At 42.9% G+C, this 70,571-nt stretch overlaps 3 protein-coding genes across 3 annotated transcripts; 1 reads left to right on the top strand and 2 right to left on the bottom strand.

Moving 5' to 3' along the window:
* Window positions 1-1,082: 1,082 nt before the first annotated feature.
* Window positions 1,083-2,908, top strand: T265_02004 (hypothetical protein; the record flags this gene model as incomplete). Its single annotated transcript, XM_009166152.1, has 2 exons — window positions 1,083-1,173; window positions 2,673-2,908. The coding sequence occupies 2 exons, from the start codon at window positions 1,083-1,085 to the stop codon at window positions 2,906-2,908; spliced, it is 327 nt and encodes a 108-aa protein (XP_009164416.1).
* A 7,582-nt stretch (window positions 2,909-10,490) lies between these two features.
* On the bottom strand, window positions 10,491-38,703 carry T265_02003 (hypothetical protein; the record flags this gene model as incomplete). The annotated part of the gene is made up of 3 exons (XM_009166151.1): window positions 10,491-10,832; window positions 24,750-25,143; window positions 38,405-38,703. 3 exons carry the CDS (start codon window positions 38,648-38,650, stop codon window positions 10,684-10,686), a joined length of 789 nt encoding a protein of 262 aa, XP_009164415.1.
* Window positions 38,704-62,254: 23,551 nt separating this feature from the next.
* On the bottom strand, window positions 62,255-65,034 carry T265_12905 (hypothetical protein; the record flags this gene model as incomplete). The annotated part of the gene is made up of 2 exons (XM_009166213.1): window positions 62,255-62,598; window positions 64,722-65,034. Coding segments are annotated over 2 exons (633 nt in total), but the record flags the coding sequence as incomplete, so codon positions are not given.
* Window positions 65,035-70,571: the final 5,537 nt, after the last annotated feature.

Raw genomic sequence — 70,571 nt, 5'->3', positions numbered from 1 at the left:
GGCTATACTGACCTTCCTCTGACTGGCACACAAGGACGCGTCCCGTCTCCCGACGTTTTCCCAGGCATATCATCTGCTACATTAAGCCCCAACTATGCGGCACCCACTTAAAATAGCCGGTAGACACTTTCGGCGGTAGTTGTATATATTCTGAATGGTAAGAATATTGTCAAATTCATCCACCACAAGATGCCGCACCTCACATGACGGCGTTCCATATTTCAGAAGGGACTTGCATGTGCCCAACTCGTCTTCGGTTAGGCGTCGATTAACTGGAAGCCCATCGTACAGAAACTTTGACAGTTTCTAGTTGTGTTCCAGAAAATAAGAGGTCACTGCCAGTTGGTTCCTTTGCCTCCGTAGACAAAACCGCACTGGAGAGCCGGTGCTTCGCGTACTTTTTTATTAGAAGATACCCTCGGCTTACTAGCTTCTTCGGATTCCACGGCTTTCCGTTGGTCTTGGAGGGCGCCTGCTGCATTTGTAGTACACCCATTCGTAACGCAAAATAGTGTTGGTGCTTCGATTACTGGATGAACGCACAAATATCACAAAGTCACCCTTCATGTATTCATTTAAAATCTTCTCAAATGTCGTGAAGGATGAAAACGATACACCCACAAGTTTCTCAACGAAAGCCACTTCCGCAGCCATAGCAGACGAAGTTCAAAGCCGAATGTGCGCCAATAATTTTCAAAAGAGATCGATTAAAACAAATTGCAAAAAATGACGGCAGATGAGGGTGGTTTTCAGTCCACGCTTATATGAAGTGCAATGCAACATTTTGATGTTAAAGTTTTTATATCGCCCGCAGGGGTTTTACAGAAAAATGCATTGTGCGTCTATCCGCTGGTCCGCTCGTTGTAAAAATGCATTGTGCGTCTATCCGCTGGTCACTTTCGCTCGTTGTGACTCCTGCCATTTACTCAACCTCCCAAGGTCACCCTTGGCCAGCAATGATTTTCAGTTTTAGTTTACGCCAGCTGGCTGTCATTGAGCTAGGCGGGCCTTGTATCCTTTGGTCCCAACAAGTTGGGAAAGAAGCCTGTTATTATTAGTTCATCGGATATTCCTCACTTCTTATGACATTATCCTTTATTCGTGCAATCCGAACCCACACAAACCCCCCAGTCATGCTTCATTCTGACAGTAAACATATGATCACACCAGGCAGTATGCCACCCACAAGGAGTGAACATGATTATTATTACTGACCTCATGCGGTTCGTTGAATCATCAATTGTGTTGAATCAAGTGAACCAATTGTAGCCCCCAAAGTTACTCCTCTGAACCTAATTTCCGGGAACGTGGGTTCTGACGCTAACATGCTGATATTAGGCCTGAAAGTGCTCTGCATAAGTGAGGAGATGCAACATCATCACAATTAGAACCCGCCGTTCTCACCTGGTAGAACTCTGTGCATAGATATTTTACAAGCGAATAAACTCGAAATATTCCACTGATAAAACATTGTCAAGCAGTAGAGTAACATGGAATTACCAACAGAAGCGCACTTCTAAATCAGCACACAGCCCTGAGCCAAGTAAACGCTTATTAATAAACTCACCGCAAACCCAGCAGGATTCAGTGCCTAAAATTGTGGTAGTCAACATTCAGAGCCAAAACGGTAACCCAGTCAGTCTTCTCTACGTGAGTATTCCCGGTAATTTATCTCTCACAGCACTGGAAACCGCGACCTTCGCTTCTTTGCTAAAAACGACCTGAACCAAGGGAAAAACATTGCACGCTATAATCTGTGTATCAAGCTCGAGTGAAGTGACCGACGAAGAACTTATAATCACTGTTATCCGTGTGTGTCAAGTTATGGTGGATGAATGGGTCCCAGCCGTTATTTGGTCTTCAAAGTACTTTCTACACCTCCATCCTTCTCCGTTTTACCACGCGTTCTGTCTTGGATATAGCAAACGTTAATCTTTGTAATACTTCTCGAGGGTGATAGTTCCGAAGTCAGCTATTGAATTGGTGCTTCTGATACCGTTTTTATTAACTCTATATCCTGAATATTTGATACCCTTTAATATTATGCGACGAACCGCATCTGTATCGATTTTTAGACCGCGTAGGATTATGTATCGCGGCTACCGTGAATACAGATTATTGAACGAACACGAAAATCATAAACCAGCAGGTTGTGTTCGGGTCACCAGTTGTGTTTTTTCTTGAGGCCCCTCCAAACATTGTGAGTTGTGTTTCTAGGATTTTTATGGAGATTCTAACCTTCCATACAAAATCGATTATTCACACTCTGAGAGATTGAAAGAAGCTCTAGGATGCATTTCACAGCTTACGACCAGCTCAGCTCGTGTTCGCTTTGTATCCGTTTTGCAATCCATCGAAGCTAACATATAACGATGGTTTCGAGGGTTAGGAGCACAGGTTATGTTACTTGATAGTGCAAATGAGCTAGTGAAGCCCTACGGCGATGGTGGAATGGCCAATAACAATGAGACCTTCAATATTTCTTTCTTAGAAGTCGCACTTTAAAAGTGTTTCCAACTCGTTCATCAGTCTTAGTGGTGCCTGCTGTCACCAATGAGATGTACCACAGTTTAAGGCTTTTAGTCGTGTGACGCAAAGCCCATTCGCTCCACCAACTGCAGTATGTTTACAGCGGACAGATCTTTGCTAAATCCTCCGTCAGTGAGATTTAGCCAAGGATATTGCCGGAACCGTTTTGGGCTGTGTTCCGAGAGCAGTCAGCTTCCGGCCAACCCTGCGCCTTGAAGAACGCCGACCAGATTTACTGCAGCAGCCCCAACAACACGACAGAGAGCCTCGCTCTCTTAACAACCAGCCGAGGTCGTCCGAACGGTGGACGTCCTTGCAACGAGCACCTCTAATTCAAGATGGGACAAACGAAGAGATCTCCGTCTCACGTCAATGCTAAGGCTGCTCATGTCCGACTTCTCAGAGAGTCCGGTGACGAAATAGCCCTCCCGGTCTCTAATTTTGATTTCCAGGTGGCAAACGCTGCACAAATAAACGGATGACAACATTTGCTCTCCTTCATTCTCAAAGCCGGGAGCCCCTTAAACTCGATTTTTCGATTCACTGGCCTAAAATTTTCTATCACCAAACCGTGTCCGATGGTTAATGGCTGCACCATCACCATGTCCTGGGATTGGGCATGCACACCTGCCGTGGTCCAAATCTCACAAAGGTTGTGACCACCCGAGCATGTCTCAATCAGCATGCTCCCTGCAAGTTGGAGCATGAACCTACTGTTATTATTATTTCATCAAATATTGCCCACTTATAATGACATTGTCCCCTTTATCGCGCACCCTTTATTCCCCGCAAATCCCCCCAGCCATGCTCTATTCTGACTGTAAACGTATGATCATGCCGGACCCACAAGTTGAGAATAAAGATCGTTGTTATGAAAGTCTTCATCTGGCCTCAGGCGCTTCCACGGGGTGTTCGTTCCATTCTCTTGAACCTTCCATTGGATCTTATCATCACGGTGTCTTTTACTTTGTAATCCTCACCAAGTGAGTTATTTTCCGTTAAGTTCACCTTCCTTCTGTGTGTTACGTGAACCTCTTCTCCTAGGAACTTTTACACACAACTCCGCTCGGGCAGCAACACTAATGAGCCTTTCCAGGTTTACTGCACTCTGTGAGTCTGAGTTTCTTACTGCCCTTTATTCGTGCGGCACTTTCCCCACTTCACCACTTACACTTTTTTGTGACTCTGGCTATACGTCCAACAGCCCAAGGCCACGAAGCCACAGTGACGGTTTCAGGCTTTGGTTCAGGTTGGTCGGTCATATCGTGACAGTTTTGCAGCCTCTCAAGATCCATACTATTGTTCCACATTTTCTGCAGTTCGAAGATTTTTTATCACGTACCCGGCAAGAAGCCTTTTTTATGTCCTCTCTTATTGTTTTTACCCGCTACCTTCAAATCTTAACGATGGTATCTTGTCTCATCTGATATGCCCACATGAGAAGAGACCAGCCCCTGTTATTTTGGTTTCCTACCCATGCCGCCTCATGCGTGACCGAGTATTCCGGATAATGCCCACTGTTTATGTCACCTTCCCTTTTCCACGAAATTTCCGGTACCCACTAACCCCGCCAGTCATCCTCTTGTCCTGACTGCAACATTATGATCATGCCTGAATGTATGCCACCCACTGACTGGAAATAAGTATTATTATTAGTATAACCTTTGGTGCATGCGAACATGAGCTCTCTGGTGCCCATGAAGTATTGAGTAAACGGGCATCTAGTGTCGGAGTGGCATATTAAAATGTAAACGACCCATATGAGTGTAACTTCATTCTATTTCAGTATTTTGCAGTTACTTATTCGGCGTTTTGACGACCGTAATTATTTTCATTGGTGCTTATTTTCAACAAACAATTACATGCAGTGAGATACTATAAAACCGCTCAGCGTTTGCTACCCAGCGGTCAGGATTCTATCCATTAGTCCCTCAGTAACGGCTAAAACTTGCAAAATATGCTCCAGTCCCTGAGAAAGCATAGCAGCATGGAAGCCGAACTATCACGCCAAGGTACTAACACGACCTATCAAGGGGACTTGAAATGAACTTCATCACAATCCACTCAGTTAGTATTTAGGCGATCACCCTTACCACAACGTCCCCCACAGGGTTGTCCACGAACCAAAGTATGCTAGTGCAGTAATGGCCCTAAACTGCGATACTCGATGTCATGGCACACCCGCAACTACTCCATCCCTATACTTGACTGTCTCTCCTCGCGCACTCGCCTCTTTTTTTGCAACTACGAGCGAATTCTCCATCTAACCTCAGACATCTCTGCAAAGCGTCCGTTCTATTGTGCTGAACGTGTTTGGTGGAATTTCAGCTTGTGTTGTTCAAAAAGTGACTAACTTTGTTTAAGACTGACGCTCCTTCCGTGTGGTAGCATTGGCTTACTCTTCCAGAGAACATTCACACTCGACTCCGCTTTAACAGCGGCATAAGTAAGCCTAAGCAGTTTAACTGTACACCGTGATTCTGAGATTCCAGGTACCACTTATCCACGTTGCGACTCCCTCCATTTCATCATTTACGTTCACGCTTTTGGTGACCTCGAATGGGTCGAGAAGCACGCGCTGCGTCCTTGATAGCACAGGCTACCCTTGCTGGGCGCACGGGTGTACTTTCTTAGTGCACAGGTGGCGGTAGCCATAATACAAATCAGAATGTGAATGTGCATTAATAGAAGTTTTTAACATGGTTGTGACACGTATAAAAAGGAATACAATGCGAAGTGGGTGCAAGTCAAAAAGGAACTTATCGTATGTGAGAGTTCCTTGGTGAAAATCCGGACGGCGAGAACGTGTTTTCTCCGCAGTTTGGCTGCTACACGTGTTCCATGATTGTCCGTGAACTTGTGGAGGGGTTGACGTCCTGCTCCCTGCGCGCGCGCGAGTCTGTGTGTCTTGACTGGGTTCGGTTTGCCTTTATGTAGGTCCCAGTCCGTGTATGTGGGCGCGTCGGCAAATGAGTGGTTGCTACGCTGACTAGGCGGTGCAGACAGTCGATGTCCGGTGTATCAGCTTAATGCGACGTGTTTGTGCGTATGTGAAACTAGACAAGCCTCGCGATCCAGTGAGCGATTGAGTTGAACAGTCAAGTATATGGGTGACTGGATCGCTACAGCTTCATTCAGTAAAATCAGAGTGAAATCGTATGTTTTTAACAAGTTCGACTTTCCGCCCTGTGTTCAAGCTGCTTGTGGAACCTTTCTACAGGCAGCGTCTGTAGCTTTAGTACCAGAGTCAGAGTTTCATCTAGTTCTTGTAGGGTCTAATCAGATATCCACTCATGGGGAAAAAGAAGACGACTTGGACAGACAGGAACCAATGCAGACGAGCAAGTGGTTTATGAAAGCCGTAAACATGCTCATGCAGTGCAGCCTCATGGACTAACGGAAGGTAGAGACTGAGAAGTTAACCCTCAGAAAATTTGGGTGGCATAATATCTGGTATAGTCATGATGGTACATTCAGAACAAAAGGGTGACTGGTGGGATTTTTGGGGACACGAGATTGCGTGGAGGAGGGGCAGTCACGTAAACAGTGGGAATCATCCAACACAGATGCGATCATGATTAAGCTGGCACCACTTAGATGCGATTGACGTCGAGGGGTGAGGAGCATTTATTAGGGCTTTTCCTATATTTCGGGGAACATGTCAAGTTTGAGCAAGATCAGCCAGCTGCGGTTTGAAGATAGAGCACAATGGCACAACGGAGAAAAGGAAACAAAGGCATTTCGACCGGACCATGAGAAGAAACCTGCGAATTCCGAAAAATTAGGAGCCGAAACAATGGATCTGATGTGGAAGCATTTGTGGGAATACAGTCGGTAAACCTAAACGGAAAAAGAATTAATTGCGGAGGCTCCTCGCTTTGGATGATGAAGTGGAGGGAGTCACAAAATAGATAAATGGTAAATAGATTTCCAGAATCACGGTGTACAGTAAGACTACATATACTTGTTGGTACCTCTGTTAGAGCTGACTCGGTTGTAAAAGCTCCCTGGGGGAGCAAGTTAGTGCCACCAAGCGGGGGAAAAGTAAACCTTGAAGAAAATGATTGACTTTGTGAAAAACACTGATTGGCTTTGTTTGTCTGCAGCGAAGTGTGTCAGATGGAGTGGCATATACGCGCTTTTTATGGCTGTTACTTACAAGACGCATGAGTTGCTCTGCAAAATATGTGCCAGAGGGAGCTATTTCTTTCAGCATGTGAAAAATTATGGCAACTGGCCCAAGCTGGCATCCGTGGCGGCATATTTCGTTCGACCAATGTTGGCCGCACTGACACTAGAGAAAATACAAAGGTTACGGATTCTCCCAAAAAAGTAATCCACCTTTATTTGTTTTCAAATTAAATTTATGTTCATGAGTTTCATGAGGTACGCAATGCTAATTATTTCCAATAAGGGCGGCCCAGCTCTACAGTTTCCAAACATTTCAAAATAGGATGTCTGTAATGGGCAAATGGTATCTTCGAGCGACGCGCAATATTAGAACCTCCCAGAAGGAAAAATCAAGTAAGAATTGGGTTTTTCACATAAATTCACAAAACATACAAATTTTGACAGTAGATATTCGTCCACAAAAATGGTCCACTTGAACAACAGAAGTACGAACTTAATGTGTAAACAGGTTCACGTGTGAAACAGTGATACGTGCACAAGGCCAGCTACAAATGACTGGATGACTTCAAGGCCAAAATGAGTGAAATGATGAGGACAAGCAAACGCCAGTTCATATACATGGACTAAACACGAAAGCGGGTCGGGGATTACAAATAGCGGCAGAAGAAACGTGAGGAATTTTGAATGTCAAAGTAATTAACACCTGTTTGCGAACGAAACCAAGAGGCTTAATTTTTTCATGCAATTCGATCTTTTTCACTTTGTAAAGCTTGAATTGGAATTCACGTGTGCTCTATTATTAAGCGGAATGTGTCCCGACTTGGTGGGTCATCATAAATATACACATTTTCCAAACCTTCTCTGCCTGGCTACATACTTCCATCCTTTCTGGCCGGGGACACACTACAAATCGCTTCATCGGTTTTATGCAGATAACTACAAACTTACAAGCTAAGATGATTTCCGCCAACCTGACCTCGTCTGCACGAATGCCTTCTGCGGCGGTAGAGCATTTTTATGTAAATGTAGTTATTTGTTGCGCCTTTTGAAGATTATGCAGACGAGGAAAACGAAATTATTGCTCATGTACTCTATGAAAGCCATTCGAAATGCACTGAAGGAGAATAAATGTGGACAGGCTAACTTATCTACAAAATCATCCACCGCCTTCACGGACAAAACGTACGTAGCCGTGACAGCCAACAAAAATTTGAACCCCGCGCCCATAGTCGACCTGGAGTGCATCTAAATAGATTCCAAGAAACTGTAACCTCATGAGGAGAGCTTAAGCGTTATAATAATCACCATCAAATGTTAAATTTTTCGTTCCAGAGTTTTCCTTCTTTGAACCATGTTTTGAGAGGGATTTCGGGTGTGTATATAAGCCTTGGCGATTTGGGATAGCCCAGCACTCTAAACCCCATATTTATGCATGAATTTGAGAGTTGTGCACTCGTGTGGACAGGCCTTTACAGAATTAACTGTGTGGGTGAAAAAGTGTGCGTTTTTGTTGGTGTTCCCCTCAGCTTTGACTAAAGCATGCAGGCGATGCTTACCATAGATTTGTCCCCTGATATAGATCAGCCAATCCCATAACAATCCCTAAACAAGCGGATGAATATACTCGTGGTAGTCATAAGAACGAAGAAGGTAGCGAACAAAGCTTGTTTTCTGTGATTGTTCATCTTGGCTAATACATCACAAATTTATATAGTAGCAGAGATCACGTGAAAAAGGTTAAGATCGGGGCTACATACACTTTAGAGAAATAGAAATCAAAGGAATGCGGGTTATATGAGGGAAAGGTCAATGGGTCACGGAATCAGGTAAGTGACGTCAATGTCGGACGGACTTGTGGGACCGGATGTTTCGTAGGCCAGTTCAAGTTCAGAGGTCTCACAAGTTTCTTCTGGATGCAAAGTTGCGGATCCAGCAGTCGGATTCCAATTGCTTCTGCGATCGATAGTAGTTTGGATCATACCAGTCGTGATCGTTTCAGAGGTATATGGTATATGATGGTGAAGGCTTGCTCCTTGTCTATGACATGACAGGTTTCGGCCAAATGTGATGCAATCGCGCTTTGGCCTGGTTTCTTCCCACTAACACTCAGAGATACGGGATTGTGTTCTCGCTTTCTGTCCGAAAAAGGCCCTGTCGTAAGACCAACGTACGATGCTCGGTGCGAGCATACGAATGAGCACACACAAAAGCTGGTGGTGATATTAGCCAATGAGCGACCTAGAGGGGACCCCATCGCGACCCGTCCCTCTGTTAATAAATTTGATTGTTGAATGTAAACTGAACACTGCAGGTACAAAGCAGCAGGAGTTCCTTAAGATCCGAGTTGGAAATTCCAATATCCTTACCGTTGCATTCCACGCTAATATCAAGGTTACTATCGAATCAGATCAGAACGGACAGTTAAGCTTCATCGATGTCAATGTTAAAAAGAAGACTGACGGGACCAATGCAGATATGCTCGCCCGACTACTCAAAAGAGGAACTAACGTTCTTGGGACGCACAGTCCTGCAGAACGGATGTCCTGAAAGGTTCGTACTCAAGACTATGAAGCCGATAGGCCCAAACCTACACAATGATCTGTTGGAAAGAAGCCCGTATACACGAGGCTTTCATATAAAGGTGACTCGGTTGCGGAACTTATCACCAGAAGGCTTAGAAACTCCGTTGATACGACAAACTTGGTCGCTAATCTATGTTTGAGCTTCAACTCCAGCCCCACTATCAACTTCTGCTTGAGGGACAAATTGCCACGTTCTACCACCAGCTTTTGTGTGTGCTCATTCGTGTGCTCGCACCGAGCATCGTACGTTGGTCTTACGACAGGGCCTTTTTCGGACAGAAAGCGAGAACACAATCCCGTATCTCTGAGTGTTAGTGGGAAGAAACCAGGCCAAAGCGCGATTGCATCACATTTGGCCGAAACCTGTCATGTCATAAACAAGAAGCAAGCCTTCACCATCATACACCATATACCTCTGAAACTATCACGACTGGTATGATCCAAACTACTACGATCGCAGAAAGCAATTGGAATCCGACTGCTGGATCCGCAACTTTGCATCCAGAAGAAACTTGTGAGACCTCTGAACTTGAACTGGCCTACGAAACATCCGGTCCCACAAGTCCGTCCGACATTGACGTCACTTACCTGATTCCGTGACCCATTGACCTTTCCCTCATATAACCCGCATTCCTTTGATTTCTATTTCTCTAAAGTGTATGTAGCCCCGATCTTAACCTTTTTCACGTGATCTCTGCTACTATATAAATTTGTGATGTATTAGCCAAGATGAACAATCACAGAAAACAAGCTGTGTTCGCTACCTTCTTCGTTCTCAATCCCTAAACACTTTGGAATTGTCTGCTTTCCTAGATATGTACGTTGATGAGATGTACCGTCTCAAAAATCCATGCATCCAAAACGAATTCTTAGTTTGCCACCATAGAAGGGCAGGGAGCCAGCTCAGAAGATTTACTGTTCGGTTACCGAATGAAAAAGTGTCCAGAAAATTTACATTATTCCCTAATGATGGTGCTTTAGTTAATTGCCTCATTGGGGTATAAAAACAATTTTGTCGGGTATTTCCTTTAAATCAGACTTTATTGAAAGTGAAGAAATGGGTCCATATGTAGAGCACTATATGAATGAGCAACTTGCGTTGTATCAACTCCCGGGAATCTTAGCGATCAATTCACTACGCAGTCTGCAGTACCTTCACAGGTGAACTACAGCTGAGAGGCATACTTAAAGTGCAAGCTCGCAACGGGAATTAGCTTGGGCAAAACGTTTCTACTGGCAAAAGAGAGTGAAGTAGTAGTATATTTTTTAAAGGAACTCAATGGAAAATAGCACAGGTCTGAACACTAAAAACCACATTTTCGTACCCAAATAATGGGTGTACGCGTTCTTATAACATCTACAATGTGGCAAAATTCGTATTTCTTTCTTGATGAATCAAAGAAAACAATCGACAGTCCATGTGGTTACACGGTCACTTGACCTAATTCGCATCCGGTTGTTCTGGAAACGATATGAAGTTCTCTCTCAATATCTGTTCAAGTTGCGCCACCCGGTCCTGAGATGTCTTCAGGGAAGCGCGGAGCACTTTGCTTGACTGCTCTTGGCCCGTGGTGACGGAAATAACAATGGCTGAAACACAAAAGTGAACGGGGAAGCAAAAACGATTGAATTCTACGAGCCGTGAACATCGAAATGAACTAACCTGTTGTCGTAAATATGTGAATGGATCGTAGGTGTCACGTTTTACCGCGTTGTCAAACATATTCACCGAAATCCATTGACTCATTCAGATAGATTGCCTTTGTTTCAATAACAGTGGAAGAAAGTAAACAACTACGTCAAAGTTTAGTCTCTGTGGGAGCCCGGCTCACCTCAGAAGAAACTTACTGATTTGTCCAAAATACGTTGACCTGCGGAAATTCTTCATTTAAGGAATGAGGAACAGTAGTCTCTCTAGCGCCGCGCGTTAGACGTACATCCTAAATTTACCTAAAACCGTATTTTGAAGGAAGGAATCCTCAACAAAACCTTTTAGCATCTGATGGTATATATTCGAACTCTTAAACCCGCAGTTTCGTTAGATGTTTAAACGAACTCGAAGTTCACTATGAGCGCGGAATGCGTATTTGGAAGGCTCCTGGTTGCCTTGCATAGAGGCTCTGTGAAACCGATTGGAATTTTTGTGGAACACTGTAGTGAACGGGAGGTTTGCTTTCCGAAAAAAACAGTGTTGTGCCGAAGTTCACCGAAGAAACTCATCTAATTTGTAACCTTGGGGTTACGCATGCAAATGTTATTCACGCATTCTTCTGGGTGGAATGTGCAGTGGACGTTCTTCGGATGATAACTCATTTGTAAAGGACAATGTGGGATACCAAAATATTCAAAACTGCAGTTTCATGCTTTATCTCTCGCAAACCGGTAACAAAATGCCAACGGTTTAGGGCCCTGAAATTTCGCTCACCTAAACAAAATGTCATGAGCGATATATCATCGAAAGTTGCGAACGAATTGGACTAACTTCCTGTAAAATTCACATCTTCAAAAACCCCATAGTTCCGGCGAGAATAATTTAGGTATGCTTCGAGTGAGTGGCCTCTCTGGTCGTCTTCGAACTGGATCGAAGATAAGATGCTGTGGTTTCTTTCAGTATTGGCACAATGGAATTGAAATTTCGACAGCTATGACGTGCCCCTGATGAATTAAAGCAATCGAGTAGTTGAGCTAAGAGTGCCAGTCCAAAATTTTGAGCCCCACTTAGGCATTCCGGGGTCTCAGCGATGCTGTGAAATTATTCAACTAGACTTTTTCGCCAGAGGTATGATTGCCCCAGTGGACAATGAAATTTAGTGAGCTGCAAAAATATGTGGGTGGATTGCGATGGTTTTTGGCTTGAGCACATATGCAGCAAAATACAACATTTCAGCTAAAGATTGGTACTTCATACTTAGAGAGTTCGCACCTGAGAGCATTGTGCGGCTAATAAGCGCCTGTTGTGGTTCACAAAATGAACCAAATGAAAGAGACTACCCGCTATTGGTAGAACCTGAGTAATCTCCCAAATAAAAAATGTCTCTCACTTTCAGCTTCGTGACGAGAAATCACCATTCATGTTGTCAAATAATAGCATCGCGAGGTCTGATGGCCGCTACATCTAGTATGATCAAAAATAATAATACGGCCGGGCAGCTACCAATCGCACCAAGTTCGAGTGCTCACATGTTGTCAGGTACCTCAACTTCGTCTCTGTAGTGATCTTATTAAAAATTGTCGTTTTTAGTACATAGTGACGACAGTTATGAGCTCCTTGTATAACAAGCATTACTAGGTCTCATCCAGACGCAAATATCAGCGTTTCCGCTGTTTGAAATCCGTCGCAAAAATCTGTTAGAGACAAAATGAGCGTCCCAGTGGCTTCTCCTGGATGTTTAAATAAGAAAAATGTCTTTGTTTTGCAGCCTTCTCGATACCTTCCTTCTTTACAACGTGAACTGTAACGAAGCCCCTCATCCTTCCGATATCGTTCTGTTTCTATCGAGCTCTTGGATCCCGCTTATAATGGTGCCAGACAGGGTTTGTTTGGAAAAATTCAGTCGTGAAGAGCTGTGAAGTCCAACCGTATCGTATCCGGCCACCTGTGTGATCGTATTTCCCATGTTTTTTAGTTTTTCTCCATCCCTCATAGTAACTAGCCGGCCGCAGGAGAAACAGTTTACAGTGAATTCGGTTTCGACATGTGATTCCACTGATCTCAGCTGAGTCCCTTTTTATATGGTATTCGGATCCAGTTTGATTGAGTTAGGCCTCCTGTCAAAACCAGACTTGTGTGCAAATGAGATTATTTGTTGGGATCTGTCCAATTCGGGTTCAAAAGGGACTGAGGTTGATGGAAACTCAAAGACGGTACCTACCTGATGAGCTCAACAAGGCTCAAACCCGTCTTGGGCTGTCGAAGAGTTTTCAGCAACCCCGTAAATAGTGTGTTACGTCTAAAATCAAACTTGTCTATTCGGGTGGATAAACTAGTTTTTGAGTTAGGCGTAACATAGCTCATTGCCGATCCAAATATTTGTCAAGCAGCATTTTAGTAACATTCCGTTTCATCAAATCTGCGCAGCGTCTCACATAAAGCGCCATATTAACGCACAGATGCACATGAAATAGTTGTACACAAGCTGAGAAGAAAGAATATGCGCGGGAATTTTCGAGTTTACAGCCTAATCGAAAAGTTGAGAATTAGCGGCGAAGTAAATCGAGTAATATCACTGTACTTTGAATACATCGGAAGAAAATATCGCCCTCTTCGTAATAGACACCATTTACTGCACCTAGCCAGTTTTTCACTACTCAAAGATCTTCCTTGGAAATCAGAAACAGTTCACTGGTCCTGTGGCAGTTGAATACATTTCGAACCGAAAGTGCAACACAAAGTCTCTTAAGGTAATCTTTCATATTAACGGTTCAGAACTGAATAATTACGCTTCCAATGCTAACATGTAGACGAGAACCTTACTGAGCTGTCGTAATTTCAGTATCCACCCAAAAAGTCTCTATCGCTACAGGATGTATCTTGTCTTAAGGTAGTGCAAACTTCGGAGGCATCCTTTTGATAGGTAAACTAGGTATCGCTGCAATCCTTTCACAGGGAGAAGTGAATCTAGGAAGAAATAGGTGGATACAAAAACAAAAGCGAAACGTTGCCCAGCAAAAAATCCACCGATTGTTAACCAAACCCCTCTGAAAGAAGATAGAATGCTTTCATAAAGGAAGCTACTCACAAGGTTGCTGAAATTCCGTCGACAGCCCACGACCGGTTTTGCTCTTCTTGGGGCTCATCAGGTAGGTGCAGTCCCGAGTTTCCGTCAACCGTATGAATTTACTTGAACTCAGATTGCACTGTTTTTGAGAAATACATTCATTTGTAAATCAATTTGGTTTTCACGGGAGACTCAATTGAATCTCTCGTTTATGATGTCCTCCAGCTGAATGTGCTGCACACAGGCCGCCTCATGATTCAGTTGGCACGATGTTCGAGATATCGCAGTATATTTTCATAAAGGAAACTACTCACAAGGTTGCTGAAAACTCTTCGACAGCCCACGACCGGTTTCGCAGCACATTTAGTTGTAGAATAGCATAAACGAGAGATTCAGTTGAGTCTCTCGTGAAAACCAAATTCATTTGCAAATGAGTGTATTTCTTGAATAAAGACTACTTCTTCAACTGATTTATCAAGAATTAGAGCTTTACTGCATCAATCTTTAGAAACCAAATTCAAACTGTTCCCTTCGCAAGCCTAATAAGCACCCTGTAGCCCCGATTTATTGTTCTTTGTTGCAAAACCGTTGGGGTGAATGAATGATGAATGATGAATTAGAATGAAACCACTGCATATTTATTGATCGAAATGGAAAAAATAACATATTACTCTCCATCTACGAGGCAGTCTGGGATATTAAAGAGGTATTTCCTCGGGTTAGTGTTTCCGCTTCAGAAGAGATGCCTTTCATCTGAGAGGACTAAACGCGTAAAACAGGGACCTGATGGGAATTTAGTCGTACCTAACTGACTGTTCAAGTGGCAGTAGTTTTCTTGTCCCTCTAACGGGACTAAGTGTTTTGCTTTTTTCTGATTTGCATTTGATAAGAACTTAGTGTGAGCGATTTTGTCACATTGTTTGTCACGAGATAACCCGGTTTCAGTTACCCTTAGGGCATTTCGAATAAATTTGACTTCCTTCTTACAATACGGAGAAATTCCAACTGAAGGCAGTCTGGAAAACATGAGTATGGTTCTTGTTTCATGTTGAAACATACCGAATGTCCCCGGGGGATGAGTAACCTACCTTTAATGCGTAGGTACATTTCATATCACGTAGTTGGAGGCAAGTGCACTTCTGAGTTCGGAAGTGTATGGAAGAAACGTGGAATTCTTAGTGAAAGCCTACGACTAATTCCATTTGCATTAGCTACCGATCTAACACTTCAAAAGAGATTGACCAGAATTAATCGAAAAACAGTCGAAATTTCACTGTCGGCTATATAAAACGGACCTATGGTTTTCAACAGGATTATAGAAGCCTTGGCAACAAACAGTGCAGTGCTTTATGTTTAGGAATCGTGTTCTTAGAGTAAGGTAGCACATACACAAGGGTAAAACAATGATTCGAGTCTCGTGCGATTGATGACCGCATTCCGCATAAATTACAGAAATATACTCCATTGTCATGGCACAGTGATGACTAATTACCGACAACACGGAGAAATATAGTAACCGGTACACGACTTACTGGAATGGTGCGGCTGGACTATTCTTCGGGTATGGGGTCACGTAACTCATAGGATATCTTTCATTCTGTAAGTGAAGCCAAACTATTCTACAAAGCCAAGAGGCATTATACTGCTATTTCATCCTTAATGGGAATCATCAGTAGTGTGTATCTCAAGAAAATCCGGAGAGTCTTGAACCCATTAATTAGTTCGAGCGGCCACGAGCGGCTGATCAGCAGTGTGACTAACTCGGACTTGCACAGAATATAGCACCACCCATCTTTCTCGGCTCTTCAGATTAGACTGGCTTCACTTACCGGACAAAGTCTCCACTAAAAGTTCCCAAATCTCCCCACACTACCAACAAGATATCATTCAGTTGACAGTGGGTGCGGAACTAGCAGATATAGCGCTCAATTTACTCTGCAGCTCTAGCATCACTTAACGGAACTTTTGGCATTCGAGTGAGAATGCGTTACATAAAATCAACCTATACATATACGGAGCAGTACGCCGTACAGAGTTGTGCAGCCAGTGAGGCTAAATACCAGTTCAGTTAGTCTCTCAGGGTTAGTAGTAAGAAACTACTTGAAAGAGGCCCGCGGACGAAGATTGTTAGATACACGCAAGTGCAAGTGAACCTTCCCGTCGATTCTATTATGAAACATGTAATGATATCTAGTCCAATTTTTTCTCGGTCACTCAAATGCTGAACCTGTGTTGTGCTAACCTTGTCTCAAAACCGGATGTCGTGTTCACAGTGGAACACAGTTTCTGTAATACCTGCCTACAAAATGGATGATGAAACATTCACGCTGCCACATTCGCTTCATTGTCTTCCGACCTGGAGAGTCTGAAGCGTGACTACCCGGAGAATTACCAAAAAGCACCATAGATTCAGCGGATGTGGGACAAAATTCGAGGTTCATTTTGATGTGGTGGGATCAGATGATAGCAGCAAGTCGGTACGAGACTCGTGGAATTTAAAATACAGCTTCATGTGAAGAAATATATTCCGTGTATATGTGAACAAATCGCCCTTCAAAAGTTACGTCGTATGCTTTTTCCTGCGCACTTTTTTGCAGAAAATTTCACATTGTTGCACTCCAAGTTGCAACTCAATATCCTAGTAACTTTCCCATTACTAACCTAGTTTTCCGGAACATTCGGGACGGTTATTGCTGGATTCGAATCCGGTGCGGTTTTTTGAACTTGAACAACTCAGAAAAGTGGGACTGGAAATCAGTTTAAGAACATTCAGCCTACTAGTGCAAAGAGAACCCTTCTCCGTCAAATCATTTGTTAGCGAACAGTAGCTAAACAGTTACAAACTATTGGACAGGAATGTAAACATCTCATATGCACATAGCTTTTAAAAACTGCACTTCCTCCCTCCTCTTCTTGATTTTTCATTGATATTCAGGGACTATTACAAAACTGTAGACAAACATTGCAAAGCGGTTACACCAGTTCTACAGTAAACTTCACCTTCCATTAGACGCGGAGTGGAGCTTCGACACGACCACAGACTACTCAAAAGTCTCATCAGTAGCATACACCGTTACACTTGTATGGAGAGTGCAGATTATCGCCGAAACACAGTCAGGTTCAGACTCATCAGTAAGTATTGCTTTGATTCAGGGAATCCAGGTGATGAAAGGAAAAGCTCGATCGCACTAGATTTCTAAACGTTCCTGCAGGTGATTTTTTGGTTACGTTTGTATGGAGGTGTTCATTTCTGTGGTATCCAACAAAACTTATCTCCACATCTAGCCGACTTTAAGGTCAGTGATATGGATTCATAGATTCCCTCCGCATCTCAGCTAAACATGTTTACTATGATAGCAACAAAAACCTTGGCACCAATATGAAATCTCGATGTGATGATACTACCGGAAACAGAACATGGGAAAATTTGTCCTCTACGGAGGAGCGATTTGGTTGCCGTGTGATAGATTTGTGGTCATAATGTGGAAAGTTAGTCGCGGTTTATTATCAAAGTGAAAGTTTATGATGAATTAGTTGAGTCAGGTTTCGACTTCCAAGCCAGAACCAACGTAACGCACCCAAGGGAGAGCCTACAGTGCAGACTGAGTGGACATTGGTTTGTGTGAGCAATTATGGCCGACGGGACCAGAGGGAACATGTGAGATTCAGAGAAGTTAAGCCCACATCTCTTCTGAATATCGACCGATCAGAGAATTAACCAACTAGCTAACCAACAAGTGGCGATCATCTGAACCAACAGTTATCAGTAAAGGTTTCCCCGAGGAAACAAGCCTATGTAGACATGAGTTCAACATAGCTCAACGTCCACAAACCGACGTAGCGTCAGACAACGGCGCGACGCTAATTTGCTGCGCATCGTTGATGTCACTTCTGTGGGAAAATAGAAACCGTTTGAGTGAACAGAACAAAGTCATTTATACAACATCTGTTACCAACAATCCCCTCATTAACAACCCGTTGTACCTGTTTTGGTTTATTAGAAAGTAAGGCCGTTAGCAGAGTAATGATTCCTTAACACACCTGGCTTTTATGAATTCCCCATTATAAATTTTGGGACGAGCACCCGTATTTCCATAATTTGCTTTAGTCTCACTTGAGAATTTGGAGAAGAACAACCTGGCCGAAGGGTCAGTTATGGAAAATGTTTGCCGGATAATGAACTTCCTATATTTCTAGTTAAGCAGAACGAAGCAGAGATTTTTTCGGATAATACATCCTATGTATTCTAGCTCTTCTCGTCACCGAGGCAGATTTACCATAAACTCGCTGGGGGAATCAGTTTCTGCCGAAGTGACTACGTACTTAACTGTTACTCACGAGAGACGCCTTTGTAGAGCGTTTAAGGGGTGGGGGGTACACATTTTTGTGCTGAATTTTCACCCGCCAGTTACGATCACTGTCATACAAAATAATTTTACTTGAAAGTTCATCTGTTAATAAGTTGAACTCTCCGTAAAAATGAATATAGTTTTCTCAAAGCGGAAGGCTGAGGCAGCTGGCCTAAATTCGTCACCAAACTAATTTTCTACAGTACTGGTGACAAACCTTTATTTCCCTTAAGTGAGCTTTGGTAGATTGGTGCCACCCAAAAGTTAGGCAGCAAAACATTTAGTTGTTTACTGTTTTCTATGGTTAGACCACTTGTTTTGGCGCAGCAGACAACAGGAAAGCGATATGCCTAACTGGATGAAATCAATTTGCTCTTGCGTCGCTCCAAAGCCATGTGGTTTCCTTGTTGTCAACACCTTTTGCTCACATGTTGTGTAACCAATAATAGGGGGTGTTTTATGCTCGGTTTGTGTGGTGTGAACAGGCGTCTACCGCACCTCACTTAGTTGTTGTATGGGTTTTTTCACCTCAGCTGTTCTTCCGTCCACTTCGAGCAAAGTGCTGTAAAGCTGTTTTGCTGTGTTTATTAAAAACACGGCCTGTGGCAAAACTGGTAACCTGAAGTCACTTGTGCCTAATTGGACTGTGAGTAAAATTCTGAATGCAAACATCACGTGTGACTGCTTCAAAGTGGATGATAGATTAGGAAGGGGTCGGGGAGGATTGCTTGTCTTTGAAAGCAATCGTCAATACAACTGACATTTGAGAGGATAGCAAAGAATGAGGAGCTACCTGTTCCATTGTCGAGCTCCAGAATATTTATGAACAAATCTCACCTACCGACTGCGTGATAGATTCAAAGCTTGTCTGACGACGACAGGGGGACCCTTCGGTACATAGTAGCTAACAGTACATAAGGTTCTATGAGAAAAATATAACCGTTATTCTTGATAATTTCCGTGTGCACGTGACTGATTCATGTATTGATTAACCGCGCATGGCCGAATACTATTTTGAAAATGGACTTCCATCCCTCAGCTTGCAGCACGAAGATAAACCTGATTTGTGTTTTTTGTTACGGCTGACCCAAAACAAAGTGGAGAGTGCTGACTTCCAGGATAAATTCCTTAGACAGACTGGAGGTGGTACACGCGAAGGCCTTAAAAATTCGGGAATCTTTCGAAATTTGATTATCCTTTTAAGAGTACAAAAACACTTAAGCCCCCTACACCTGCCACACCAAAACTCGTTCCATATTTATATAACTCATTCTCCTACTATGTTAATAAGGTTTAGGGATTCAAACAAGATTCGACTAACTCTGTTCATAATATTCTTCTCGAGAATGTGTAGCTCCAGCTTTGCCTCATTATTGAGTTTACCAAGTTCGATTAGTCTTCATATACTTGTCGCAATTGAACACCCCGAATACCAGACAGAGCATAAAGTGAGATTTGAGATTTTACTGAAGATCGGCAGTGCTCTGTGTGCTGGGGCTTTACAATTAGCTGTTAATAGAATTAAGAAAAAAGTAAGACTTCCCGGTGTCTTCTACTCGCTGGTGCGTTATACGTTAGTGCGCCACCCATACGTTCTGGCCCTGACATGTGATGCAAAGTTTACACAAGACTTGCCCATCACGCGCAAATGGCCGAAGAATTTCATCTACAGTCTATGGTGAGTTCCTATCTGACCGTTTGCGAGGTGCCTTAACAGGTTCTGTGGTACTAGATGGGACGTAAATGCAACTGATTTCTCCTTCTTCATAAAAGAAACTATTCACAAGGTTGCGAAAAACTCTCCGACAGCCCATGACTGGTTTTGCCCTTCTTGGGGCTCATCAGGTAGAGTTTCCGTCAACATTAAGTTCTACTTGAACGGTGTTCCCCCTGTTCGGTGACAAATAGTGCTGTCCGCTTGAGTTACATTTCTCGTGACCTGGGGTTAAACGCGTTCTTATTTGGGTACAACATCCGGTGTAACCCATTTAGTACTCCTTAATGTTCAGTAATGTACTTCTTTCAGGAAAATGGACTTCACCTAGTGAAGCAGCCTCTTGGCAGCAAAACCACATATTCTGACACAGTGGGAGAAATCTTGCTCCGGAGTGTCGATGAACCTCGATGCAGTAACGGAGGGAAATGTGCAATCTGGCCAAAAGTACCATTCCCTTCATTTATTCACGGAAAAGTGAACGTCAACAGCTTGCAACTGTTTGTTGGTTTGTTGATATAGCGTACGGATGTAGTATGTATAATACAACGGGAATCTATCGCGTTAAATTTTTAGGGGCTATTGGGTATCATCTAGGAGATAAATCTTTGGAGCAACCTTTGTCATTTCCCCTCACAACGATCACAGTACTGAATCTAAGGACAAAAGAGTGTCATCAGATTCTACCAGGAACCTAATTACATCTTTCCCCGCCATGCCAAAGCAAACTGGTGGACGAATGTATGGGAACGACACACAATGTCACTGTGTTCCGAACATCATTCTTTCGCCTAATATGGCTAGGCAGGTGAGGTTTTGATGTTTGAAGGTAGGAATTCGTCGCTTTTGCATTTTGTCAGTGCATTTCATACCTAATCCCTGCCTATATGTGCCCTTCTGATATTCACCTATCCAAGCGGTAGCGCTGCCCTTGAAAATCAATTGGTCATGTCGTACTATCGGTACCGAGGATTGAAAGCTCGGTTTAACAAAAATGGCTTTCAGTGGGATCCATGTTCACCAAACATGATTTGTTTTTCGTTTTATCTACGTACTCCGGTAATTTGGCAACGACTTGGTGACCTACAATGTGACGGGGCCAGTGTGCATTTTCGGTGCAGTTTTCCCTCCGAGAAATACAACTAATATAATGTAAAATGAAGGCTTTCCTAAAGCTGTGATAGCTGGCCGAAAATAAGTCACTTAAGCCTGCAGAAAGGCTATGTTTTCTACCCTTCGAAAAATTCTCGAGGGAGTGAAACTCGTAATGTTTAGTAATGTTTGCAATGACCGAATACGAGTTGCGCCTAATCAGAGGGTAGGAACCTTCGAGACTATATGAAGTAGTGATGCTGAATAAATGTAACCCAGAAATTAGTCGAAGCATGTACACTACATGGACACACCCAGTGTCTCTCCATCCTCAAAATAGGATGGGGTCCTTGTTCGGATATTATCGTATGATAAATTGAAAGTATCAGAAATTTCGCTGGGGTATCAGGATGTATATATTAGGCTTCAAGACGTCCTTTGTATCAACACCCCAAGACTGATAATTAGCAACCTAAACTGCAGGACTGGGCCGAGTGGACTCAATTTTTACACGTTCGTCAACTCAGACTGATGCGCGAAAGATAAACGCGATATAAAACATCTAAGAGTTATCAATTTTTGGTCAAACTTCAAAGTAGGAATCAGGCTTCCAAAAAGTTCGGAGGAAAAAAACCTCAGCTACTACGACTAGTTATATCAGTTCACTGGATGTAAAATCGTCGTCTACTGTCAAATCCCTCGAATAGATGCAGGGGTCTATCGTGCACGAAATTTCGGGTTTATCTAGGAGAGACTCCCGTCATTTTTAGTGGAAGGTCATGGCCAATCTCTGTTGTTCCGCGCAGCGCAACTTGTCACTTACACTCGTGAAATCGAACCGACCGTGGTTGATGTGCCTACGTCCTATATGGGTATAATATCTGCAAAGAAGCTGATTGACCTCTCCGTTGAAAAAACGACAAATAGAGCCGTATGAGTTAAAAACCCCATCGCGTCTTTGTTATCGCATAGTCAGTTTTATCACTCGTTAACCCCACTGAACATCCACGGTGGTAAAACTGGCTGTAAAAGTGGTATTCAGCTCAATACCAGCTGTCTCAAGTTTGATTTATGAAATCATAAAAAGCTCCGTCGATATAAAACCAAAACTTCAAGACGACCAAGTACTCTCTTCGTCTGGTTCAACATTTACCCCAAAGGTATAGAGAGACTCGTCCAACCCGGTTTGGACAATGACCGAATGTACCAGCACGACCTTATGATGTGAGTGGGATCAGCAAACAGGAGCACAAACGCTGAACAGTGCAGGCCGAACCGCTCCGCATGAATCTTGCTCTAGTTAGGTTCATTTTCCTGGACGACAGTTTACAAGACCAGATGCGTCCAACTGTCGCATCATGCCGTAGCGCACACATAAGTAAATGGTTGGAACAAGCGCCGAAACAAACCAACAGTTCGACAGGACTACTGAAGTTTCGACATCTTATTCAGTCACTTGCTGTCAGCACATCAGATGTGGAGTAGACACTGATAGTATAGAAAAAACAGCCATGTAGTACGGAACCCTTTTGGGATTCCAAAGAAGCGAGTGCATCCACTTAGAATTCAGAGGGGAATATCTATAAAACCGAACAAACCATCAACTACAGAGCGCAGTACAACGAATCATCCCTGCAGCTGATTTATAGTGCGTTTGACCAAAATAACAGGAATATCGCTGCCAGCTGTGCACTACATACTTTGTTTACCAACATGAATGTGGAAGCGCACACTGGTTATTCAGCTGGGCACTTATCAGTTCGCGTCACCGAACACTTTCCCAAGTAGCTAGTCAAGTAAATTCGGGATACAGTCACCACGAAACACATTTCTAGTGCACTAGCAAACCAGACTCATTCAGGGTTTTTATCCGTCATACCAACGGGCTTTTCTTATGCTTGTCGAAAACTGCGGCAATCCAATGGCGCTGAGCTTCACTTTTCCATGGTAAGACAGGACGCACGTATCCCGTAAACTTGGCTCCCTACCCATACGCGCTCTATGTCAATCCCATTCGTCAAGCGTACGTTCGAGCCTGTCACTCGAACTTCACCTATCTTTGACCTGTGTACCTGGTTTCGGTTGTTCATTCCTTCCCTGTATCCGGTTGTTGTGCTAGTTGACCGCTTTCCCTGTGTTTTCACTGTCCCCTCTGTCTAGTTTGGCAAAAGGAAATGGTCGAATGAGATGTCGTGAAAGTACATGAGCCCGTGTAGATTTGTCGAGACATTGACTCTTTCTCGGTGCCTGTTTCAGATGTACCGATGGAACCCTGATTCGCATTTCTCAATGAAACTCCCAAGTATACTCCTTGTTCTCAGGTAGCTTTTAACTGATGGTTCATCAGACAGAGGCTGTCCAACTCGCAGCCATCTCATAGTCAACAGTCAGTCCATTCTTAGGAATTCGAAGCCGTATTTCCAAGTGATCGATTTCTATCCGTTAGCAAGTGCAGCTGACCTATCCATAGGCAGTCTTTGCGTTCCTAAATCAATGGTAACTGGGAAATATTGTGCACAGCACATAGTACGCGTACCGAGAATGTACGCATGTTTCTTGGTGGTGATATGAAGAAAACATGCAGCGGTGATCTAAACCATTAGAATGGTGGGATGAATCCGCGCCCACCTTATACCTTTGACGACTACTAGTCAGCACGTACTATCGATCGCCGGACAAGCTTCGACTGTATGCAATAATTGATTTATTGAGCTAATGTAGTAACGATGGACTGGTACCCGGTGTGTGTACGTTACTCGTGGTTACGGGGTACGGAGTTCATTTTATTTAGCTGTGAAGAACTGCAACGAAACAATTGATCTCCTAAGAAATAATCGAATTTTGACCCGCTCAACACCATTCTTTAGTGTGATGGATGTGTGTGACCATCTTGAGACGTTTTTACATTGATTTGTCACCGGTTTGTGGACGCTTCACTTGGCGAGGTTATTTGGTCAGAAAAGAAACAGAGCGAAATCCATGTACGATCAAATGTCCCTGTACTATGTCTTACAGTAACTAAATTTACGACACGTCACCTAACAGGACGTTAAAAGTACAACTGTTTTGCCAATTCAGTGTTCCACAGTAGACAACTGTAGTGTGATGAGATGAAAACCGAGCATCTCTCCGTCTCGATCTTTCTCTTTTGGAAGGAGATTCGGACCAGGGGGATCAGACGAGTGTCTCTCCCTGGGGTTAAGATTTTATCTTAAAAGTATAAGTTTAAGCCCAAAAGTAATCACATTACGCTATAGTGATCTATCCTGGAAAAACAGGGTTTGCAAATGAGTGTACTTCTCGATAACTGTCAAATTTAGATTCAAGTAGAACATAAGCTTGATGGAAGCTCGGGGACTGCGCCTACCTGATGAGCCCTAAGAAGAGTTTGTCGTGGGCTGTCGAAGAGTTTTCATCAAACTTGTGAGTAGTTTCCTTTATGAAAATATGCTGTGATATCTCGAACATCGTGCCAACTGAATCATGAGGCAACCTGTGTGCACCACATTCAGTTGTAGAATATCATAAACGAGAGATTCAGTTGAGTCTCTCGTGAAAACCAAATGGATTTGCGAGTGAGTGTATTTCGGAATAATCTACTCATATAAGCAGTTGAAAACTGCAACCAACTCACCGTTTATTATCCTGACCACTCGCCAAAGACGAAACAGGATCAACAGGGCGGCCGCGTCCACAATGGTGTTTGATGCGGTAGATTCTTCCACTGGGAAACGTTCCATCATTTCCTGAGTTGCGTTAGATGGCGATGTTTTCATATAACTCTGTGGTCTGTCTGTATTAGTGTAATGATGTAAGGTGTGCTGGATGATACTGTACGTGTCGGCCGCAAAACTGACCAAGCATACCAAAGCATCGATAATCTCCAGCCAATTGTGGAAAAACATCCGGCAGCCGAATATCCATAGTTTGAACGGAATTTCGATAACAAATAAAAACACAATGGCCACACTGCAACACTCGATAGCGAACTGCACGTTTACCAACTTTGGGCGCAAATCAGAGGAGCTCTGTAAGTGAAAGGAACAAAGGAATTTTGTGTTGAGGTTTGTATACGGTTCAGTTTTACGTGACTGACTTAAACCCATAAACCCAGTGACCAGTTATCTCGAAAATTTGGTGCTACAGATCCGTGATGTGAAAGTACTGTACTAAGCACTGCTTAACCAGAAGGGGCATCTGAGAGGTTCACTAAATTTGGCAACCTTACGTAGTTGAAAGCCAAAAAAACTGTACATTCATTTGGTAGAACCAGCTCAAATTGACTGTATACAGTACGGATGAAAGGCGAACAAACGTGCTCCCTACTCTAGGTGTTAAACCGTCGGTCAGCAGTAGGTGCTCCAGAGCGGAAAAAGAATGTTTCATACAGTAGCCAGAAACGCGCGGCATATATATTAGTTCGTAGATCTTTCAGATGCGTATCACATCGTAGTATTTCATCTTCAATTCAGCCTATTTTGGTCTTATCCAGAAGTCTAAGGAGCGAACTACCTGAGCGAAGCCATCGGAGGTGTGTGCAGGCACGAAAATATACTAGCGGTGCTCATATAGCAGTTGCAAACAGAGAGCAAGATACAGCGATTATCTGTATAAGAACATAGCAGAAAAAATATTCCTTCCTATCCCTCCACCTGAGGCCTGCCCTTTAATTTAATCGGAGCCTAGTTGAACTACTTGTTGATTCGTCAGCAAAGGTGTATTATACTTTGCCTGTCCTGTCTTATTCCACAGAGGAGAATTCAACGAGGGTAACACACATTTCCAGTATGTAGTTGCCATATTTTTCAGTTCTCAAGCTGCTTCCTCCTATTTCATTACAGCTATGATTTCAAATGCTATTATGCATGAAAAAAATGATAAATTCAATGACGTTCCCAAGACATGTGGGTTCACGGATCGGACTGTCATCAGTGACAGAACAGCGTAGATGCTTCTAATTGTGAGCTGTTTAATGAAGCAAATTAACACTTAGAGAAACTGTCCTTGTATCATAAAGTGTGTAATAGAAGAAATTCTGCACCGGTTCGTCAAACATAACCTCGAATCTTGTGTTGCCATAGACTCCACACGCTTGCTTGACCTTGAAAGCAGTTGATCATTCCTAAAAGTCTGCAAGTCCCCAACCAAACGAGTAGAACGTAAGGTTGACGGAAACTCGGGAATTGCGCCTACCTGATGAGCCCCAAGAAAAGCGAAACCGGTCGTGGGCTGTCGAAGAGTTTTCAGCAACCTTGTGAGTAGTTTCCTCTATGAAAATTCCCATCATAGAACGTTTATTGCACCCAGTTGACTGTTTATAATTTGAGATCTCTCCCATGGTGCAGTATAGAAACCACTCATTAAAAGAACACAATGGAGCAACATTCTATATCCCTATCAAGAGCTATGTTGGAGACCCTTCTTCAAGGAGGTCTTTCTTTGAGAACTAAGATCACTTGTACATTGAATGAGGTATATCACAGTGGAAGATGACAAATTCTAAGAAACCACCATCAGTGATGACAAAGAACAACATTAGAAATTGTGAAGCTGATGTTCCCCAGTTGGAGGGCTTTGAAAGTAGTGATCATTCACCACATTTTTTTGTATTCCGGCATCAAAAACAACGTTTTGTTCTCACATTAACTACGTTTCTTTTGAGGCATTTCAACACCAAGTTATCATTTTTTTCGTGAATTTTTGAATTTCAAACACCGGTATTTCTTCTTAACTCAAGGGTTGACCATCCGAAACTCTTTGAATCCCGTGTTAACAAAACCTACTTTAAAATCGTTAATTTTCTGATAAGCGATGGTGAATACTGTTAAATTTAGTGTAACAGACAGGTATAGAGAGGGCGCAATATGAATATATTAAAATGATTCTAAATAGTTACCCATATTATAATACACTATCTAGTTACGAATTAAGCTAGATTCTCCCGAAGTTTAGCACGCTAAACAGAACACTGACAGTTTGTGCCCGGTTGAACATCAGTTGAATAGCTGGTAGCTTTGTTTCAAGGTATCTAATAACATATCGATCTCAAGCCGTTCTGCGGTCTTGCTGTAAACCCGTTCCCTCGTTCCATACCTAAAACAATGCTTGGCTACACTTCTGAGTTTCGGCTTGTCATTTCAGCACGTCACCTTGCGCGTACCGACAGTTTCAACATCAAGAGATATGTAAGGAAATAGTTCACTAGTGAAAGTTGAGGCATGCCTGACAGTCACGTGGGAATCCCATCCATAGTCAAGACAAGCTCCTGGTCTGAATATCCAGTGTTGGGAAGCTTTATTACAATTTGTGTTAGCATTTCAACTGTGGTAACGCCAATGCTATAAACTGTTCGCTTTCTGTACCGTTTTACCGGCTCAGAGAAGCTTAGTATGGAGCACTCATTCAGTGACTAGTGCGATAGAGACGTGAGCGATTAAAAGTTCCGGATCCAACAGACGAAAGCGTTGCAGTTGAGCTTTCGTCGTGTAAATCAGGTTGGTGTATGTCAAGGAAATGAGAAGTGCCGTACAGCCGTTTTATCATTAGTGGTGACCATTAGCAATGGGCATCTCAAGGACTTCCAGGGTGATTCCAACAAGCAGTCTCCTAGTTGGTGGTTCATGGCAAACCATAGGGCTGCGGGGGGCTGACCATCAGTATGATTAGCTCGTACTTACGTCAACATGGAGTTGTGATTGTGCCCGGAAATATGGCGGTCGATGCATATTTGTAGTGAATTTGTTTGGAACTGCTTTGGACTTCCAACAAGTCATTTATTTTAGGTATTCTCCTAATAGTAACAACGAAATTAGGACTACGTCCACTGAGATCTGAGAAGATAAATAGTACACTATGCGTTCCATTCAATGCCTGATTCAACCGACCGAAGCTCCATTGAGCCACTTATAAACTTCGCAACGGTTTACGCCAAAACTGTGGCACACGAGAGCGTCCGAACAAATCGCACAATAAGACTTTTAGGACAAACGGTCACTTCTTTTGAACCATATTATACTCAGCATGTTTCAGCAGCCGTGTGATCATGGAGCTGTGAACCAGCGAAAATAAGCGCGAACAGTCTTCTCTGTATTGAAGCAAAATATCTGCGCTCAATTCACATACTTTGGCCAAGGTAGGTGTCTGCGGTGCTTCTCAATTCCAATGTTGAGCTTGCCAACTTGATGCAGCTTCACGACTAACCACCAAAATTTTCCACAAACCCCTTTTCGGCGAAAAAGAAGATCGAGTCTACAGAACGGAATCTCAATGTGTCCAAAGCAATCCATTTTCGTGCTAGATACGCGCAACCAGGAAGCCAATAAGATTATCAAAACGAAGAAAAATTCGGATGTGGCACTGTCACCGGCTTCTAACCGAGACTTTGTGCTCTCAGTGGGGCCAATCTTTGATCAAAGGTCGAGTAACACTGTGATGCTGTTTCATCCTTATTGCGAATCGTCAGCAGTGCTTATCTCACGAAACTCAGAGGTGTCGAAAACAGTTTCCAAAAGTCAAATGAGGCGCCAGTGAACTGCGAATAAGCAAGCTCATCTAAGTCGACTGGCTTGTAACAGGCTTCCAGGGGCTGCAACTTAATGAATCAAATGCACTGAATCAAGTACGTTTTGGCAGCGGCAGTATGACCCATATAAAACAGCTTTTTGTGACGATATTTCACTATAACAAGTCTACCTCAAAAGTCACACGACAGTACTGGAGAGTTCTGGAAAGTTCGTCCTTAATAGGAAAGGAGACGAATGGCGTCCCATCTGGTGAATTTCCACTGCACTATTCATTTAAAACGCACCTGCAAATAGTACGAACTTTATCGGGTACTGTGAAGAAGAATCTATCCAACTGTTAACGGACGCGCTAATATGATGAAAACGATCCGCTTGCAAGCTGTGGAATTCAAGCCATCGACTGTTTATTAACTGAGAAGCATGCCTTTTAACTGTGAGATTGTGGGACGGGTGTGGTGCTGCAACTTCAGTGTCCCGGACGCGCAAATTACGCGTGCTGCGCAATAAAACTAGGCTTTCTTAACTTTGTATTGGAAATATTTTGCGGGTTGAGTGATTTGTTTGTGATTCGTTATTCGCGGTATTATTCGTGAGACGGATGGCGGGGACACTCAGTTGACTGTGGGGAAGCGACTCGCACTCGACTGGCTATGCTAGGAATCGCCTATCGTGCGTTGGCCTGTCAGTCGATTGTGTGTACAAGTGGTCAGGCCCTAAAACGCAATCAATAATGCCTCTGTCCCAACTGAAAATTATCAGACAGCAGGTGACCTAACAGTGTACACTGACCTTAAATCAACGTGGTTAGTAAACACACTGGTGCGCGTGACTCTTATTCTCGATACAATCTAATCACCGTAAAGTTAAGCACCCTAAATTATTGAAGTCACAGACGTTAGTTGCTATTACGAATTGCACAAAGGAAATTCGGCCATCAGGATTCCTACAGTTTATCAAATTCTGGCAGGAAGTCGGATGTTTTGCTATATATGTGCTATATTTGACCAGGTCTGAGGACATTTTGTATCGGCTTCGATTCACATCCACCCTTTTTCCTAATCTGCCCATGTGAGTGCGCTGCTTGTAAGCATCCCTTGTTTCTTGGGAGGTGAGCTCTAAAAAAGCGCCAATGCTGTCGGTGTTACTGCCATCCTTTCCACTACCACAGCAATGCGGCGTAATGCAAAGAAATATAGTCGGCTTTCGTAAGCGCGCAAACCTCATTTCGAGTGCCTTCAAAAATTTGATTGATTCCTTTCCTTCAAATAAATGTTTCTGTCGGAAACTATGGAATGCATTTTTAATCTTGCCCCAATGTCTCGCCTAATTGTCTACCCTGACCAGCTGATTAGATACGTTCAACGTCATATGGAATAAAAAAACGTGCATTTTATCTTTGGCCACAAGATGCTGCATTCTGGCTGGGGAGGTCTGACTGCAACAAGTCACAAGCTTTCTAGAAAATATCAACTGTAAGATACATTTCCGGGCCTAGTTTATTTTACAATCTTAGTCTCCTGTTTGTTGGGAAATCTGCCCTGTTTTGATGTGAACATGTGATTCGGGAATGAGCTGCAGCCAATCATACTACTTATAAGGTACGACGCTCGAAAATATTGTAATTAAGCCAAAGCAGACCCCGCGAGGGTCATTGACGGTAAATGTTCGGTTCGTTCCAAGGTGATATGAACTTGCCATACATATACCTCAGTCGTCTTTAAATTGTTTCGCCTGACTGGGACATTCACTGTGGGGGAAAGGGAACCGAATTTATGTGCACAAGAATAACTCTTGCTATTGATTTAAGTAGTATGGAGCAACTGAACCAAATCTTCAGGCATCTCACCACCAACTCAGTTCCATTTGGGGCTCATCAGGCGGGTAAACCGATCGGTATCTGGAAGAACAAATCTTCTACTTGGACATTTGTTTGGAAAAAAAGTTCACTGTTGAGCTCATATGCATGTCAAAACAGTTTGGAATGCATGTTCAACGCGGCCAAGGGGACACTGATATTTCTCCACCGTTGGTTGCGAGAGGTCACATCAAGCTACCGCTTCCAACGATTTCAGCAAATATATTACTTTCGCAGCCGTTGGGTAAGCCCAAGTAGTCTGCAAGTCACCATGCTAGAAGCCAACTCTTTTCAACTTAAACCGTTTTCGAACTCCTACCCGTAAGTTCTGCTTGTGAGGTGTATCTAACCTGCAAAAACTCACTGAGGACGACAGAGCTTTGATGCCTGGTTATAATCCGGCGACACCTTTGCTGCAGCCATCCATTTAAGGTCCTAACCCTTGGCTTGCCAACTGTAAGGTCGTCTGGGAGGAGTCTGACCAGCTGCCTGTGGTAAAATAATTGTCTGAACGAGTCAACAGCTGTTCAAATCAAGAGTCGCGTTTAGGTGTGTTCTTTTCATGAGCTCAGTAGCAGTACCACTTTTTAAAAATGCATGGCATCTTGAATGGCCTTCATCCGCAAAGACATTATACGTAGCCATAAAGTTAACCATCAGCTGTAAGTCTCCAGTTTTTTATCCCTGTCCTAATAAGTCGTTTTTGGCCAGTCAGCTGCACCGCTTTTCGCCAACCCAAGTTGGTGCATGACTCGGTAGATTTCCGATTGTGTGACAAAATATTCATCGAGTTAATGATTTCAGAAAAATTGTACTATTTGAACCATTTCGTGGGATTTTTTTCACCAAACGCATTCGGTCCGGCACCTTCAGTTGCAGACCTTGGCGTTCACCAGGAACCTATCAAGCAATTCAAGCTTGTGAGACATCTTAATACCTAAGACTCGTCAGGACTACTACTAAATTACCATACTACTTACCACCATACTACTTATCATTTTCTCATTGTTAAGTCTTATGAGATGTCTTCTGCTGCAGTCGTAGATCAGGTCGGGCATGATCAAACGCGTGAAATGGTGTTCCCCTCAACACTGCATTAATCGGGCAAGGCATTCAATATAACTGACTGACGTTTGGTTTCCGATGAGAGTGTAAACAGTTCTTGATTAATATACGGGCAAGGACCAACTGTTTAAACAAGTTGTAAGATGTTAAATTGTCAGTAAAGTCCCACGAGGCATCAATCAATAGGAAACTACAAAGCATACCCACGGATATGAAGAGCGTGGATGAGGAGGGTAGAATGAAGCCGGATTTTCTCATAATGGTTAAATGATTCTTGTACTCCGTCTGAATGAAGAAACGTCCCATTAACCGATTGAAACTATCGAGGGAAACTAATTTAAGCATACCGTATAATACGACAAAGTCCAATGCTGACAGACTGTCCAGAAAACAATAGCCCAAAATAGGAAAACAAAAGGATCGATACTGGTTGTTTATGCTTCTCTGGAATTTTCTGGACGTTGTCTGTATCAGCACTTTTTTGCCCTTGAAGAAGTATCTTCTAATAGTGGCAAAATGTACCAGTACACATTATTTGTGGATTTTGTGGACTAGCTGGTAAATCGAATCGTTGAACGACGTCTATTATGCTGCTAGCTCCTAAACATCACCTCTAACGCTGCGTGAATGCTGGGATGGACTATTCCGGAGCTAACACACTAACTCTCTAGGCCGTTGTCATTGATCACAGAAGAACCGGGCCAAATGTGCTCAAAATCATACTTCCACAAGGACTGTACTCTCTGATTTTGAAACTTGGGTCTTGTAATTATTTTTCAACTTTTGCCTCATTATTACAGCTTAAGTCTTTTAACTGTTCCTGTGTAATACATTGGTCTTCGTCTGCTTGGGTGGTAGCATGAAAGTCGGCTAAGTGAAAAATCAAGGCATTTGGAAGATATGACTGTGAACTTCTAGTAAAACAGACTTTCTGGGACACAGGCATGGAAGCTTGATTTCCAGAATACGACTGTGGTGAAAAGTGAATTTTCCAACTTAACCTGCTCTACCGTTATTTTCATTGAGAATGTGTTGTTTCTTTATGAAAGGTGCAGATAACTAAGCTTTTCCCACAAAGCCTGGCATTCGGTTAGTGGACCTAGGTAGACCGAAAATATTCTCTGATTGGTCAGCTGATGAGCGGTCCCAATTCGGACCGCATCCTCTTGATATGTGAGCCAAACGTTCAAATAAACCATGCCCTAGGATGAGACACAGTGTGGTAAAATTACGCCTCGTCTGTCTAACGAGGGATAAAGTAACATACATGCGGACTGTGTTGATGGGCTTGGAGGCAAGTGTCTTTTGGATTTTGTTGGTAAATGGACACCCGACTGCTTCCAAGTGCTTGACGAAATTTGTCAGGTATTTAAGTCACCCGTTTTCTCGGGAAATTCCTAATTTTGGGGATAACATTTGGGTTTGTCATTGTATGTGGTCACGTAACCAAGATGCCACCGAACCAGGTGTGAGGACCAATCGGTTCAGAAAAAAGCTGAATTCATTGATTCATAACACAAAAAACGAATATTTAGAGAGCTAAAACACAGGATGTTTGGCGCAAAAAACATGGGTCTTTACCAAAATCACCAAAGAGGAAATATCTGTTGTGATGATTTAGGAATTTCGGATAAAAACCGTGCGATTAACTATCTAGATCAGAGGTAAAAGCTTCACACAGTGATGGCGAACAAAGAACATTAATGTCAGAAATTGAACAGTTTCCACCGTATTGCCCAGGTGACTGCACTCAGAACTAAGCAATCCTACTGACATCACCCACTCAGAAAAGCTAAGGACGATGTCTTCCTTTTTGAGCTGTTTGCATGTTTTAGCCGAGGAGTGAATGGGGCGTCACAGCAACTTAGTGCGACCATATCAAGCACCAATCGGCTTTGTAGAAGAAAGCAAAAAACGCTTTTCGTGCAAGTGACTATTGCATTTAACAGCCCAGTCATAGTGCCGAGTGCCTGATCAGAACCTGTCTAGACAGGCAAACCAAAATTATGCAACATTCATCAGTGACTGTAGTCAGTCCATGAAAACTTTATGAAATAACTTGGAGAAGCGGTTTCTGAATGAATGCTTTTAAAGTTTCGGAAAATTGGAGAGGCCCTAAATCCTAGTGACACGAAGAAAACCAGCAACGCCATGGAAAGCGGAATCAAGAAAGACTCGGCTTCCAAGGTTACAATGCTGGGACGTTCAATACATCTTAGCGAGCCATGATGTTTCCACCCAGTTTGTTTTAGCAAACGATATTCAAGGCTTAGACAAAACCTGCGAGATTATTAGGGATAGAACACATAAGTCTAAAAAACTTTTGATTTAGTGACTGCACGAAAAACAGCATGTCGGATGTATTCGTGTTGAAACAATTTCGATTGATTTTGGACAAGATCCAGTGAGCGTTATCTTCGAAGAAGATCACTATATGTGTAATATGTTGTTCGTCTTGATGGCCTGCATTTTTGTACACTTCCCTACTGCCCTGCCCAAAAACGCTCCCTTTCGTTCAACATGACCTTTTGTGTATGCATATTCAGAGTACTACATTTTGTGTGTCTCTTTCATGGACTACCAACTGCTTAAGGCGACAAGTTGCGTTGATTGTTGGAGTAGATAACTTCCTTTTGTTTATGACTGGTTTGGTAATTTGCATACACTTGGGAGAAAAATTAAACGAAAGTGTTATGCGAAAACCGTGGGTTAATACATTTTTCCAAAAAGTAAATGTAGTAGGAGACAGCAGAATTTACCAGGTATAATTCAGAAAACTAGATTTACGAGCATGGGTACTTGAGGTTTCCGCAAGGGACAGAGGGCTTTCAAAAATCCATATTTTAAAGACAAATCCCTACATAACCATGCTATGAAATGGGCACAGCCTCAGGTATCCTGACATTGTGAATGCAGGTTGCTCTAGTTTCCCGACTGATGTAATTTCGATTTTTTATCTGTTTGTGAGGCCTACTTCTATAATACTGAAGGGCAGAGTAGAATTTCACAGTTGTTTTACCGTGCGAGGCGTCATTAATATAGCTATCTTTTCGAAACTGGAGGACAACCAACCCGATAATTCCATCAGAATCGCTTTGAAATTTTATCTTCGGGTTAATTTCAACATCGGATGTTACACCACCCATGACTTATTCGCACAGCTAATGATCTATTGTTGATGATTTCCGATAGAATGCCGGTTCACGTAGAACATAAGGTTGACGGAAACTCGGGCACTGCGCCTACCTGATGAGATGCCCCAAGAAGGGCGAAACCGGTCGTGGGCTGCCGAAGGGTTTTCAGCAACCTTGTGAGTAGTTTCCTTTATGAGAATGCCGTGCTACTTGTCATGCACGGATTACCCATGCCGGCGTACTAGTCAAGCACAAACTCAATCAACCGCTCGTAACGGAGTGATTAAATTATATTCGTAAGTTTCAGCAAAGTTGAGACTATGAACAAAATACCTATCCCGCAAAACCCCAAAACTGAAAAGTTGAGACAAATGTGTAGTGACCTCCGGCTTTGCAGGACCTCAGGACCATACTCCCATCAGCCACTGGAGGCAGATGCTGTGGTGACACAGGTTTACTGCGTGGCTGAATCATGGAAACAGTAGTTTTAACAGATCCCAGCCCGAATCAACTGTTCCGTTAAGACGTAGGATAATAAGTTATTTTGTCAGTTTTTATCTGGATGTCAGTGAGGCGTCGCGTGTCTGACGAGCAGTGAGAGATGGTTGGAGCCGGTAAGTTCATGGTGTCATCATACATACCCTGTTGATCATTATTATCATTTTCGGAAGATGGACCTTCGATTCTGTGGTGATAAAATGTTACAAACACAGAGATCGCAGATACATAAATGTTGCCATGTGCACCCCCACCATATTATTTATGACAATTTTACTAGTTAGAGTATTTTGCAAGCATAAATTCTGTCCTAAGAACATTCCCTAGGTTATTCGCGTCATATTGTCATGTATTCTTTAACCAGCTCAGTAGCACAACACCTAGCGTGCGGACACGGCGCACGTGATACCCAGCCGAAGGTATCGCTTTGTTTACAAGGCGCCAGCTAATCAACCCAGATCAGTACAGCAACGCACAATCGCAGTGGCCGAAGCTATCGCCATACGACATCGCTATCCGATCCTTTGTCGGCAAAAACGCTTTGTTCGTGTTCGTAATGCACTACCCATAAGGTTGCTGAAAGTCGTTCGACAGCCCACGACCAGTCTCGCCATTCTTGGGGCTTATCAGATATGCGCAGTGCCCGAGTTTCCGTCAACTTTATGTTCAACCTGAAACCAAATTGGGCGAAATTAGCGAAATACACTGATTTGCAAAATGAAAACTGAGGCGGCCTAGTGCAGCACATTCGGTTACTTGGAAACATCACAAACGAGAGATTCATCTGGGTTCCAAGTGAGTTTCTCACAAAACCAAATTAGTTTGTAAGTGAGTCTATTTTGCTAACTTTGTTCGTGCGTTGTACTTGACATGGTCCAGCTCACCTCCCTCCACCCTTACACGCTGAGCTGAACACACAACTACAGCACACTGTCTGCGCCGACAAACTCAAGTCACCTTATTGGTAACCTGAATGTCCTTTGACTTTGATAAGTATCGACTGTCGTCTCTCACTCGATTTACTGTCCATGTAAACCATGCTCATTCAAATATGTTAAATACTGTTCTCTTGACGTTTGCAACTGTATAATTTGAAAAAGACCTTGCCGAGAACATATTCGTCAACCCATCTTATTATAAATGGGAATTTTTGGAACATTCTTTAACCTAAAGTCACTATTCCACCACAAATTAAATAGTTTCGGCCTAGATTATATGTTCCCTTACAAGTCTACTGATAAAAGCAGAGTGTAAAACAGATTTGTAGTTATGTACAAGAGTCGCTAACATATGTAACGCCGAGTTATACTTTGATCCACTACCAATATAGATTCCGAGCTTGTATCCCGTCTGTGATATGATACGGAAACAGAAGTCGCAAAAGAGGCCGGCATCAGCCGTTTTCCTAGTGTTTTGAGTGACAAGTGATGGTTGTTGGATATGGCGGGAAAATACGGCATCCATGGTGTTGTTTGAACAAGAACACAGTGACAAACACTAATGTTTTCGGGATCTCGTCATCAGGTCAGTCCATATCTAATGGTTTAAATAGGAGCGAAAAATGAAATACGCAGCGAAGATTGGTTAGTGAAGTGCAAGACTGGTTATCTGCGCCCCCATATCGCATCTAGTTGTGTGGTGTGAGACAGTCTAGAGGGCCGTTGAGTGAATTGGCGGGCTAATTCGTGCCACACGACCAAGGTAGACTCATCGTCCGTACGAAACTTTTTTAGCAGCAGGGCACCGGGTTTCACAGGTGTACAGCGACTGCCTCGGCTGGATGGATACTGGCAATTTATTGGGTAAATGAAATTAAATGGCTCATTTGGAATGAATACGTGCCTGGTATCAATTGAGTGGGACACAATTAAACTTTTGGCTGAATTGTTGAATCTAATAGTATTCACGTATTCTCTTAAAAGTTGCCGTATCGAGCGCCCAACATACTCCGTTGAACAATGACAGGAGAAAGAATACACACTCATATTGTGGGTGGGGACTGGCATCTTGTCTTTGAGGTTTAAGTTGAGCATAGGATTTGTGGTGAACCAAGACCACAGAGTTCCAGCCGGTAACGTGCGTTGTAGAGATTGAAACAAGCGGCGATTGACTTTGTCCACTAAAAGATCGCCTTTGTGCGGTAAACTCGGGTATGTTGGCTTCTTTCCAACAGTCGTGATGGGTGGTTGGATAGGGCGATCGGACATATTCTTGGTTATAAATCTCTCCGGGGAACCTTTGGCTCGGAGCACGCTAGCAATGTGCTGTAGTTCAGAATCCAGTGTATAAGCAGAGCTAATACGCCTTGCTTGGTTAGCTAAAGTGAGAATCAGAGTTTGTTTCCGCCTCAGTTGCACAAAACTAAAGAAGTTTGTTTACTGTCACGCTTACGTGGGTTTTCCGTAGACAGACCTCTGAATTGAACCCGTGGAAAGTTTAACTCAACATCCAGGATGTAGAAAGCGTTGTCTTCACGGGAGTGAGTTGGGAAACTGATGGATTGTTATTGATCCCAACTGCTTCACTGTGGTCGAGAATGGGTACAAAATATATTGGTCTGTCCTGATTCCTTTGGAAGGTCTTGCAGAGATATCTTACTAAAGTGGTTCCTAATGCGAATGCTTCATCAGTTATTTTTTCTTCGTGGAAGCGTTTTCACTAAAGTGGAGTCGACGTCGACTCGTGAATCTTTGACTGAGCCAACGATTCACTGGATGTTGACCCAGTGAAATCTGCTAAACTTTCAGTTAAAGCAATCCAGGGACAAATAATGGTGACAAGTGAATGACACTCATTAGATGCTATAGAACACAGCTTCTATAGTCCACTGTTCAGATTATCAGATAACTCAACTCTACCAACCCCAAGTTTGCCCAATCTACTTATAAAAATGTGAGATGAATTTGACGACAAGAGGCGCCTTGTCGCACACTGAAAGACCTGAAAGTCGATGCAGGCGCGACCGCACGTTCCAACACTATGTGGAGTAAAATTGCACAATCAAGACCACAAGATCACACACAACCCCCATCCCCTACATTGGGCTGACGTCTTTTGCTAACTAAGAATGCAAATAAAGTCAGAACCACGGAGAACGGACTGGTGTATTCAGAATAACAGTATAAGCTAGAGAATCTAGTGCCTTACTCATACATGGGTGTTGCATGTCCTCTTTTCTGGGCTTCAAAAAAGTGAATTACTAAGTGAAACTCACCTTTAATTTTAGTGCCTCGATTTCCAAGAGTAACACACATATAACAAGCAGTCCGTCAAGGCAACACAAAATCACAATAGTCAAATGAAATACTTTAGAACTGAATAAATGCGCCAATTTGATTTTGCAGCCTGCGCAAAAATCTTTTGAAATGGACTCCTCATACTGCACAAGCTGAAGTTTACACGCATTTGCTTCACTGTCATCCTCCTGTCCTTCTGTGGTCTCGTAGACTCTCACGGACATGTACGGGTCCTTGGCAAGTAAGTAGAGGAAAGTATGAGTTTGTTCAGCTAAATCTGTAAAGTGTAAGTTGATTAATTCAGGACTGAGAGGTACACAACATTGCCTATAACCATCGCACTGACATCCCCATACCAACCAATCGGTTTCTTGCCGATCACGTGACCAACGGCAGGAAAACGCCGTAAACTAAATGCGACTTGTCCACAGAAGCGAAAGAAGAGGATATAGTTCGGTGCGAAATTAGACCAATGGTAGCCGTAGTCGATTATCTCCAATATCGGCATGAATTATCTATGTCTGATTCAGTTGTTTCATGGGTGGATTCTGTAACACTAGCGCTGAAAAAGTAAAATATGGCCCTTGCAGCAATCAATCGGAAGGATGTACATGAACGCACTGGGTGCACAGGGTTCGTCCATTCTTAACTACTAAAATCAATGGGTGTTGGAATTAGGAAAAAACAAAGTGCATCCATTGCCATTGATGTTAATGTTTGATTTGAAAACACAAATCACGGAAAGTTACCTTGTCCGGAATGAAAAAATAACCCTGCGTTTCTTTACACACCTTAGTTTATTTCGGATAATCTAGCTTGATTAGAGTCCCATTGCTCAGACAAAAAAGTGTTGAGGCGGTATTTCTGGTAGAATGGACAAGTCAATGAGGGAAAAGTAAAAAGAGACCCTGAACGGGTGCTCCATGATTGACAATCTGAAGGTTTCATAAAGTGGCATGTGCTCGCTAGTCACGAATGATCACTTGTGAAAAGGTTGGAAAATTGTGACACAGAGAAAGACAGTAGTAATAAATAATTTATAGACGTGATACACTGCACACCAGGTTGCTGAAATTCTTCCACAGCCCACGACCGGTTTCGCCCTTCCTGGGACTCATCAGATAGACGCAATCACCGAGTTTCCGTCAACCTTATGTTCTACTTTGAGCCAAAGTGCACGAACTTAGCGAAATACACTCATGTGCAAGCTAATTTGGTTTTGCGAGACACACCGGGAACCTAGCTGAATCTCTCGTATGTGATGTTTCCAAGGTTGACAGAAACCCGAATCGGAGCCTACCTCATGAGCCCCAAAAAGTACAAACCGGTCGTGGGTTGTCGAGGAAGTTTCAGCAACCTAATGAGTAGTGTAATACGCCTATACATGTATCGCGATATCTCGAATATCGTACCAAATGAAACATGAGGCAGCCTGGTGCAGCACATTCAGTTGCTTGAGAATTTCGCAAACAAGAGGTTCAGCTGGGCTCCAGGTGGGTCTCTGGTGAAACCAAATTTGTCTGCAAATATTAAATCACATTTTTCTAGTCACCAGGGTACACATAGTTGTTATTCACATGTTTTTTCTCTTCGGGAGCGCTTTTTGACTAACTTATTGCATATCTTTTAATAAAGGACAAGCATTCTGAAGTTTAATTTACAAAATAAATCCAAAACACAAGTATGACTTCCTTTATGTCCATCCAGCTTTTATACAACTTCAATCATGAATCTTTAGGAAGGTAATGTGAAGATTTATTGATCCCCATTTCAGACATGGAAATCCGGCTTTTCTAAACTCCTGAGGCAGTCTTATTTTTTAATAAATGACAGAACACAAGTAGAACGCTTTCTTGGGTCGCAGGCAGTGAATACATTTAGGAAAATGCTCTTGATCAACCGATCTTCGTGTTTCTGATAGTCAGTCATGAAATTTATTCTCCATCTTGTGTACACTCTAACTTCAGTGTCTAAGGAATGCATGGACTGAGCACAACAACTGAACACACCCTGCAGCTGAGTATGATCAGCGTCACGTGATGTTGCTGTCAAAAGTAAAAGAGTGAACTGATTGACCTGGATAAATTCATCCAGTTAACTCCAACCGGAACGACACGCATGGTGGTATGCCTTACAAGGCGGGCTACATTCATCCCTTATGATCGATACGTTCACATCAAAACCGGGAATAGCGCTCGTCCTCGAATCTTTATCAAGGTTCTCGTACGGGTTGCTGATAACCACTAAAATATTTTGAAAAACAATGATACTTCATGGTTAATGGCACTCCACGGGCGTATCATATAATATGAAACAGAAAGAAATGGCTAACTCTGTAAAGAGTATGTTACTTGAAATTATATTAAAAATTTTCCGATATTTCCACAAAACGTACCTTATTGTTGGATATCAAGCCGTCTGAAACGTAAAAAAGCCTGTGCGTGAAAAAATTCATTAAATGACACTGAACTGAATAGTTCCTTCAAGGGACTTACGCTACTCACGAGTCATTATTGAGTCGGCTTTCAACTTCACAAAAATAAGAACAAAAGAAAAACAAACATACATCAAGAATGACAGTGCTCTGTCCTTCATGTGGTTGCTGACCTCGTGAATAGACACGAAACAAGCGGTTGTATTAATTAATAGTAACCCGATTTTGATGAACAGAAACCAGCTGGTTCTGTTCCTCTCCAATCAGGTTACTGATCGCTCAGAGCTGCTCAAAAGAAAACAGCCTCGGCTGTAGTTTTTTTTCAAACACGGATGCAAACATCCGGACGTTGTCTGGGAAAGAAAGATTAAAAATGTTAAAAATGCCGCGATTAGTATGCCATATTGTCAATTTATGCAGTTCGAGTGTTTCAATGACCCCTTTCCTCCGAATTCGCAACACAGGTCATCTGCAGGTTTCTTCAAAAACACGCAAATTTGTCCCAGATAATTTTACTAGTTGTAGTCCTCTCACGTTTCGCATTTATCCAAATTCTCGCCTAGCGAAAGGACGTGTACTTGTCCTTGTGTCTTCGGTGGCTCTTCGACTACCGTGTAAAAACATCAAGAAATACAGTACTTCCACCTTCATCATTTAGTCGACTTGAAGAAGATTCAAAGTTCATTTTGGTTTTCCATCGGGGTGCCCGGAATGCAGCTTGAATTCTGGTTTTGAACTGCGCAGTTGATGATATTGCAGAAAGCAAAGTGTGAACAGATAATTGAATGCTAAGTATATGACAGAGACTGGAAATTTCACCTAAAGTTTATGCGGCGTCAACTCACGGGTCGGTTCGTAGCTAATGAGATTGATTGATGAGAATGATTGATGGGAATATGTTTATTTGTTATCCAATCATATATTCTTCACCTGACTGTTATTTCATCTACTGCCTTCCATTGGCTGCCAAGAGGTATTTTGTTTTCGGTGCAGTGAGCTCAAAGTTTTCTGAAATCCCTTAGAGCGTAGTCGAGTACAGCAGATGTCTACACGGATTATAAGAAAAACATGGAATTTACTGAGAGGTCCAAGTAGGTTGGCCTTTCGTGGAAAAAATGCGAGCTTAAGAGCAGAGTTGTGTAATTCGACCATCGTGAATTACCTTGTGGTACGAAGCAAAACCAGACGGACTAACAAAACAGAAAAGAAACAAGGATCGACAAGTATCTATGGATGTAGATTAATGATTCAAGGGGTTACTTGACTAGCCATGTTCCACTCATCAAACTCGGATCGAAACCTATTCAGTTTTTGGCTTCCACATACAAAAATCTCAAAAACATTCGGATCGATAGACCGAGTACTATCGTCCATGTGTTCAACTTTTTCAGTTTTCATGCAGTTAAATTTTCACATGTTTCTCTAAGGCTATTAAAGTGTTGATAATCTCTATTTTTTCTCCTGGCGGTGTGGGTCAAGTGACCTTAAATTTTCTTACAGCTTCCAAAACGAAACGAAACGAAGTGAACTGGAAAACTACAAACTGTGTCAGGAAATGTAGCCAGCGTACGCTAAATTTGCTTTCCGGCAGGAGCGAGAATTCCCTATCAAATGGTTAATGAGGATTAATCGAAATTAGTGAAATTTTGTTCCCCATCCACGACCCATTACCACAAACGGTCTAAGGATGCTCTGAAAATAACTTTTGTTCAGAAAAACAACCGACAGAACGCGAGCTTAGAAAACTTGTTGACCAGTCGAATTTACCTAGTTATCAAATTATTAAAGGAAAAATCCATCCATGAAAGTTCAGTGAAATGGCTTTTGCCACTTCGACGCGTACAATTATGGAGTCAAAATTTTCATACGCCTATTGTACATGTTTATTTCACGCTGATACCAGTTTCAGCTGGTCTAAATACAGTGGCGTAGAGGTCAGAGGCCATGGACTGAATCAGTGCAATTAGGCATTATGTGGTTGGGGTGTTGGTTTGGCTCCATTCGTATGGGGACACGGCAAATTTAATAACTACGTTTTCATTTGGTCAGACCATATGGACTAAGCCAGGATATGGCTACAGATGAGTGACCTTGAATACGTTTGACCAAGGTAATCTACGATTTACGGTTTTTTGTGATACCTCAGTATCCACGACAAGGTGACACAAAAGCTCAACTGCGCTTGTGCGTGCGGATGTGAACATGTCGTTTGAAATACATAGGTTTATGGAATTTATTTTCAAACGATGCTGTCATCTAATATTTCCACAGGTATGACAGGTAGCTGTGTGTTTGTGCCCCATAGATTACTTGGAACGAACCAGGAAGAATCAACTATTCCATGTCAGCGTTCTTAGGAATTCTAGACAGCTGTATTTTGAACGCTGCTCCTAACGGTGCTATTAGAAAAATAAAATCTAGTCAGTATTTGGAGGCACCTAAAAGCGTTCAAAATATATGTTTTGAGCTTCTTCGAACTGCTTTTTTTGTTACTGTAAAATTAATTGGAGTTGCTCTGCCGAAATTGACATCGTGGGTTCGGGTTGTCGACAGTTGTTGTAACTTGGGGGATGATCATTCAACTCTATATCGGTCGCTTGAAGTTTGTTGACGTAGCTTTAAAGTCGAGGGTTCACTGGCCTCAGTGGCTTGCGGATCGTGTCGGCTCAGCGTCGCGGTTGTAATCCGTGCTCAGGCTGGGTCTCCGACGAATCGGCTGATTGATTTTCTGGAATGATGCCGAGATCAAAGGCTTCCACATGCATTTCTAGACTCAACTCACTCGGTCATCTGGGCAGGATCTGCGTATCTGTCGGCCGGATTCGGTTCGTGTGGCCTATCCACTTGGCTGGGCCAAAATGTATCTCGTAGAAAGCTTTGCCGCGCCGGCGACGGATGAGTCTTGGGTGTCTGCTGCTGTAGTCACGAACCAACACTCTCTGGCCTTCTCTGAATGAGCGCGCAGTTTTTCCATGATGCCGGTCGAACTGTTCGTCCATTCTTGTGTTGCGGTGACTAGCCTACATTTTGTGACCGGATAGTGTTATGCGGCGTTCGAAGCCTCCTTCGGAGCAGTGCCCCTGCTAAAGACAATCCATCAGGTGAGTTGAGGTTTCGTGTCGCTCGACATGCCAGCAGGAGACTTTGTAAAATCCCTTCCATTGGTCCTTCCTCTCTGGACTTCTGAAGTGCCCGCCTCAGAGTGTCAGCGAAGCGTTCCGCTTGGCCGTTCGACTGTGGGTGAAACGGCGGCGAGCGGATATGTGTTATGCCATACTCCCGACAAAAGCTTGCGAACGCCGACGACGTGAACTGAACGCCGTTGTCCGATACGATAGTTTCTGGTGTTCCAAAGCAACTGAACAAGTTCAAGGACTGTAGTGGCAGTTGTGAGACCGTTCAATGGGAAAATTTCCGGCCGTTTACTGCAAGCACTCCCCTACCCCGGTGTGAGATTTGGGGGGGGGGGGGTTCGTGCTGTAATCGATGGTGATTTACACTAAAAAGCTATGAAGCAATATATACAACTTTTCGTCCTCATCGGCAGTGTGCTTCTTACGAAATTCCATAAACCTGCAATTTCCCGCTTAGTAGTCCGAACATTTGACCGTTCGGCCGCCATTGACTAATCAGCAGTGTGATAAGGCCTACTTAGACGAGGTATGGCGCCGACCACCTAATAGGTGTGCTGAAATTTCCCAACAGGGAAATTTAGTTCCATCTATAAGAAGAAGAGGATAACCCACAGTAAGCTGGTGAATACCGTCATTTCTTGCATGAAAACTGGGAGGTAAAAACCCACGGCTGTTGTCCTTCTTACCATCGTTTTTCCCCATTTCTGAAATTTAGATGAACAAGCTTTCCCACTTATAATTACCGTTTGAATGAACTAAAACATGTTGGGTTATTTCGAATGCGCTACTTTAAAACTGATTACGTCAAAATAATCAGAATAGTCGAAAATTGTCATTATGTGGACAAAATGTTGGGTTCTCCAACAAGACTTCAAATAAACGTGGGGGTTACAATAATCTCACATTTACGCATGCTGGTTGGAAATTTGAAGTTTTTTCTTCATAAGGGACACTCAATAGATTCAGATGATAGAAAATATGGAAGTGAGACAAACGGGTCTTTGTTATTACAATCTCCTCACTCCTCTACACGGAAACTATCATCAGAGGCTAACTGAGTGTCCTTGCACTTTGCAAGCAAGAGCAGCCGTACATGCACAGCAACACAGCTTGGTTTTGTAATGACAGCATCACATGTGAAATTACCGGCCTATGCCTCTGGCTTTTTACTAGAGAATTCGTAGTGTTGACTGTGGTTTAAACTTTTCCGGTATTGTTCTTTGAGCACTCTTTTATTATTAAGTCAAGTTTTTAATTGGATTGTAGTGAAACCGAACATTAAATCTTCACAGTAGGACAGCGAAGCGATTCCCTTCAGCACTGCAGTCTGATTGATCCAGGCGCCGTTGATGACAGACTGATTTTTAGGCACTTACTCAGGATCCATTTTTTCTCTGTTCGGCACATTGTTACTGACCGTGCGTGTAAGCATTTTGTTCTTGGTAACAAAATACAATTGTGCGAAATGAGTACAGCCAGGATATAGTAACTACAAAATTAAACGTGTGCTTTCAAGTAATTAACGTTCAAATCCCTTGCCACAGATGATTGCCAAATTTCGAGGGAGTAATCAAAGTGGAGCTCAACAAAGGTATTAAGGGCTTAAGAGAGAACCAAGCAGCTGATGACTAATTTGTGTGTGTTAGTTCATCAAAACCTAGTCACTCGACAGTGGCATTTGAAAATTCAGTTTTTGGATTCCAATTTTTGTGGGTAATTACTTACAATGTAGGCTGTCAGATGGTCTGGGGAAAACAATGAACCTCGCTGGAAAAAAAACAGAGCACTGTGGCGATGAGAATGTTTGACTGAACAGAGTATTGCTATATTGGAAGACCATCGAATAAAGCTACTTGAGTGTGCTTGTAAACATAAATAACCCAAAGGTTTGGAAGGCAACCGGTCCAATGCCGATATTCCTCTTCCTCAGCGTTGTTTCCATATTCCGTCAAACTTTGGAACGCTTGATGCCTCAAATGAAAAGTATTGCTATATTGGAAGACCATCGAATAAAGCTACTTGAGTGTGCTTGTAAACATAAATAACCCAAAGGTTTGGAAGGCAACCGGTCCAATGCCGATATTCCTCTTCCTCAGCGTTGTTTCCATATTCCGTCAAACTTTGGAACGCTTGATGCCTTCAAATGAAAACTCCGTCATCAAAAAAAAATGTTCTTTCAAAGTTTAGGCAACTACAGCTTGATGACCAGCTTGGCAAAACTACAAATTTCTTTGCTTTACCAATAAAACTAATCAACACATGGTCGTATGATAGGATGAAAGTCCAGACCATGCTGTGTCTCTGTCAGCGGCGATGGAGAAACTGTTCTTCTAATTCCTATATACAGTGGTTTTGTGTTCAGAATTCGTCACAATTCCTGATTTGTATGTGATTGTCACACGCACATCTGAAGCATGAGTCGCAGCTTGGGTTGAGACATGTGACTAAAGAAGATGTTGTCAAACGAAGCCGGAATCACAACAATGATGCGACAACGCCAGTTCAGTTGATCAAGTCACTTGAAGCCCTCAGTTCGCGTTGGCAAACCTGGTCAGATTTTGTGAAAAATTGAACAACGTCGAACAACTAATGGTAACCTAGTGGAGTATGTGTTGCGTACAGAGAAACAAATATCCCAGACGTACTCAAGGATGACCCAAGTTTTCTGTGTTAGAAATTATCATGCTACATTTATTTTTCTGGAATTTTGAGGAAACTTGGAAATTCCGATGGTGCTTTCGTTCTGCAAGGTTGAAAGTGGTGCTGTATCTTGTCCGAGTGCGAGTTAATCATGGATCATGGCTGGGCTAGAAGATACCTGGGGTTTCGTGAGATCCGGACTGCTGAAGCTTCCAAGCAAGCGTAAAATAGTTGTACAGTGTTCCTCAGGTTTTTAGCATAGGTTTGCTCCACTTACAGGACGAAATCTCCATTAAAATTCTCAGATCCCTTCACGCTATTAACAGTTGGTTCTGTAGTTATAAGTCCTTCGCCATTTTGCAGAGCTCTTTTAAAAGGAAGTCAAACACTTTGAAAACTTACCTGGTGCGTATAGTTTGCCAAACTTCCGCAGGCAAGTCGCCGGACTTGAATGGCACAGCTTCGGCCATGTAGGGTACCCTAAGCCAGGTGCAGTTTGACGCCCACCCCAATAAACCAATAAATTTTACTGCCTTCCAGAGTAGTTCGGGATAGAGTCCTAATTAACAAAATCTGTGGCCCGGTAAGTTGCACTTTTCTCCAGTTTGACTCGCAGTTTCTAACATTGAAAATATTTCCTTCTTTTGGAGGAATACTAGTATATAAGTCCTTCGCCATTTTGCAGAGCTCTTTTAAAAGGAAGTCAAACACTTTGAAAACTTACCTGGTGCGTATAGTTTGCCAAACTTCCGCAGGCAAGTCGCCGGACTTGAATGGCACAGCTTCGGCCATGTAGGGTACCCTAAGCCAGGTGCAGTTTGACGCCCACCCCAATAAACCAATAAATTTTACTGCCTTCCAGAGTAGTTCGGGATAGAGTCCTAATTAACAAAATCTGTGGCCCGGTAAGTTGCACTTTTCTCCAGTTTGACTCGCAGTTTCTAACATTGAAAGTATTTCCTTCTTTTGGAGGAATACTAGTAATAAAGTGGCTGAAAACTGCCAATATTATCAAGTCTCTCTGCACCTAAATGTATTTCGAGAACTAACTTGTTATTTTTATGTATAAAATATTAGTCACCTGGATTCTTTTTACTGAGAAGGGTGATTGTCTTTTAGAAAAAACACCGAAGTTTCATCCATGGAATTGCGCGAACCGCAGTGTCTGAGGCATGCAAATGATTTTGACCGAGACTTTGCGGTGTTTGAGGGGACACATGGGCAGTAAAAACTCTGGCGCTTCGCACCCTAAACTAACAGCTCACTGCACAAAGGCTCTCTTTATATACTCTCTTTAGATAAATATATATATATATATTGCCTTACAAACTAGACATTTTCAACTCCTATCGCCATGTTTTCGGATATAACCTTCTAAACTACTTACATTCCTGCAATGTAGTGAATAAAATGTCTCTACGCACTTTTATCGCGAGTGATCGGCAACGAAACGAAGAATGCTTTGTGTTCAGCACAGTTTCAACAAGTGTTGTCCGTTTTGTTCTACATTCTGAACTTATTATCTGGGGGAAAATAATGTTAACCAACTAACTAATAACTAACTAAATAACAAACAAATAAACTAACTAACTAACTAACTAACTAACTAACTAACTAACTAACTAACTAACTAACTAACTAACTAACTAACTAACTAACTAACTAACTAACTAACTAACTAACTAACTAACTAACTAACTAACTAACTAACTAACTAACTAACTAACTAACTAACTAACTAACTAACTAACTAACTAACTAACTAACTAACTAACTAACTAACTAACTAACTAACTAACTAACTAACTAACTAACTAACTAACTAACTAACTAACTAACTAACTAACTAACTAGATGACTAACTAGCTAACTGACTAACTAACTAACTAAATAACTGAATAAATAAATAACTAAATAACTAGATAATTCACTCACTCACTTAAGATGGTTTAGCTGAAACTGCGTGAATTCACTACAAAACAAATTTGACTATTTCCTTAAACAAGGTCTTCCAAGTACTAATGAGTATTTCACCATGTATTTTCACTAAGTTCTACCGGAATGGAAAACCATAACTATTGTTCCTTCTTCATCTGCCACAGTTTGCATTTTGGTAGGTCAGAAATCTAGGTTTTGTCGCAAGTATACGGATGAAGTCAGCCCTTATTTGTAAGCGCCACGCCCTAACTGTCTTGACATAATCACGTGATGAGGCCTAGATCAATACGTGCTGCACCAATATATTTGCAGAATGTGCCAGCTATTTCCTTACTTCTCTGGCTGTGTTTCATGCTGAAATAACTCTCATTCTGAACAAGCCCAGTCCCATAAGGCTCGCTTCACTTCAAGGAAAACTTCAGTTTCATATTGTAGAACTATGGGTTGTATTAGATTTCTAACAGTAATATTAGTAGCTTCTTACATGCCTCATTGAACACTTTGATGTCTGATCCGATGGCTGGTCCACTTTCTGATGGGCTCTACGAGAGATGGATTCGGTTGGTATGTGTTTGAATTTACCATTTGTTTTAAACCACAGTCTTGGCAGAAACAACTTGGTGCTGGTGATTGAATCATCGAGTTCAGATTTGCCTGTTGGTCGGCTGGATTTTCAATTCTATGTTGCCGCCTTGTGTATATAACTATTAAATGTGTGACCACAAGTAAAATTCGTAAGTAATGGTAACTAGGCTCTCGAAACAACGCGCGTGCGAACAAAAGACAACGGGTGTTTGTTACTTGGACGAACTGTCTGCTAACATTTGTAGCCACCATCATTTTCGTCGTAGGATAAATGTACTAGATTAACAAGCTAGGTCGAAGCTATCTATCAATCTATCCCTCTACGCTGGTTAATCTCAAAAAGACAGAGGCCCTTGTGCGACCAAGATTTTCAGGCTCCTACTACACCTCCAACTCTAAGAGGAGTAATCTCATTTTGGGGGTGCCGAGCGTCGAAATAATTACCGTAAACCTCAATCGCTGCTGACCATTATTGAGACCTACACATGAATGGCCATGTTAAGCCTGTTTTTTCGAGATATTGCATGGGGTGTCAGGTCTCGGGAGCACAACTATTTCCTGGCTTGCTGCATCAGCTCCAAAACGAGTGTTTTCAACATCGCCATATGTCCTTAACCGAGATCCCTTACTCACTCCCCACAACGTACCAACTTCACACTACCTGTCCGTTCAGGTGAGTTCAGCGGAAACTAGTGCAGATTTCATGGACAAACCAAGTTCACACTGATGTCTTCCTAAAAATCGCTTGACGAAGATGCCGCACACAGGTAGCTAGACTGTATCACGGAGAATGCAGACGCTTGCGTGTTCGTGACCGGTTTCAACGCTTGCCTCCAAACTGCAAAACGTAACTTGCAAGTGGTTGATCCCCTCATTCGGGTATACAGGTATCTAATGAATGTTTGATACGGGCGACATCTGACCCCTGAAACTACATCTGAATAAAACATGGAACTGGTGAATGAACTGCAGTCGCCGTGAAATACTAATGAGACATTACAGGATTTGTTTCACGGGGTGTACGGCACCTTCGTTACAGTTGAGATGGTCTTCACGGAAGTTTTTCTCCCCCTTGGTCAGTTTAAAAAGATATCAGGGAATTGATGTGCTGTCGTTATGATAGATTGCTACGCATGTGATCCGGAATAACTATGAATATGCGCTCATGGCTGTCAAACCATACCGTGCCTCAAAAGTACCGGTTTGTCAAGTGTGTCATAATTTGTAATCAGATAGTTTTCTATGGGAATTTCCCTCATGCACTTTACTTCGCCAGAAATATCGGTCACCTCAGTGCACCAGTACCATGCCGAACCGTGCACCATGGTGCGTACTGGAATCAGGCCTACAAAAATGCCGCTCACCTTGTTGGGAGAACAAAAATTTAGAAAACAAAATTGTTGGAAGATAAACCCATACCAGAAGTGACCACTTCACAAGGAGACCACTTTTGCGCATCCTTTTCATATGGTCCCTCCACTTTGGAACAGCCGTTTGCTTATATCACTACTAATAACATCGACAGTGATTTTGATTCCTTCATCACTGGACTGCTGTGTGAATCCGGTCTAATTTACTGTACTATATCCCAGCCGGGATAGGTGTCCAGAACACGTTTTGTAGACCAAGATATGTATGCATATTACTAATTCCTAACGATTTCATCACGATATTTATGGTATTAAAGTAATTTACTCATTAGAGTTCACAAGGCGATGAAGCGACTGGGGGAATGTCAGTGATCCAAAAAAATTATTAAACAGATTACAGTAATATGGTACAAACCTGCAGTTTATAGATGACTTAGGAATTCAAAAGTCAAACTCCAAACATCTTTCGTAATTTTGTTTTACTCTTTAGGGATTGATCAAAATAAAACTACAGTAGAAACTTCAGTGTAACACAAAAGTGATTTATCACCTACGATAGGCCTGGTCAGGTTTTGAAAGAAGGATATCACATTTGTAGAATCACCAGAAGACTGAAGCCAAGAAATAACTCAGTAACCAGGCTATTGGTCAGGCCTTTCTGGCAAACTTTGGAAGTAGAAAATTACCAGTGTATTCAATAAATTCCTTGATCATGTTTCGGTTGAATCCGGGGTTGTAGTGCCTCCTTCTTCGATGGTCGCGGCTTCTGAACCAACTCTGAAAAGTGCTTTGGAACTGTGAAGTTTCGGAAGATGAAAACCATGTTTGTGCGTACGTGGACCTGAATCGTCTTGTAGTTCTCTGGGTAGAGGTACGTGTAGATGTCGTAGTCTAGTTTCAAGTTGAAAGACGCGGCGTTCAAGACAAGTACGCTTCTCACGCATTTCCGTTAATTTTCTTTCCATTCCAGCGTGGATGCTGACCACAGTGGCTAGTTAGAACGATTCAACAGAGAAAACCATTAGTGATGAAATCAAAAATTGGCTAGTGATAAAAACGAACCAGCAACTGAAGCAACGGGCGCTTTTCGGTGCCTGGGTCCTCTATATACCATTTAGCTCACCTCATAGAGCAACACTTGGCAAACAGAACAAATTATACCTCAATCAGTGCAGAACAGTGCTCCAGAAGTACCGGGTCTTCCACATCTGACCAGAGAGTAACTCAGGCTAGCTCAGCAAAGAATTACGGTTTTCCTTCGTTTATCTGCCAGCTGTAGCCTGCATCTGAAGCAGTCACTTGAATAAAAGCAGGTATTCATTCAGCTCACAAAACGAACACCGAAGTGCAGTGGCCCCATCTGCTTTAGGCTTGTTCACCAAGGAGGGAAAATGGAAGAACTGCGTTGAAAGCGTTGACCCAATCTGCACTTTGATGACAAGTGGTTCTGTTTGTCCAGTATGACAGAAAGTGAGGACTACGCAGTGAAGTCGATGGATTTGATGCACGACCTCCACTGGTTGAGGGACAGTTATATCTGTCAGAGTCACTAACCATTGGTTAGCCTCTTCCCGCAGATAATTTCCACGGAGATGGCACTTACCGACGCAAGTGGACTGACAGGTGCAGACTTTTATGCTCCGTTGCCAAGTCTCTGGGTTGTGTCCTTCTGACATGAGACTGAAAAGGCAGCGCTCTATGAGGCAAATGATCCTCTGGTATATTAAATACATAACCTAACCAGCGTAACCTGTTGAATGTGACCGGCTGGTTAATCGATGGAGAGTGAACTTCCCCATACCTCAACTTCCCACAAGACCCCTGCAATTCCTCGGAGGTAACGATGGTCAAACACAGAGTGCCCTCTAAGGTATTCCACAAGCAGGCGCCACGTCTCTGATTGAATCGTCATAGTGTAACTCCACCCATGACAGTCCCACTGATATTGGATCACAACCACAAATGTAGGTTAGCAAACGCAACCTTAACTTTCCAAAAACGGGAAGCGACCTCGTCTTCCAACAGTGCGCAGGTATCTATGCAGATTTTTAGGCAAACGAATTTATCTATCAAACAGACTGGTTCGTCTGTAAGCATGATGCTCGGGGTTGATCCCATCCAATCTTGAAAGGCATTCCACTAGAAGGAATGAGGATTCCCTCCACCTAAGTTTCACAATGCAACTGTTTGATTCACGTCAGCCTCACTACTTTCAGCCTCTCCAATAAAGATTGCGTTCCTCAAAGGATCAAGTGCTTCCTAAGGTCTACGGTCCACTAGAAACAACTCATCCTTTTTCACAACGGCTAATTGGACATTAGTGCCATATATCTCAACGTTCACCAAAAGATTTCATGTGGAGATTTGAGATGCTGTGAATCTTAGGTAACCCTTTCATGTAAGATCGAATGCAATTTCATCACACTGACACACTGTAACCTCTGATTTTCGATTTCAGAGAGCCATCCGGGTAGGCACAACATATACTTCACTATCCTTCCCTCCTTCATGTCAAGTAAGTGCACATTTCCACGTTCAGTCACGTGATTTTTGCATCAGAAAGTATAACGGAGCTTGGTTCTCCAAAAATCGATAAAAATACAACCAACTAGTTCTGCTGCCATTCTGAACCGATCTACATGTAGCCACCGCGCAGAACTGGACTGTGCAGCCAGCCAGATTAGCCTGGGGTGATACATTAAGTCCGTAACAAGACTGAGTTGTCTTTGACACGACCTACGTAGTACATATGGAGAAAAAACCGGGTGCAATGGGTTGTCAGCAATTGACACCAAATAATTAGTATAGGGAGACTTTTGTAACCCAAAAATGCAAGATACATAATACGCCAGGAGCTGCGCAGGTTCCGGTGGATAAGGGATCCAGGGTGGGGACCCTGGATGAGTAGCCAGGTTCAAAGTGAAAGGCACAGTGTGAGGCTTTAACTTGGCAATCATCACAAAGTAGCAGTCATAAACAGAAGAAGCATAATAGTCGCAAAAATATCCATATAAATTCAGTCGCTATTTATGAGTAACAGAGGTTCAAAAAGGTTACCTGTTGCCTAACCGTATAACGGACAACGCGTAATGCAGCAAAAGAGTGCCGAATGTTCAACAAGGGTTTCGACGAACGAATGTCGATCCACTATTCCTGTATGGTTATATACTCATCTGTTTTCAAACGTTTCAACCGAAAAAGGGTTAGGCGATAAGACGCCTAACTTACGAGAATCCAGGAACATTTATCCATTCAATGAAAAGCCCGTAGCTATTGCTTTCGCCGATCATCCGAACATTCCAGGCCATCAGATCGGTCCGTCTGAGTCCAGACGGACCAGAAACCGAGTAGTCGGTTGAAACCTGTCCGGCAACAAATGCTTAATCGGTCACTACTTGGTAACTTCTCAGTTTGCCAGAGGAGCTGTGTAAAATCTCTCAGATTGCCTATGCCCATCAAAATTCTCCACAGTTTTGCAGATGAAATCAATGACTTGCCCTCATCTAAACAATGTAGTTAATGAACTACATATTTTCCGTCTAAGTGGAACGAAAGCACTAGCTAACACTATGCACCTACGCTTTTATTGCACTGTTTCGTCATGTTGACGACAGCCATGTTTAGCGTACCATCATAAATAATCATGGCTGAACAATAGGGGCTCCTATGCCTTCTGTATCAGCAGCACGTTTAAGGGATACCCAATCCTAAGAAAGGCTTCTCTCTAACAGAGTTCTTCATCAGTCGCCACCTAGATTGCTTTAGCCACTGGAAAGTACTACGTCATGGGAAAGATCAGGTGGAATTTCCCCAGTCGTGACCTTTCTATATGGGCCCCGGAATTAAGTGCGTTCCTATGGTCTCCAGGTTACGATCGGGCTTTTCCCAAAACAAAATTTTGAGTTTATCTGCTTAGTGTATAGTGTCCCTTTGGGAGTTCTTGATTCTCACATCACTTTCGTCTATTTGCACAAAGTTTCCTACAGTAAATTTTCATGCACATTCAAACTGCTGTCACTGCATAGGATATTGTGTTTCAACATTGACTTGGGATGCAAGAATACACCATCGAATCTACACTGATTCTTCACAGGAAATAAAATGTTCAGGCCTCATGCCACTGTAAGATAGTCTAGTTTTTGAACACACGGTTACTCCTGATGTTCTGTTTGTGAAAAGGAAATTCAATAGTATTCATTCTTGAATGTTTGATTCCTCCTATCGGCATGGTAGACAATGAACTCTAACAGTGACCGCAGTCTCTGACTTCTTGCCGTCTGGGAGCCTCTAGCAGCAGCTCATCCCCATGTGGACGCCCGCGCAGTGGCTACTGCCATCCGAACTTATCGGAAGACATGCATCACAACAGTAGCAGTAAATGACGATCTTGGGACACTTAACACAAAAAGATTGAATTAAGGCGCCTAGGGGGTATGCAAGTCAGGTCAATGGTCACTAGTGATTGGCCTCCGCACCAAAAGACAACCCCTTCATTCAGATGGAAGAATTACCTCGAATTACCAGATGACGACGAGGGCAGTCATTTAGATCGAGCAAGTGTGCCGGAAACGGGCTGACTGATTTGATGACAACAGACAGTACTTACTGATTTCTTAGGCATCCAGACAACAACACCAGGATACAGCGAATTAATGATGCTGGACCGTACCAAAAGGGGTAAATAGAGCAGGCTAAAAATTTGCTGTTAGACTGTAGTACAAGGGATTTCAAACCCTTTTGGAAGCCATCCGTGGATGAGGCATCAAACCGTTGCAAGCTCTCCCGGATGCTGACGGTAGTGCCGTGGATGGCAGCTTCAAGAAACGTCCTGTGATCATCGCTAGCAGCTAAGAGACCTCCCAGTTCACCTCAAGAAAAATTCAACTCTATCACACTAGAAGATTTACGAGCAATTCTTCACAGATACGGCTGTCCATCAACCTGATGGAGTGACAGTGGCAGCTCAAGCGAATGAATTAAATTCAAGTTGTCTCGATATCCTCACCGGTCTAAGCGCCCTTGTCCTCTTTTTCAGAGATAACGGCCATTATCTGATGTCTAGTCCACCGGATAAAGGTCTCCGTCCTCATGTTTACGGACCACTGTGTATTGTTTGCACACACACACACACACACGATGAAGTGTAGCGCTGAAGTGAGATACAAGTGGCTGCTGCTACGTGGTTGGGTTTGCAGATGAACTCGAACCCTGAACCAACTGAATTAGCCACCAATCTCGAGCGCACGATGAGCGGACGAGAAGTTGTGAACAACCGTGTGAAGCATATTTTCTGCTTGTTTGACATTTGACCCCTAGCCTTTATCTGACGTCCCTGGTCACTGTAGCGGTTTTCAACAAACTCAAAAAATGGTGTGCGGCGACTGTAGACCGCGAATAGAAACCAGGTTGCGTGTCCACTACACGTTGGTCTTATTCGCCTCGTGCATGAAATTTGAACCTTGACCATGCAGCGATACAAACCCAAGTGCTTGAGCTGTCTTGAAATATGCTGTCTGAGGCAGGTACTCTGTGTTCAGTTTGCTGAACAAAGACACGTGTTTTGACTGCATGAAGGCTTTAATTGCTTTTAAGATTTGTTGAGATATGTTTCTTGAAAAAAGGATTCCGAAGAGACTTCTCAAAGGTAAATTGAACAGAAATAATCAGGACCTCAGCATACTGACCCCTCGATTTCGGGATACTTTCGTCAAAAGTCTAAAACCAGTTGGCACGTCGAAAGTGTACAGCGAAAGCACAGAATAAGACAGCATGCAGGGAAAGAACACGAACTGGGGTCTATCAATTTAATGATTTCCAGTCGCTATGAAGCGTTCAAGACGTAATGTTATTACTGAAGTTGTTGTACGTGGATCCCGCACAATTTGGATCTGTAACGACTGCGGCCGTATATGTGCTGTTCACATTGGACTGGTTAGCCACAAGCAGACAGTTGGTCATCCGTCAGCGAAACATTTATATGATCCTCATTCGCTTTCCAAAGGTAGTAGATGACTAAGCCTGCGATGGCTGTAGAAGTGCCTTTTAATGCTGTGAACGGAATTAGATCAGACACTGGGTAACCATATATTACCATGCTTACGCATTCTGGTTTCGGCTTATCGATGGTGCATCCCCCATGCTATCCTGAGCGAACATCATTGTGTTCAACTTCTAGACCGTTCCCGTCTGTGTCCGCAAAACCTTGTAGTATTGAGGTATTGCTGAGGAGGCCAAGCTGTCTTACTTCTAGCATTAGCTGATCAAATATGTGTCTGGAGTGCGTCTCATGAGTGGGCCGCCAAACGATCTTTTGTATACTGATTATCGGCACCTTAGCCGTCTCCACTGCCCTAACTCAAAGGGGGTGTAAGTGGTTCCCCAGCGATAGACTGCGGTTATGGTAGCCAATCTGTCCGTTTTTTTCACCGTTGTGTCCAATATAGTTTGTACACATTATGACATATTGTACTGTACTGCTTTGAGTTGTGATTTAATGTGCCCTCCTATATTCTGTTTATGTATCTCGTGTATCCATCTGCAAACGATCCACATCAATACTCTAGACATTTCGAGGTATTAGGCCTAAAGTGATGATGGTGACTCTGGCGATCCTTGTATAGACCAAGTTGAATAATGGCTTGCACTGTCACACTGCGCCTCATGAGTTTCATGGCTACTCTCATGCACTGTGATATTCATCTGTTCATTTATACTCACTTGAATGGATAGTTCGGGATCATCAGTTAGACATTCTGGTGGCTTTAAAACCGCCTCATCTATTCCCCAGTTCAGATTTTGGTGGTAGTACTGATGTCTCAGCCATTCAACGTCCAAAGTATAGACCTTCCTTCTAACTTTGGTAGGTCAACCGTTAGCGATAGCCGATCCTGTGCAATGCGGTAATCCGGATTCAACAGTTTGTCTCACAATAACGGAAAGATTGGAAAATTGCAAATTTTTCAGCAAAAAGAACCTCTCCAAGCACAATACGGTCTATTCGATGCGGACAACTCAATAGACACAGTTAATCAGCAGAAAAAACGTATGAGCAGCAGTAATTAGGCAGTTTCTTCAGTACAATAAAATGCGCGTTGATTTTTATTGAACGATTCAAAATTTAATCTCATCGAAATTCTTACCACCAACTTAACTTGTTGGACTCTGCCTAGGACAAACATGGTATCCGTTTCTCAAGGCTAATTAATAATTGAACGCCAGGGTTTTACCGTTATTAGAAGCTCCATACCGTTGACAGACCGCGGTGCATTAGCCGGGCTCCTGTCCATAAGGGACCATGTGTTGAAAATCTCCTAAGTGTTATTTTGGGTAGCCCTTTTACATCCGTCCGGAATTGAGCACTTATTCAAGACACATACTTGGAGAACTCCATCACTGTTTACTTTCAGTAAATGCCATCGAGTACTTTTCATCATACCCAGAGTTGACACAAATCATAAGTAGGCCGACTTCCGTGAGACACAGACATGAAACAACCGGATTAGTTAGTCACAGTTGAACTTTTTTTCCTCCATCATCCTACTTTCCATATGACCTGCCAGTCTTTAGAGTATGTCCTCGAGTTTCATAATGATTTATCCCAAGGATTCTTCTGCTCTTCGACCACATAAAGAGTCGAAATCACAGATTACTTTAATGACGATACCATACCGTCCCACTCTCTCGTTTGCACTCAATGAAATGCCTGGGGCTTTCCTCCCACCACTCACTAAGTGCGGAAGCAAAGCGAATTCCGAAGTTCTTGTAGGTTTCTGGGAATAATAACATCGAATGCAGTGCCACTGAGCGAGAAATCGACCTAATAATATTGATATCTTTCTGGCAGAAATTGCCATTTTTGTACAAGAAACCGCTGGAGCCATTCAGTTACACGCAGTGGGATCGAAGAACACAGCCAGTCAAGGGAAAATGGTTAATCAGAATAGCAACCTGATGAGTCAAGAAAAAATGACATTCTTATTTCGTTTAGAGTCGTGAAACAAACGTGAATATGCCAAATCAAACAGTCGTCTTAAAAGGCAGAATTATTTCCTGTCATTTTTTGCTTCGCATGCCCATGACTTTCCCAAGCATTATTCTTTCCACTAGTTCGAGCATGATGGCGATGATGGTGCGATTGTGGTCAATGCATTTCCAAAGCTTAGACGAATTCATAAGTGGATTGAGTGAGCCTGCTAGGTGGTCTTGAGAAAGCTGCCTTTGTGGTATAGATCCCTGGTGCCAAGTTGTCTCATCACTTACTCAAAAATCGGTTACTGATAGCTCGTCATTATTCTTGATTGATAGCACCCATCTTTTATTAAGGATGACGTGAAATACCATCCGTTAATAACTCCAGCTTGTGGCCTCATGTTGACGCTGTTTTTACCACAGTTATTTACCTTAAATCTCGTTTGACACTTTGTTAGTGCATTTGTTTTCCGCCTTGCACTTTCCGTTTCTCTGCCGTATTTATCGACCCTCTACAGGAAGGTCACCTACGCGTAGTTAAATTACCTAAATCATCCCCAAGTACGACAGAACAAATCGGCGCTTGTAGAGCTTTGCTCACAAAGCGTTATTGGATGGCCAGTGCGTGTCTTTTGCATTAACCCATTTCGATGGCTCACACGTGATCCAAGTAAGACAAATATATCCGCAAAAACTACTGACTACCGTGAGGATGGGTGCTTTCGAAAATGTAGCTCGTTTCATGACTCGCTGTTACCTTATTTGAGCTGCAATTCATCTGCTTTACCGAAGGTGTACCTAATTTTGTATAAAGGTACCAGTCGCTAAAGCCGAAAATTCAACTCCCGGGGCGCTACTTGACTTAATATAAAGACATTTTTTAATCATGCCAGGACCCTTGCTTTTAAATGTTTAGATATTTTGTACTTTTAAAGCTGGTGAACTTCCATGATGTATAAACCCTCCGGATGTATTGTTGTGTTTCTGCAAATGGCTGGGCTACGCACCGTCACTAGGTGTCCTCAGAATCTCAATTTGTTCACCAACCTGACAAATAACTACCGTTCGAGCAAACCCACAGACCAAGTTTCAATCGCCCTGCAGATAAGATCCAATGGAACCCACGAGGGTCCACCGACTGCCTATTACATCACCGAGTATGAAGCCCATGAGATGTTTCCCTCGTTGGTACGGCTATCTCTGAAGCGCCGGATATTTATGGTACTAATAACGTGTGGAGTGACACTGACTAGATGTGTGTCTTCGTCCATCGAAGAACTTATCCAAAAAGATGAAGTGGTTCTTCTCTGCCTGACGATGTTAGTCCTTGCAAAATCCTAATATCGACCCCGCAAACCAGAGCGAACCTCCACTTTTGTCATTTATTTCCGCCTACTTACAAGTAGACTGATTCCTTCTCAAGCGTTCTCGATCTTGCTCACATTCACTGCACGCTGCACTCCGTGTTTCCATATTTTCTGACGTGATTAGGAGAGAGCTTTCCGTCCGATCCGTAGCCCCTTTGTGTACATCGGATAAACCAAACCACTGCAGTGGACCCGAAGTTAGCAATTTCTGACCGCAAGATACATTTTCGGTTAATTTGGTAACTGCCCAGCAGAAAAAAGCGGATTCGTAGGGTAAAAATTCATGTTATTTCTTGTCTGAGGTGGACCTTCTTTGCAATAGACTGGGTGATTTATTTCGGTCTGCTAGCTGTTATCAGTGAAGAAAGATAGTGATTTCCCAGGAGTTGAATTTTACTGCCGTTTTTATTAAAAAACAGGCTTTGTTAGTGTGATTAACCTTCCATTACCATAGAATGTTCAAATAAAATTAAATAAATAAATAAATGAAATAAATATTAAATAGACAAGTAAAAGAAATTATAATAAATGTATACATATAATAAATAAACTTATATGGAACTGGACACTAGGCACTTTGTGTTCAGCAAATTTTTTCACCCACGTGTAACTGGATGTGAACGTTTAGAGACGAATCGGTTGTGATCATATACTTCAGTTTCCTTCTGAACACCCGACAGTATGTGTATTCCAACGGTGCTGTGTTCAAATTTTTCTGTAATGGCATATTTGTTGCAAGCATTACTAATTTGAGGGCAAAATGTTGTTGCCCATGCAGAAGTTTTTTTCGCCAAATCAGTGATCCTCAAACTTCTGGATGTAACAGGCATGTTTGAACAAGTAAATCGATAGGTTTCAAGAGGAAAGGGAAGACACGTCAGAAGAATTTGGTTGAAACTTTACCATACTTTTCATGAGGTGGAATGCAATTCAGCTGAAGCAAGACACCAATATTTCAGAAAGGTTTGGTTAATAATCGGTATACCGTTTACTGACATCTAAGAAAATAGCACAAAACACTTTAAGTTTGATGGGATGTTTGGTCAAGTTAGGGGGCAGCAAACTCCAGATTTGGGTGACATCTGAACCAAACGTCCAAAACAACAATGCCACTTTCATCAAGATGGGAGCTGTTTCCACACTTCAACAAGGGTTAACTTTCTGCCCCCATCACAGAACTTCTACATTTTCAACAATGTTCAATAAGCTAAGAGAGCTGTGTACAGATGAGGCCGAACAAGTAGCAGCATAAATATGATACCCCTCGAGTCACCGAGTATACGATGAGCCTTATTAAACGGCAACTAAGAGAGATATTTGACCCATCATCAGGACCCAACAGCGAGCTTGTAGTCATTCGTTAAAAAACTGGTACATTTGAAGTTGTTAATAAGGGTGTTAGATGGAGCTTAGTGTAACCTTCGACAGAAATATTTGCGCCAGTTATGTTTCGATTAAAGTATCGCTTCCATGCTGAGAGCTGTGTATACGATAGTTTACATAAGCCGAACTGTCAGTTGATTGAGCACTAGAATCGATGAGCATAAGGGACACCCAAACGGACGATCAAGGAAAGCATATGAATATCGCACGACAGTTGAAGATGTGGAAATAACATAACATGCACTGGACAAATAGAAAATTTTGGAAATTTGGAGGGTTTGAGTTATCTCTCGGTAGTCAAATTTTGATCACTGGATTCCGAGAGAGAAAGGAGAGTGCACATTTGGAATGAGAGGTGATACAAATTAGGATAAAGTATGGTTGTCATCCGCACTGAGTTCTCTAAATGTCATGCATGGAATTATCTGAAAGCTCAGAAAGACTACAGGGCGCTAGATAACACGTACTTGGACGTGCTAGATGAGTAGCTTAATACGTCTTGCTTTGATAGGCGGAAGTAGGATGCCCCCAAATACTACTGCCAGAATCATTTCCGTGTCGACCAGCAGCGCTAACTAAAACGACTTCAAAGCTTACTTCATACGTGAAGGACTTAGTCGCATCCACTGCCAATGGCGGAAGTACCTATGCGAATGAGTTTATTAATCATCGGCTGGTCATCTTGCTACACGGTATATATTCGGCACATACAGATGGGAAGTTGTGGCGGAGCGATTGGTACAGAGTCCCTGTTGCATTTAGCTGATCTAGATAACCCTGGATTCCGTGTTTACTGATCTGCCGTCGGCAGAAATAGAATCCGCCATCTGGGAGCGTTTCTGTATTTGTCCAAGAGTCTGTCAAGACTAACCACGATGTTGCTACATATTCGGCAAAGTGACTCGGCATTTCAAATGATAGTATTTCCGTTTGTAGACAAGCTTTTTTTAAAAAAACGCTTTGCGGAGAGTGAACTGCTCAGCCGGAAGTGGATTTGCACAACTTACCGCTTACGATTCGTACAACCCTCCACAGTCGGAACACGATTAACAAACCAGCAGCTGCGCCGAATGCGTCCAAAGCTCCTCTTCCAATACCGAGGCCAGATTCGTGGGAGTCACCATGTGAGTTCTGCATGTGAATCGCGTGGTCAGCAATAACAACGGCATCGATAACAAGGCTCACGATAGTCACACAGGCATCCAGCACTTCTAGCCATTGGGTAAAGAAGTGTCTCGGTCCAACAGCAATCAGTTTGAGCGTCAATTCCATCGTGAACACGGACAAAATGCAAACGCTGACGCATTCCAGAGCAAACCGAGCTTCTTGTAATATGGTTTGTTTTTCACCTGGCTGAAAATAAAAGATGGACACAACAACATTTCAACTTTTTGGCCTCCGTTGGTAAAATACCAGCTAGTGGGAAAACGCCATTACGTATTTTGGTAGGACTGAGTAGGCAATTCTGTTTGCAAGATATGGGGAAACCTTTGGTTGAGTGGCTTTGGGTGATACTGAATCAGCTGTCTGTTAGTTTCACCTCAACGAATAAGTCTTCTAAAACGATTGGCAAGATATTCAACTCTAAAAGCACTGCTTTTGAGAAATGTCAGGAAATCTGGACTGCACCTAGGATACACAAACGCACTGTGTGGAACAATGATTCAAACAAGGGCGGCAGGATTCATCTTGATTTGGAATGAAATCAAGCGAGATTACATTGATTACCGCCAGGACGCAGTTAAACACATATTCGTAAAGTTTTCCATCCACATTCTAGTAGGAAAGTAGGTTTTCTCCATGCGTTCAGTAGGGCAATTATCTATCGACCATACCTGAATCAAAAGGAGGGAATTTTCTAAGTAAATGACGATTGTTGACCATCATTCCCCCCTGACAACGAGGCTTTTTGAATTAATTATGTAGCGTTTTAAACTATGCGATCCAGTTCAACATCTATATAACAGAAAATTAATAAATTTCCGGGAGATCCTTCTGCAATTAGGTCCTTAGTTTCAACCCCGCTGAAATAAGTGTCACGTTCCAAGCTTCACTTCTGTATGATAGTTCTATGTTCAAATCAGATTTTGATTGTTTTGCTCATAAATCGCTCGTGGCCGAACGGTTCAACTGTTCCCCGAGGAGCTGTAAGTCCAAATCACTGAGGAAATTAGCAGGATGCGCGCCACCGACCACTCCTAACAAGGACGAAATAGCTGTACTTTGCTCCTCGGATTTTTAGCATAGACTAACCTCAGTTCAAACTGTCAAATAAAAATCGTCCTTCTAGACTTTGTCCAACCACAGTAAATTTTAGATGAACGTTTGTGTACAAACCACGAATGATACTCGCACCCACGCAGTTCCTTCTACCCGAGCCATGCTCAATGACTCAGAAGGGGAAAATTATGGATGGCGCGCAAATGTGGAGTCGGGGGCTCAACAGTGATTTATACGGTTTAGTCACCATGAATTAGTCGAAGATAATTTGGTTTTATATCAAAGCGGTCGTGGCGAATTCAAAAAACCAGTAGGCCCATTTATTTTAATCGCAGGGTAACACTCCGATACCACTAGATAAATTTCAGGCCTTGTGGGCTTACTTGTCTAGGGTTCATGCGTCTTCAGGCCTGCAAGAGCGAGCTGTTCACAGGAACATACCCAAACACTTTACTGACATCATTACGCACTAAAACCTAATGTGCAAAATTCACCTTATATGCTTCGCCGAAAATTTTGTTGTCGAATCACGTGGTACGTCTGATTTGACGGCGATGATATGACGCCTTTCATCAGATATTCCTAATACAAGTCACCTTGCATTGAAGTTGTCCTATCTTCTAGTGTATTATGAAATTCTCTAGTGAAGGATCGTGGTGGGACGACACGGCTCCCACAGTTGTTCCTATAAATAGCCCAATGTGAAAGACTGTGCTGTCGACAGCGGTTGACTTAATTACCGTGCTTGCATGTTAGCAAACGGAAACCAATCATTCTACGTTTAGAATATATAATAAAGATGGTGGATTTTTGGTTGAAACAATCTGTCGCTGATCGTAACAGGATCAACTAGAGGTTGTCTCACGTCTGTTGAGGCCATCTTCAGCGTTCTTTGCCCCGCTCACCAATGAGACTTTCATCAATAATCAATAAGGACACAGAAAAATTTCTGGGTGCAATGTGCTTTCTGTTGAAGATCCCTTACTGGATATTTTGCTGTAATGTCATGCGGCAAAGCGCCAGAACCTGCATCTACTTTGTTGTCTATCAAAAGTGTACAATGCATCGAGAATCGACCAACTACTATTTTTGGCAGCCAAACTCTTGTCGCCCAAGTGGTAAGTCGAGGACTCGTCCTTCACACGTCACTTTATGCATCCTTGACTGAAGACAATCGTCCGTTTTTCTTCTGTCTCATTTCAAAATGGCAAAATCATTTATAATACCTTGAAAACCAGTTGAATTTGTCCACCTACCTCAAGCTTTAAAGCTTCGATTTCCAGTAACATCACGCAAATCAAAATCAGAGCGTCCAGCGAAGCTAATGCAATAATGGCAATGTTGACAGGCATTGAATGCAATCGATCGGCCAAGTCCCGTCGGCACGCGCTCCAGAAAGCCGTCTGTGGGATAAGGGACTCTGCCTTTGGTTGTAGCCACATGGAATAGCGTCGTAGCTGTTCTGCGTATTCCGGATCCTCTGCCTCTTCGGCCTCCAGCCAATCGTACGTCTCATCTTCTGAGGTCTGACAGGTAAAGTCTGTCATAGTTGATGGGACGGAAATTAATCTACATCGGAATAATCACATAATGATAGGGTAGTGCTGAAGTTCAGTTGGAACAGTTTACACTTAAATATATTGACTGATTGTGGTTAAAACCGTTCTACAACTATTCTTGGCGCCTCAAGACTGTCCTGGTTGTGACGATCGATTGACCCGTCCGTCAGGATTGTGTCAGGATGTGAATATGAACAGTACACATCCCGCAACCCCACAAAACAGAAATCAAAAATTGTCCAGCAGCTTTGGAACGTCTGTGGCGTTACCTGACTGGGAAATGTGAGTCAATCGTAACGATTTTAGTGGTGCGAATATATTCAAGGTCTATGGTTCTAACGTTTGGACATTCCGTCAAAATGATTTGCGTGGTTGACGAACATACGCCGAAAATCAAAACACTGAATAACCAAATGATGGCTTAGAATGGATCTTTTATATTATATCCTGAAAGATAATACAAGGATAATAGCAGATGAACAGATGTGACCTGCTAATTATTCCATTCCATGTTGCATTTCTGTAAGGTAACCTTTGAATAAGGCAAGATAATTCGAAAGTTTTTTTCGTTTATTTCCTCGTAGAGAGGCGACTGGTCCGAAAAGCCGCCTTATTTATCACGAGCTTCACGTAGCTCAAAATTTTTTCGTATATTTTACCGTGAACCAAACGATGTGCTGACTGACAGTCTTCATTTCACTGGGTTACAGTGAAAGGGAAGATTGTAGTTTATTCTGGTGAGTCCACACCAAAGGGGAAAGCGCTGGACTCGATTTTCTCTCTTGTTAGAGCTCATCAGCAGTGCCTATGCAATGGCCGTGCAGCAGTCAGAATTCCGTATATCTGATACGCGAGTCGAGCGTGTTACTACTATTCTATTAGCACACATTGCAAGAACCTGAATCTTGACGTCTGTACAGGCGAACTTGTTCACTTTTGAGTGATTTGATCGGTGTGTCCGGCTCATCGAACAACGACCAGGTAACTGTCCTGGTTGTGACGATCGATTGACCCGTCCGTCAGGATTGTGTCAGGATGTGAATATGAACAGTACACATCCCGCAACCCCACAAAACAGAAATCAAAAATTGTCCAGCAGCTTTGGAACGTCTGTGGCGTTACCTGACTGGGAAATGTGAGTCAATCGATCGTCACAACCAGGACAGTTACCTGGTCGTTGTTCGATGAGCCGGACACACCGATCAAATCACTCAAAAGTGAACAAGTTCGCCTGTACAGACGTCAAGATTCAGGTTCTTGCAATGTGTGCTAATAGAATAGTAGTAACACGCTCGACTCGCGTATCAGATATACGGAATTCTGACTGCTGCACGGCCATTGCATAGGCACTGCTGATGAGCTCTAACAAGAGAGAAAATCGAGTCCAGCGCTTTCCCCTTTGGTGTGGACTCACCAGAATAAACTACAATCTTCCCTTTCACTGTAACCCAGTGAAATGAAGACTGTCAGTCAGCACATCGTTTGGTTCACGGTAAAATATACGAAAAAATGTTGAGCTACGTGAAGCTCGTGATAAATAAGGCGGCTTTTCGGACTAGTCGCCTCTCTACGAGGAAATAAACGAAAAAAACTTTCGAATTATCTTGCCTTATTCAAAGGATACCTTACAGAAATGCAACATGGAATGGAATAATTAGCAGGTCACATCTGTTCATCTGCTATTATCCTTGTATTATCTTTCAGGATATAATATAAAAGATCCATTCTAAGCCATCATTTGGTTATCCTGTGTTTTGATTTTCGGCGTATGTTCGTCAACCACGCAAATCATTTTGACGGAATGTCCAAACGTTAGAACCATAGACCTTGAATATATTCGCACCACTAAAATCGTTATTTCATTGATGATTTTGCCCGCGTTTTTCCTCATTTGTTATGAGGCTTTCGTGAAAGCCTTCAACCTGCACTAGAGGCTTGGAGAATCTTCGTTAATTTGCAGGGTTCTTTACTCCAAAATAAGTGATTTTTAATATTCTATACTATTGAAAATACACACACTGCGTGTTCAACTTCGTTCGATTGTGTTTTCTTACCCAAGATTCACTTGCTTACGTAATTAGTCTACAGATCCATCGAAAAATGGTTTAAGATAGCTTTTATCTTATATTTTTTTGTAAAAATGTTTGACGAACACACCCTACTTCAGTGAACCTTATCATTATCCCCTTGGCTCATTTTTCTAGCCGACACCACCCCTTGAAAAAAGCATATTTACTGGGGACCAGTCACTCTATTTATGGGCCACGTGAGCTGATATGAGAACCACGGACCAAACATGCATCCCTCGGAAGAGAAAATTCAAAAGGCGGCAGATTTTGGAAGATGAGGTTGACAGCAACGCCTATAATTCACGCCAGTTATCGTCATCATCATCAAAGTCAGTAGCATTATTGTCGGCACTGATAATTCACTTCCGTAAAACCATAAAGCTCATCTAACTATATTTAAAGCCAAGAGTAAAAAGGCAAGAAAAAGAGGGAGGGCACCAAGTGATAGGCTATTTCAAGCATTCGCAGGTGCTTACAAATCCAAGCGCTCAATCAGACAACCTGGAAAGAAACTGCCAGTACACGTGACAGGCATCGATCAGCCGCCATTTCTTGCAATGTCTCTAGCCGAGCATAGGTGAGGTCACTGAGACCACATCCTGGAAGACGTACCAAATCAAGAACACCCAAAATCTTCGTAGTCTACTTCAGACCCTTCTGCCAATTCGTATGTCGTTCACCTCACGGTTTCCGCCATTACGAAGAGAGCACGGAGGACAACACTTGTCTCAGTAGGTGGTGTTTTGGCATGCGTAGCACATGACCGGGCCGTCGTAGTTGATGATGCTGGATATTTTCTCGGACTGAAGTTCCTGCCGCACAACCAAATACCGTTTCCTAATCACTTCGTAACCAACGCCCTGACGCCATCCAAAGCCAGCGACGCTCCCGAGACGGCGGTTGTCAAAAATCTGAAGAAGCCTCACATTGCCGCAGGGCAGAGGCCTTTTCTCGGACTGAAGTTCATGCCGCACGACCAAATACCGTTTCCTAATCACTTCGTAACCAACGCCCTGACGCCATCCAAAGCCAGCGACGCTCCCGAGACAGCGGTTGTCAAAAACCTGAAGAAGCCTCACATTATCCGTCCGCAGGGGCCATGTCATAAGCCACCCATAAGACAACACAGGTCACGCTTGGTACACGCGAGCCTTGGACCCAATGATACACCTTTTTGACGCCACACGAGACGAACATTAGCAAAATGTCATTTTGGCCTTTGAGATCCTTGCACTGACTTCCTCAGACATTTCCGTTAGGGCTAATACAACTACAGAGGTATGGGAAATTCGTCATAACATGCAGTGATTCTTGAATTGTAGGGGGTATATTCAGAGACTGCATGTCCTTGAACATAACTTTGCACGTGAAGGTGCACGTCAAAAGGTGGTATGATGGTAGTTGGTCTGTTCAGCAAGGTTTGTACTTCGCTTAGGTATCCAAAGAAGAGGGCGATGTCACCTGCGTCTAGATCGACAAGGTTCTTACGGGCAACGATTTGAACACCGGGGTTTTGAAGACCGTCCAGCGTCCGCCTCATTAGCCAATTAATGAGAGAGCTTTACAGGAACGGAGAGGGTGGACATCCTATTCGGACACCACTTTTTGTTGGGAATATTTTGGAGAGCTCAAAATACACTCTCAATCGCCAAGAATATATAGGGATCGAATTATGTTCGCAAACTTCTGGGGCATACCCTGTTGATCAAGTGTAGTTAACAGCACTGGCTGACTGACGGAATGGAAGACACTCCTGAAGTCGAGGTATACCAAGATTGTGGGTCGTCTGTACATATGGCGTTGCTCCACCACCTCACTTAGTGTGAAGATGTGGTCAACACAGCTCCTAAATGCTCGAAATCCCGCTTCATACTCACGAGTCAAGTTTTCGTGTGCTACTGTAAAACGTCGTTAAACAGTGGCACAACAGAAGTCGAACTGACACCCCTGTGAGTACTACATTCACTGCGAGTACCATTTTCGAAAGTGGGCACTACTACCTATTCACTCCAGTTGTCCTGGACGGTCTTTTTCTTCCAGATGTACCCAATTAGGCTAGAATGGCTGAGAAATCCACCGCCCTCCTTGAAGAGATCAGGTGAAAGTCGTCAGGACCAGCGGCACGATGACGGCTGGCAAGGTAAATACGCTCGGACAACTATGAGACTGGAGGCTGCTCCATATTCACAGTTCACCTTTCTGTTGAGAGCTAGGATTTCAGATTGGAGGCAGCAGGTGACCAGATGAATTGCTGTTCGAACTACTGTGTCCAGCGGTCCAAACGTTGTGCTTTGCTTCATATCATAGAGCCATTTTTGTTCCAGATTATTTCACTAACAAGAGGTTTCAAATGACCATTCGAACAAGTCAAGTGTAACAGCTTGTGGATGTCCTTAGGATTTTTCGCATCTTCAATTTATTCCGTCTTTTGGGTCCAACATGGATACTCAGTTTCACCTGGCATCGGATGATACGCCATGTGGGTTTGTGGTTGCGTCCACGAGGAATCTGTCGTCAGACCTCCATGAAAGACACGGTTCTATCAGAGATCCAATGTTTGGATCATGTTGGTTGGTTGTAGCTTTGAGCAGCGCTTTGGATAAATTTCCCGAGTTGCCGTTTATATCTGATATCGGACCATCCGGCAGGCGTGCGACAAGCTGGTTCTCGTCATTTGAATTCTGAGTCCACTAGCTTCGCAATGGCTGAACAAGGTGTGAGCGTTTTGCGTAGACCTACAAAGCGCAATGAGAAACAGCAACGGCGTACAAAAGCGTGGTCGGAGTCCACGCTGATGCACCAGAAGGAGCGGTAAGTACTGATCTACCCTCGCCACCGCTGACGGCGATGTGGTGTATTTGGTTTTGTGGTCGGTGTGTTGGTGGGCACCAAGCTGTTAAGCGACTTCCGCCGTTCCGGAAGTTAGTATTAATCAGCACACATCTGAAATAGGCGCTGTTCGTTGTCCGTGAGTCTCGTGTCCAACCCAAGGGCACTATCTAGTCGGTACTCCGCAGCGCTTAGCTCAAATAGGCGCTGTTCGTTGTCCGTGAGTCTCATGTCCAACCCAATGACACTATCTAGTCGGTACTCAGCAGCGCTTGCCTTAGCGTCCAGATCACTTTAAACTACAGCGATGCCGCACTCTGTTATCTATTGTAACAGAACATCTAGGGCGTCACAGAAACTGTCCTTGGCAGATTCAGAGTTACAGTAAGCAGACACAATAAACAAGGTACGATAGAGTCAGTCGGGGCGTAAGCAGACACAGCACACACAGTAAATCTCACTTTCTCTATATTCTCTCACAGATGTTGCCGAACGAACCAAACGAGGCGACTATCAACGGGTGTCCAATCAAGCAGAACGCTTCCGCTCGTTCGCTCAATACAATACCCACCCCAGCATACCCAGCCGCAGCGGCCTCTGCATCACCAGAGGTGCGCAGCCGGAACCTGAAAGATATTAAAGGAGTAGT

This window comes from Opisthorchis viverrini (genome assembly GCF_000715545.1).
Source record: "Opisthorchis viverrini unplaced genomic scaffold opera_v5_23, whole genome shotgun sequence".
In the NCBI taxonomy this organism is placed as follows: Eukaryota; Metazoa; Platyhelminthes; class Trematoda; order Opisthorchiida; family Opisthorchiidae; genus Opisthorchis; species Opisthorchis viverrini.
This window is presented reverse-complemented; position numbering and strand designations above follow the sequence as displayed.